This window comes from Chiroxiphia lanceolata, chromosome 1 (assembly GCF_009829145.1).
Source record: "Chiroxiphia lanceolata isolate bChiLan1 chromosome 1, bChiLan1.pri, whole genome shotgun sequence".
NCBI lineage: Eukaryota > Metazoa > Chordata > Aves > Passeriformes > Pipridae > Chiroxiphia > Chiroxiphia lanceolata.
In genome coordinates, this window is record NC_045637.1 from 130,021,874 (window position 1) to 130,093,194 (window position 71,321).

Here is a 71,321-nt window from a genome sequence, read left to right on the forward strand (position 1 = left end):
TGCTGTTAGAATAAATGTAAATTAGGGTATCAGAGTTGGGAGAACTGCTTCCAGCAAGAAACAAAATCACACATGAGTACCACAGTCACACTCAAGGAAGGTACCCAAGGATGGGTTGCAAACCATCCCTATTCAGATGTAAATGCATGTTTTACATGAAGCATGTATTTTAATCACATTTAATTAGGTGGGTCTTTATCTGAATGAGATCTTGCAGCTAGAAAATGCTAGTTGCAAACAACTAATATCCATTATTGATGGATATCTTAGTGGATGCAAGCTTATTGATATCAGATTAATTATATGCAATTAAAGATCTTCATATATAGCAGCGCCCTGTCCTTGTCTGTAAATCTTGCTTGGAGTTACTTAAAAGTTAGCTCTCTGTAAAAGACTAAGATAATTATGGCATAAACCACCATTTCCATGGAAAATCTAAGTGGAAGAGGCTGGGTACAGAAACATCAACAAAATATTTTATAACTAATACCTTTTTTCATGTTATTTTTAAGTTATTTCTACTGTTTGACAGTAGAAAACATAACACTTGAAAAGTATCAAAATGCATTAGGTTAAAAGGATGCGTTCCATTTTCGGTAGCTACAGTTGTTCAGAAAATGGATAAAGAAATCATTTTAATATCTCTCCTTTACTCAAGAGTAACCTTTCAGAAAAGGTTTATTATTTATTCCTTCAGACTTTATTAAATATACAGCATGGCTTGCATCCTGCAAGTTACTTACTACATCTCATGATTAGCGAGAAATGCAATTATCTTTCAAAAAAAATTGATAGAGACATACCATTTTTGGAGGATATAACCATTGTCATTGTGCTGGAAAACAGAATTAACCTCAGGTTCCTCAAAACAGAATTGCCCAGAGATAATCACCTTAAAAGCTGACTTGACCTCGCTTACCAACTTCAAGCAAGTAGACAAATGTAGCTAAAACTGTCTAAGTACAGCTTGGGGCGGTGGGCATGAGTGGCTTTGGTATTTTTGGACTCTTATGCTACTAAAAAAAAAAAAAAAATTAAAAAACCAGCAAAAACTAAGTAAGGTTGTCTAGATATTGCTTAAGGGATTGATATTTAAGACCGTAGGTAACTGACGAATCTCTCTAGATCACAGCAAGGCAATTCTCAAGCCTTGGTATTCTGGTATCGGATGCCTGGCTCTGCACACCAGTTTTTCAAGGATCATTACATGCCTGCAACTACTACAAGTAGTTTACTCACTGGGATAAGCTTTTCATTCTTACATCAGTTATAAATTTCCTGAAATACCTGTTCTGTAAAACTTCAGTTTAGTGAAGTCATTTATCAGTGGCAGACGAGGTCCCTTGATATCACACTTTGCTATAAGCACATTCTACTGTGTACCTTTGTCTTGCAGTTTTATTTCATGCTATTGATTTTAAGAGTAACCATGCCCCTTCTCTCCAGACCAAGATACACCGCAGTACCTCTCACTTCCCTGTCTCTGCATCAGCCTGAATGCTCACTAGACTTCCCCCTTTTGCTCATTTATATACACAACTATAAAATCCAGTGTGGCAAGCCCAGAGCCTTGGTGTGTGAGGTCAAGGAGAGGAAGAGAAGCACAACAGCAGTGTCACAAGGACTCCTCAGACATCATATGTGAGTCAGTCTGATACTGCTTTCTGCCTAACCAGGAAAGAGACCTGTGCCTGCAACCTGAATTGCACACCCCTCACAGGACCTCTGTAGTCACTTGTTATGACAATAACACATCCACACAAGTTGCTTGAGCCTGTTCCTGGCATAAAACAACCCCAAACTAGAGAGGTGAAAGTAACCTCTTCTCCATCCACTGGCATTCCAAAGGCTGGAATTTTGCCTGGAGTGTGTTTTTCTCCCAGGTTCTTGTACTGCCCTGTACTAAAGTACCTTCAACAGAAGCAGACTCAATAGTACATTTTACTCCTTCATTCCAGTGAACAGAAGCTGTCCTGAGCTGAGAATATGTCAAGCTTCTCAGTACAGAACTCATCTTTCACCCACACAGTTGCATCACAGGACAGAAGGCAGATCTGTTACAAGGTATTCCCCAAAACAGACAGCAGGTCATCTTTGCAGGATGGTGCAGTCCCTTGCAGGCATGAGGGATCAGAGTGCACTCAGTGCTGCCTCACTGGGAGAGGTCCTGCCCTTGAACCCTACTGCTATCACCAGATCTATACCCCTTGGCTTTTTCATGTCTTGGCCTTCATGCCCTCGAGAGCTGCAAGAATTATTGTTCTTGAGATACCATTTCAATCTTTACCCCTCTTTTTCAAACAAATCTCCAGGTTAGATGTGCTACAGTTTCTGTTTCTTAATGCTGTCTACACTCCCCCTTATCCTCCACTTATTTCCCATCTTCTGGTGCAGACAGAGGCTGGGGATTTGTTTGAGAAATTCAGTGAGAGACGCAGAATTGTTTGCTGATCCCAAGCATCTGGTTCCCGATGTACTTGAGCTTTTACCTGCTCCCAGTTTTGTGCACACAGTTTTGTCTCTTGTCCTCCTTGCTTGTGTTGAGCAAGGCCTTCATTGCCTCTGCTGTTCCATGCTTCTGTTGCCCCCTGGAGATACTTTCATCTATGAACCTTCACAGCATGTCACACCCAAAAAGCACAGATTCTTTCGAAATTTAGGCTTCAGATCCCTCAGCACCTAACTCTTCTGCAACACAGCTGAAAAAAACACAGTTGCAAGCTCCGGGAAGGGCCTCAACACTTCAAAGCATTTCCAAGTGGCACTGGGAGCCAACTGGACAGGCGTTCTGCTCTCTGCAGCCCCAGCAGTCGCACACCCCAGGTGCACCAGTGCCAGCCCAGGCTGCTCCTTCACTTCCTAGTGCTTGTCATAGATTGACAAGTCACTGCTGTCAAGATCAGTGACAATAAGAAAAGCAGAAATGGCAGACTTTCAGACCTTAACATTACATGCTTAACTTTTGCATCCAAATCTTGACCTATTTTTCAGTGGCTGGACTGAGATTACAGTCAGTCCCTTGCTCTTTTCTTAGCCCTGCTATCACATGCATATATAATCACTTGATTACAGGCTATCTATAATAAGAGCAAACTTCTGTGTTATAAACAAGAAAAGAAATGAAACTATATAATTTCTAGTATCTAAGGAATATTTGATTATTTGTATAAGTGAAACTTGTAACCTTCCCCACCAGAAAAACCTGTCTATACGATGCTTTTATGCAACTGTGGGATAACAGTGCTGCTTATAAGATGTACTTACACATAACACATCTAGCATAAATGTTTGCTACCCTAAGATAACCTGTTAAGAATTAGAGCATCAGATAGTGGCAACTGTACTAAAATTATCCAAACAGTATTTGTATTAAGAAAAGCTTGATAATACTTCTTTTGATCCTCCTGGTTTGCTGTCACCTCACCTTCTGCAGGTGGAATCCCTCTCTCACCCCTCAAAGTTAGAATGAGTCTGGATTGGGCCTACTGCTCTCCTGTTATTTTCCTGATATCTTTCTTCTCCATCTTAGAGGTTTGCAACAAATGGTAATCCTCTCTCCCATCCTTAAAAGCACATTGAGCTAAGCTGACAACAAGATATTTTCAATTTGGATACAAAAAATGTCCACACATGAAGTTATCCAGCAATAGCCGTGTGTAACTACACATTCAGAAGACTTCATCATAACTGCCACGGGAATACCTGGGATTAAGCTATTGGATTCTCATCTATTCTGATTCCATCTGACATGAAACACCATCCAATACATAAAAAGTGCAAAAGTCAGAAACAAGAAACAGCTTTGCACACTATTTAATGTCTTGTTCATAAAGGTATTCTAGACTTCCACACCAAGATGAAACAAAGTAAGTAAAAATATATTTATATATGAGACAATAGCTAAGCATTTGAATGCCATATTTTTTGTTATCTGATGGTGTAAGAAAAGTGCCCCATTTTTCAAATAGAATCATCAAATCATAGAATCAATGAGGTTGGAAAAGACCTTTAAGATCATTGAGTCCACCATTAAACCACGTTCCTAAGTGCCACATCTATACATCTTTTAAGTATCCCCAGTGACTCCACCACTTCCCTGGGTAGCCTGTTCCCGTGCTTGAAAACCCTTTCCATGAAGAAATTTTTCCTGGTATCCAATCTAAACCTCCCCTGGCACAGCATGAGGCCATTTCCTCTTGTCTTATCACTTGTTATTTGTGAGAAGAGATCAACCTCCACTACACTATAATCTCCTTTCAGATAGAGAACAATAAGGTCTCCCCTGAGCCTCCTTTTCTCCAGGCTGAAGAACCCCACCTCCCTCAGCTGGTCCTCATAAGCCCTTTCACCATTTGTTGTCCTTTGGACACACGGTTATGGTATCTGGTCAAAAGTGATTTGTTTAGTTTAATTAGCCATGTAATCTATTAGCTAGAACCTGTAGCTTTATTTCTAGATTTATTTCTAATTGTACTTTTTGACATTTATATCTGGGATGCTGCTCTCCCTATGTAGTGCTAAACTACCTGTGAAATATTATTTTATGGATTGGTTAATTTGAAATTAAGTTCTATGTTTGTTTTTATGAACTGATAACACAATCCATCTCACTTGAAATGCTGTACTCAGCACGGAGGACACACTACTTGCTGCATGAGCACAGCTACTAGGAGTCAACCACCTGATTTTGTATAATTATCTGAATTGCTATTGCCTTGTGTCCCTTGGATAAGTTAAAACAGACTTGCCATAAAATATAATAATTAAAATCAGACATTAGAGATGTAGTCTGCAAGCATTTATGTCATCTGTCATTACCAGAAACAGTCAGGATTGGTAAAGCTTGTTAAACAACTCCAATATGTCCTGTACAATTTTTTAGAACACTGTCTGAAATGGAAAAAACACAAGTGAACAAGTTTTTGGTAATCTGATATCCAGCTATTTTGTTTGACCCTAAAATGAAATTATTTAATACTCAAGAAGGGCTACCTTAAATATAAGTCAATTAAATTATGGAATGAAAGACTGAATATGTTCTATTTATCTGAGAAATCACTAAAATTAATTAGACAAAGCAAGCTTTATATAATTGTTCCTTTAAAGGAGTTGCTGTGCAAGCAAACCATCAGAAAAGTAGATGGAATCCTTTTTCTACAGGAAATTCAAATAGCACTGGGCAGTACTTTTTCCCTTCCACACACCTTTATTTTCTTATGTGGGTGTTCAAAACACAGACATCAGTTCAAAACGAAAATCAGTTTATAGACCACAGCTAAATACAAGCCATAAACTGCTGCACTGCATCAGGGAACGTCTGTGCTGCAGTGGGAAAATAAATGACTTTGAGCAGTAAAAGCTCCAGTGTGCAAGGGCTCCCCCTGTCCCCTCCCAGGCACCACGCAGAGGAGCAGGATGAGCCACAGAAGCAGTGATGTGGTGACCTTGGAGATGGGGCTTCTTCCATCTCTCCAAGGTTCCCTCCCAGCTCTGGGTATCCATGCTGGTGCTCCTAGCAGCTTTGCCAGCACACCTTTTGTCCTGGAACATGGACCCACAGCACTTCTCCATATGAGCTGAACTTCAAGGGTGAGGTTACACTGAGTAATCAAATGATGAAAGATAGATAAGGGAATGACAGGACAGGTATTTTGGCTTTTTCTTCCAAGGCCTTTGTGGGATTTACAGTTTGTTAAGAGAGGACAGCTACTTAACTAGCAAATTTCCAGAGTTTCTGAAGCACAGGTTGAAAATCAAAGTGTTATGAGAGCAAGCATTCTTCAGAGCTGCTCTTCGACCAAGCATGAGTCAACACAGTGGTTTCAGCCATGAAAAAATATAACATTTATAAGAAACTGATTAACAAAACACACCATGTGCATTCATCTCTCTGAATAAACTCATCTGAAACCTAGGGAGGAAAGTAATAATTCCACATTTTTATACGTCTTGGTATCCAACTGACACCAGGTTCCCTGTGGAGCAAGCCAGCCCACCCAACCTGACAGGTACTGGTACACAGTGGTTTAGAGCAGCAGTGAGAGTACTTCCCAAAAGAAATGAAATTGCAATGAATCACAATGATGAATAGCCTGGGGCAACAGCTCATCCTGTGAAGGACCATTCTAAAAAATGTTTTTCATTTCTGTCAATAAAATATTGTCCCATCAGAAAGCACTGATGAATGAGTTATTGTGGATATGACCCATCTCTGCAGAAAGATGAATCTGCCTTTTCCCAGGGAACACAGCATGAGGCTTAGCAAGCCCATCCATGAACCTGAGCATTTCTGAAGCACTTTAACCCAGACAGGCATGCAGAGCAGCCTCTGGCTGGCATGGTTTTAGAAGAGCTGAGTCACCAGATCCCTGTGCAGTGTGCTCCCAGAGCCATCGGAACCATGAGGTGCAACAAAAATTTGCTCATATATGAAAAAACAATGGGAGCTTTGAGCTATAAAACAAAGCAAAGGGCTGTAAACCTGTTTCTAAATGAGCTAATCAATACAAAATCAGGATCATATTTTCTAAGAGCATGACAAGGTTTCACAATGGAAATTAGGTCAGATCCACGTTCCTCATCTTAAGCAGAGGTTACCAAGAATCTCTTTAGAACATATATGCCATTGTCATACATTTAATGAGTAAAGCAGATTTGGAAAATTAGACTGAAACAGGGAAAACATGATGCTTTTAAAGACTGGGCAATGTTTCATACAGCTCATGTGCCACTGAAATCATAGCAAGAAAAACAGGATGAAACACAACCTGCTCATGGTGGCACTTATGAAGAACATTCTCTAACTAATTTGAGGCCAGCTAGATCCTTTGAATCTATAATAGGTTGGGGCAGTCATTCTCATCTCTCTGGTAAACTCAGGTTTAGACAGAAATCAGTGGAGATTACCAAAAATGGAAAAGGATCGGCCTGATTCTGTCTCAGGACAGGAATGTTGGACAAGTTGTTGCCTTTAACACCTGCACCCCATCTAACTCTGTAATTAACAGTCAGTCACTACTGACTTTGGGTACAATTTCACAGCACAAGGTCCTTGTCTATTTCTTTTGTTACTTAACAAAATGTTAGTACTTCATTAATGTTAACTGCATTTCCCAGCAAACTTCTAATATTCATCCACTTCTCATGACAGCCCATACTCTTTTGTTTCTGGGTGTCCTGGCCAAGATCCTTGAGCTAAGAAGTAATTAGTGTTTTCCATGTCTGGAAAGATGGAAGTTTGGAGAACTTAGCATCCTTCACACTTCAGCTTTGGCAGAGGAGAAGGAGGTAAGGTCACCTGCCCACCCTTCAAGCATCTATCCCAGCACCATCCACGCAGCTTCTGTCCCGCACATCCTAACAGCACAGAAGCATCCCAGTGGCATCCCTAAAATTCACTGGATGAGGCCTGTCTTTTCTAGTGATGCAGCAGAATTTTTAGCTCCATTTGAAAACTGTTTTCTTTCTTTCCAAAGACCGGAAAGACTCAGGTTTACAGTGGTAGCTAATTGTGCTTTCATAACAATCTCATTAAAAATTTATTTTACAGTTCAGTTACTAACAAAGGGATTTGTACGTAAATTTGAACTCTTAAAGTGTTAGGATTACTAAGGATATATAAAAGGTACTATGCGGGTGAGCTGCTTTTGCAGCAGTACCTACCAGCTGATATCAAATGTAATTACAAATATTTTCGAATTTTGCTGCTAAAAAGAGCCTTCCTCATATGTTTTTACCAATAGATGATGACAAAGTTTCTTCCCTAAGAAGATAGGCTTGGAACCCCAAGCCTTCCTGCAGCGAAGGAGTTCACCTGGACACATGAGTGCTCCAGCCTGGCTGCCTCACGCTGCTGGGGAAGCTGTGCCAACATCAAGGGAGCTGTGAAAATGACTGTTGGCAAGGGCAGAGACACTTGCAACATCCATGTGATTAATGCAAGCCACACTTGCAAAAACAGATGGCAAACCCTGACCTGCATTAATCACATTAAGAAGGGGAATTATTTTGCCTGTCACTGTGATTAGGCTGGGTCAGAAGGAAACCTTTTCTATGTTGGCAGTTGTTAATATTTACCAAAACACTTTAAAGCACTATTTAACTGAACTTCATTTCACAGTGAATAAGGCCCTCCCTCTTGCTCTTGTCACCCAATTGCCCACATCATCCTGATATGGCGGCTTTTGTTCCCCAGTTGCTTGAGGGCTTGGGTGTTTGGTTTTTTTGCTAGTTATGGAATTTTTAATGGGTTTTTTTTATTAAACACAGTACTGAGCCTTTCCAGTCTCTGAATTGTTTTCTTGTCCTGTAGAAACAGGAGGTAACAATGGCATACAAGGAATCTTTCACAGTGTCTGTGTTTTCCCCTGCCTACTTAGGGGGACCACATGGCTCTCAAGAAAACAAGAATTCTCTTTCACACAGACCAAAAAAAAAAAAAACAACCAACCCAAAAAACCAAAACACCAACCAAAAAAACCCACTTGAGGTCCGGTTACATGGAGAAATGATAAAGAGATTTTTCTGGAAAGAAAAAAAAAGAGAATATAAAGAAAAAAAAAAGACACATTAGGGAGTGCTTAGACAAGCCAGTGGTCAGTGAAGCAGCATCAGTAGGAGTTTGAATCTGAATCTGCTGCATTTCAGTCCTCAGACCCCTCCCTCCCTCTCTCTGACCTCACCACAATTAAAGCAGAAGATTTTATCTCAAGGGATGTCCTTCTGTAGGGATCTTCATCTTTAACCAATCTACATTTTGTGATGGAAAAATGTTTCATGTATCAAACCTTCAGTTAAATGTAATATTTCCAGGAAAAAAAGGTTTTTAAAATCCAAAACTATTCTGAATCAACTTGGAGACTTTGCATCCATTCAAGATTTTAATTTTGGGGTTTTTTTTTAATTTCAGCATTCATCCATTAACTTCTCAGGGATAATGGAGAGCACGTTGCTTCTTGTGTTACAGTGCTAATGTATTGCATTTATCAGATTTGGTAATTTTCTGTTTACAGGAAGCCAACATTTACCCATCATTAGTCTTTATCTTTTTCATCCTTTTGCAGTAAGGAGTGATCTGTATTTTCTCCAGTGGAGCCACTGAGAATTGTATGCCATACAGCCTTGAATCTGATGTTATTCACAATGGGAACACTCTCTCAAATTAACTTATTGGAGAGAAATGTAAATCAATTATGTTTACAGCTCTCAACAAACAGAATTAAAATGTTCCACCAGTCTGCTTCGAATTCCTAATCATTTGTGTGATTAACCCAGTGTCTGGGATTTGCAAGAGAGTATGAGATGAATTGGTTTCTCTTCATTATCCAAGATAGTTCAGTTATTCCTGAGGTGTCCTAACAAAACAGGCAGCCAAGTAAATCCCCCCTTAAAATAATTATCCGTCAAGAAATGGATAACACCCACTCCACAGGACCATTGTGCACCATATATGCAAGTCACAAGGTCATGCTCTTGAGACAGGAAATGAAGCAAAATCAATCCCAGGCCAAGAATAAACACATGACCAGCATGGCTCAAGCCTACTCATAAAGGACTGTGAGTGAAAGCAAGAGAACTGGGTGTATGACATACAGAAATGCAATTTTTGAAAATAATGAGAAACATCCAAAAATATGAAGCGCAAAGTGCCACTCATCTCCCCACTACAACATTTTAATACTGTTCTCTGCAGCAGCCATCTCCCATTGACTCCATTTCATTTAGACCAGTACAATAAGGAGGTTTTCATGATCCCTGGGGTCTATCTGCTTTTGAGATTACATTAAAAGACAATCCCTAACCCATATGTGTGATTGATTCCTGGCTCTGAAGAGCCTTTTGAGGCAGGAGGGGTCTGCCTTACACCACAGGTCCTGCTCCTGAGCTGACAGCCATGGGAATTACCTCCAGCCTCCCCACCCCTCCCTCTCCTGTGCAGAGCAGGGATGTCCTTGGGGACACTTTGCCACTCTCTACAATTACTTGAAAGGAGGTTGTAGTGAGGTGGAGGTCAGTCTCTTCTCCCAAATAACAACTGACAAGATGAGACAAAATTGGCTTAGATTGCACCAGAGGAGGTTTATATCAGATATTACGAAAAATTTATTCACAGAAAGGGTTGTTAAGCACTGAAACAGGCTGCCCAGGGAAGTGGTAGTCACCATTCCTGGAGGTATTTAAAAGATGCGCAGATGTAGCACTTAGAGACATGGTTTAGTGGTGTGCTAGTTGGCAGTGCTGAGTTAACAGTTGGACACAATGATCTTAAAGGTCTTTTCCAACCTAAACTATTCTATGATTCTGTGATTCCATGTCTGAAGGAGACACTGTGTGTTTTTCAGACATGGCCAAAAAAATACCAGGCCTGGAGCATTTTACCTTTTGTACAGTGAGATATCATAATTTTTAACATTATTAGCACTTTCCTCTTCCCAGCATTCATGTGAAGTGGAAGCTGCCCCATCAAACAGATGGGAGACTCTGGCAGAGGCCAAATTCTAAGCACATGAAGGCTCCCTAGGGAACTCTCTTCCAAAGAAACACATTATTTCAGGAGATTCCAGTGTGCTCATGCTGACCAAGAGCCCAGACAACTTTTCTGACAGGCAATGGCTGGGTCAGCTCTGCCTGAGACATCAGCCCGAGATGCCACGTAGACTGTGCTTGCTCCACTGCATGAAGAATTTGATCAGCTAGGAGGGAAAGGACCAGCCTTCACCCAGAGAAGAGATGGGCCTCCAGAGCTGCAGGACCCCAGCACCTCCTGCTCTCCAGATGTGCAGGCTCCCATGGGACAAGCACTGCAGGCCCCTGCACCACAGCATTTGCACAGAGCAGGAGCACTGTTCTTAGAAACAGCAGGCTGTGCTCAGTAGGCTGTGCTCAGCAGGCTTCATATCTACCTCTGAATTTCAACAGCCCAGATCCTTCACATCCTTATGTAAATCTCTGCTCAGTCTAGACTGACAAAATACGTACCTTATGCACAGCCTGCACTGATATCCACAAACCCGGCATTTAGTGGCTTGACACACCAATAAAGTATCAAAATTTTTATTCCAACCTTATAATCAGAAAGTCAGAATTACAGTCAATGGAATCTTTTCTATCCTCTGTTTTAAAAGGTCTAATTATTTTATTATTCAATGTATGTACATGCAGATAAGTAATAATTATTCTGAGTATTATCCTGCATAATAGAGCCTGTTAATGCTCAGAGATAATAGCGCAGAGACAGCTCATTATGCCAATTTGTACGAAAATAACAGAATTATTTTTTTCTTCTGAACAAACTTGTTCTGATTTGATAAGAGGAAGTTTCAATCACTTCTTTATTTGCTGAAAGATTAAACTATAAGCAGCCAGTAAGGTGATTATTATTTTAATGATGAATCACCACATGCAATGAGGAATTAACCATCCAAAGGATTTGAAGGCAAATTCATGTAAGGCTATACATCCTTAAAATAAGGATGATCCTAAAATTATTGCACATCTGTTTCTAAACAGCCTTCTTACCAGAAATATCACTTAGGACTTTGTCCTGCTAACAGCTGAGAAAACTCAGATGAGCATGGAGAGGAGGAAATGGTGATGTTTTCCAGTATCTCAGTTTGAGATGCAGAAAACCAGTTCAGCCATTGAAAGTGTTTGGTTTCACCAAGGCTGAACTTGTACCCTGAAGCAGGACAACTGCAACACAGGAGGTGGCTTTCCTGGAAAAAGAAGACAGCTTTACACTTTGATAACCAACTGCCTGGAGTATCATGGTCTCTGGTGGATCTAGCAGCCTGCTGCCCTCAAAGTGGGCATGGAAGGGAAGACCTCTGACAAAGCATGTGTTTTGTTTTTCCGGTCCTTTTTTTTTCATCACCATTGATCCAAGCCCTCATCATTCAGCTTCTCCTTATCTACTCCCTTTCTCCAGTTTTGCCCTGAGATATAAAACTCTGTGAAAAAAGCAGAAAATATAAACCAAATTAAACCAATGCTTGCCACTCTTGTCTCTCTTACTCCAGTTTGGTTTTTCCTGCCTAGAGGCCATTGGCATGACATGGCCCATGGCCACGGGCAGGGCCACTGTGAGACCAAATATCCAGTCCAGGGGACTTGAAGGATCAGCCAGCGTCATGATGCACAAGTCACAATGCCGGGGAGACCCCGCAGGTTGAGATAAAAATCCTGTTTCTGATTAGTATCCTAGTCTGTCTGTCTGTCTGTCTGCTCAAAAATGTGACATTTCTGTCTCACATTTGGTACCACTTTCTCCCCATTAATGGTGTTTAGGAGTGGCTTTGAACCCTTCCCACTGCCTGCCCTTGCTCTGTCACCTCCCTAGACTGGCAGGGGCCCTTGCAGCACTTAAGCAAGGGAGGACTCAGGGAGCCCTCCTGGGAGGATTCAGGACCTGTAGCCCCTCACTGACACCCACAGGTCATGGTGCATGGCCTGCAGCAGAAAAGCAGCCTGGTTAACATTAACAACAGGAAACCACCTCCATCCCACACCATGTGCTGCCTTACTAGTACACAGAGCTTCCCAAAAAAGGCCCCAAACTCAATCTCGTCTGCCAACTCCTTGCCTAAAATCCCCAGTGAGAGATCTCTAGGGACAGACGTGGGCTCACCCATGCCCTCCAGTTGATGGTTGTTTTCTAATCTGAATAATTATATCAGAGACTGACTAAACTTGGAGTTTGAGTGATTGTACAAGTACCAGATTTATCTCCAGTTTGCATACAAATATTTTAAAAAATCTTTAAACCCAGCAAATCTCCAAAGATCTTGTTCTGCTTCTGATCGAGTACTGAGGAAGAAGCACTAACATCCTCTGCTCCCAGGGGTAGTTTTCACTGGAGGATCACCAACCACAGCATCCCCACAAGGTCCCCCAGGATGTCACATCAGAAGGGAGGCAGTGCACTCCCCACCTCACAGAATGACATGGGGCTGCAGCTGGTATCTCCCCCAAAGTCTGATCTGCCCCAGAACTGTGGCCTGGGAGCAGGGCGTGGCAGGGCTGAGCAGCAAGAAGGAGACTGACCCACCACCACCTCCTTTTCTTGTGGAGTGGGGCTGCCAGGGGAGGGCCAGAGGCTCTGGAGAGACAACTCCAGGAAAATAAGGCACAGAGGAAGAACTAAAATAGAATCTTCATGGAAAAGGAAGACTTTAATTTCAAGCTTTTTTGTCTTGCATCCCTTGGAGTCTGTCCTGCAGTGAAAAGAGAAAATCACCACTATATTAAACACAATTTCATAACTCATTTCTGCTTTTGATGAAAATTCATTCATGGCATTTTTTTTCCTGCACCAGCATTTATGCATGTGCTCTGGGATTGGGAAGGTTCCCTTTAACCAAATGAAATATTGTTCTTGCCTCTAGACAGACATTACAGATCATTGCAATTTCTATCTTCCAGCAGAGGAGCCTGAGACTGTGAATTTGTCTGCAGCTTTGGTTTTTTTCTACACGAGCTGTGTGAGGGTGAGCAATGAGCGATGCTGCTCCTTGGCCATGACCTGTGCTGCTTTCACTGGAAGCCCAGGTTGGTTCTCAGGCCAAGGTGCTGATACCTCTCCTTCACTAACATAAGCAGCAGAGGCCTGGCTCTGTGGGTGCAGGTGAACTTTGCCACCTTCTCCCCTGTATGTGGGGTTTAATGGAGGAATGACGTTTGCCCTTGTCCTTGGTTCCAGTTAGTGGATGACATAGCCAGTAGCAAATCTTATTTCTACAGTGCTGATGGGTTTATTTTCCATGGATTAGAAAGGGCATTTTTATCATCTGAATTGCATGAGCCAGCAGTACAATTCACTGGAATTTAGTACCTCTATAAATATTTCATAGAAAGATGCCAAGTACTATAAATTGTTTCATACAGCAGCTCCCAACACCACGGAAGTATGATGTACATCAAAGGCATTGGAAGGCCTGTGGTCCAAAGCCTAGGAAGCTTGTCCCATCTGTTGGCAAGGGGAAGAAAATACATTAAAAAGCTTGTTCAGACAAGGTATTCACCAGCATGCCAAGGCTCCATGACAGCTCTCAATTTTCATGCCATGCAACCTGGGCAAAATGTCATGGAAAGAGTAGAAAAAACCTTCATTATCTATGGCAGAGACTGAGTCTAGCGACAAGCCCCATTCCTGGGAACCCCAGACATGCTGTCTGCCTGCATCCTGTCCTAGGCATTTGGCTTGGCTGGGCCTGAAAAGGGATGCTAAAAGGGTTTTAATTTTCCCTTTTTGTGTGCTGTAGAGAGGCAGTAAGCAGCTGCAGGCCAATTCAGCTGATCAAAGTCCCTGTTTCCTACTCACAGAGGGATTCCCTCTTAAGGTGTTCCCTCTGCTACTCGAGCACATATTAACAATGTCGTGTTGTTTTTGGTGAAGTCACCTTTGATTATGATCCAATAAGTTAAAAGAACTTTGCAAAGCTGAAGAACATCTCCTGTCAATCAAACACCCAGTTAGAACTGATTTGAGAACTTCATTCTATTTAATTTTAGAATGTGAGCACATGCCACTGGGTGGTGGGAAAATGGACCTGTCCTAAGTATCTTAAAATGACAGTTTCTTAGTGTCTTTGTCCAAATCTTACCAAAATCTTTCCACTGGAAAACTTGAGCTCAAAATGGTATTATACATTGCACCCAGGATGTACAGTAAAAAGGAAAACCCATTTGGGGCTTTTCGTTACAAATGATGAAACGCAACTCTTCTGCTTTGGCTTTTCCTCTGAGTTAAATTACAACATTCTTGTCCAGTTCAGCTATTCCAAATTAATGTTGCTAATTGGAAGATCATCTTGGAAAAGAAATTAAATGCATTTTTATGTGCACTGAGGTACAATAAGGTTTGTTCAGATTCATCTGTATTTCAGCTTGCTTTTGTTGTCCTTCTCGTCATAGAAACATAGAAATCCTTAGTTGGAAGGGACCCACAAGAATCATTGAGTCCAATTCCTGGCCCTGCACAGGACCATCCCTAAGAGTCACACCATGTGCCCAAAAGTATCCAAATGCTTCTTGAACTCTGGCAGGCTTGGTGCTGTGACTACTTCCCTGGGGAGCCTGTTCCACTGCCCAGACACCCTCTGGGTGAAGAAACACTCCCTAGTATCCAACCTAAACTTCCCCCGACACAGTTCTAGCCATCCCCTCGGGTCCTGTCACTGGCCACCAGAGAGACTGACCAGCAGAGCACCAGTTATGCTGTTAGTTGCTGATTTCGTATGGGGGGACTTTTCCCAGATAGCGAGAGAGAGGGAATCAACACCTTCACTACAAATGACTGTAATGCTGTGTGACTGACACATGTTGCTGCATTGCGGGCAGGAACATGGCACACACAACTGAACATCTGCAGCCCCTGCCTGCTGCTCACTGGCAACCCCTGCCCAAGAGACTGGCAGGCAGGGAAAAAAAGATCTAGGAAGATCTGACTTTACAGAAAACCAGAGAGGTCTTCCAAGCATCTCTTGGTACTTTAAGGTACTTTCATCTGAAAAGGCCTCTGCCAAGTGCTGATCCATCACACAGAGCACCAAAGCCACAGAAGAGGTCTTGGTGCCAGACACTGGCTCGAACTGTGGGGTCCAGCCTTCCTCAGGCTCAAGATTTCTCAGTCTGTCCTGGGAAATTCCATTTGTCTACCTCAGGAGGCAGCGGTCATTGATGGATCTGAGCTCCCCTGTGCTCAGGAGTGCAGCACTGCCTGTGTGCAGTGTGCACTCTGCATACCTGTGGCAGGTTCACGGCAGTAACATGGGACAATTGCTTTGATTTTGGTGCAAATACAGCAACACAGCCCCATATTTTCAGGGGACTTAGTACAGTGTTGCCATCCTGATCCCACAGTGGTGGGATGGTCAGTCTAAGGAAGACTGGCACTGTATGAAGTCCTACAGAGGTAAATATGCTATTTCCTACCTGCTGTTCCCAAGCCTGTGTCTCACCTCCCAAAGCTCAGGAAAGTTTTTTGGGTCTCATTTGGCTCATGCTACTTACCCCAGTAGCCTACTTTTAAAACTGCAATGAGCAAGTAAGTTATGGGATGTTTTAACCTCTTGCGGTTCATGCAAGCCTTGGGTGAGACTATAGGATTGGAATTGTAAAACTGAGTAAGGGAAACATTTATCACTGTTGCTATGGAGACTGGAGTTTATGTAGCAATGACTTGTTCTGTTTTTTATCTCCCGGATCTTACAAAAAAAAAAAAAAAAAAAAGAAAAGCCCGCAAAAGAATCATGGACAAAACCTCTGGGACATGAGAATACAATTTGAATGATCTCTCAGCAGTATTGCAAAAGAAAACAAAGATGACAGGAATAGGGAGAAAAAAGTCTTTGTGTGTCAGGACAGTATCTTTCTGCAGAAAAGGAACTAGGAAGAGGCTAGAAAATGAACTAGGGCTACAGTGGACACAAGAGCAACCATCAGTTCCAGATTCTTTGGGTCATCCAGTGTTCTCTGTCCAGAGCCACTGCTCCAGCTGCACAGCTCATGCACTCTGGTCATGGTCAGATGCTCAGAGAACAGCATAACATTTTTTAACAATAAGGCCTACCCACATTTTATCTGTAATATGCGTCATTGGACAACAGGGATATGGAAACTGGGACTTTACCTTCTCCTAAATGGCTGTGTATGATATCTTCCCTTGCTAGCCCATTACCTGAAGGAAAATCTGCTGCAGGAACTGTATGGCAGTGTAGTAAGGAAAAAACATGTACCTGTTCCTTGTGGGCATATGATCAGCACGGGTATGATGACAGTACATGAAATCTGTACCAGGTTCTATTGCAGACCAAAGCATGAAGCGTGTCTGGTCACATTGCTACAGTAAATAGATTATTTGCAGTATTTGAAAGCAGCTCTGAAGTTTCAAAAAATGACACATCTTAAGCATAATAGATTGCCCTTAAAAAAAGCCCTACATATGCATATCAGAAAGTGAGGCTCTGCCAGACTGAAGTTATTTTGATGTCACAGAATTTAAGCCTTGGAGTGGAAGGACAGGGTATCCCTAAGACAGTGGTCAGACAGGTTTCAAAGCATTCTGGAAAAATATGCCTTTTGGTTTATGATCATTAAAGTTCTGTGCTGAAGATGCAAAGAAGGTGGCCGTGTTACCCCATCCCTGGCCATTCAGATCCATGAGCAGCCTCTTCTGGTTGTCATGAATCAGGACATAACTGAATCCCTGTCCTTTTCCACAGCAATGCATATTTAAGAAAGATATTAAGCTATTGGAGAGTGCCCAAAGGAGGGTGGTGAAGATGGTGAAGGGCCTTGAGGGGAAGCCATATGAGGAGCAGCTGAGGGCACTTGGTCTGTTCAGCCTGGAGAAGAAGAGACTGAGAGGAGACCTCATTGCAGTTACAACTTCCTCGTGAGGGGAAGAGGAGGGGCAGGCACTGATCTCTTCTCTGTGGTAACCAGTGACAGGACCTGAGGGAATAGCCTCAAATCATGTCAGGGGAGGTTTAGGTTGGATATTAGAAAAAGATTCTTCACTCAGAGGATGTTTTGGCACTAGAACAGGCTCCCCAGGGAAGTGGTCTCAGCACCAAGCCTGCCAGAGTTCAAGAAGAGTTTGGATGATACTTTTGGGCACATGGTGTGACTCTAAGGGATGGTCCTGTGCAGGGCCAGGAGTTGGACTCAATGATTCTTGTGGGTCCCTTCCAACTCAGCATATTCTGTGATTCTGTGTGCTAGTCCAGAAACAGCAGCCCACCAAAGCAGAGATGCTCCAGGACAAGTAAATCAGATGGAATTTGCTCCTCTGTTTTCTTTTTCACTGTTCACATGGGCTCTACAAAGCTGCACCTGGCTCCCAAAACAAGAGGCACTCTAATGCTGTTTCTTTAACATCTACATAGCCTCTTTTTAAGAGCAGCCACGTTGAGGGCGTATGGACTTGTGTGCTAACTGACAATCATTTAAGAGTGGCTAATGGCTTTGAGAGCAAAAAAAAAAAAGAAAACAAAACCAAGAAATGAGATGACAGGGGACATGTTACAGGAATTTACTAGTTTGATCCATAATGTTGAACTGTTGTAGGAATTTTACTCCATATCACAACAGAAGCTCACTAAAAGTGAGACAAAACAAGCAAGGAATATCGACCTGGAGAGCCAAGGGGGTACTCAGAGGCAATTCTGTAAAAGCTATTTAGATGTTATTGACATCCCACAATACGTATAGCTATTTTGAAACCAATTTTCAGCAAGTTTATAGGCCAAAATATAATTCCACCCATCTCAAAAATAGGATGAACTCTAAAAGTCCATGTAAAAATCAGTCTCAAAGGGAGACTAAAGGAGTGTCTGAGACAAATTCTAGAGAACTGGAAGGGGAATCTGGAATATCATTTAAATCCCAGAGTGTCTTCAAATGCTAAGTGCAAATTAAGCAACTGATGCTGGCTCAAAGTCAGTTCTTGCCTGTCACTGGGAAGCACGGTGCTTCTCCTCTGTCGTGTGGACCAGGCAGAGCAGGTCACGCACAGGCTGGAACTGCTGTCTCTTCTGCTCTTCCTGCAACAAGTCTTTGTATCTCATGGGTGACCAGGGACTGAGACGTCTTCTGAGAGAAAATCCCAAACTTTGCAGGATGAAATCTGCTTTGCTAAATTTATTTGAACAGTGATAGTTAAGCTGTGGCATGAATTTGGAGGTAAGTAACTTCATCTTGACCCAGCTTGTGTTCTTGGTTATTTCTATAAGGTGGGGTGGTGCTTTTGTTTAATTCTACAAAGTTGATATTATCTCCTGGTATGGAGTACAGGTGATCAGCTTTGCTGTTCTTCATAGATTAGACTGGATATTAGGAAAAATTTCTTCACTGAAGGGGTGGTCAGGCATTGGAAGAGGCTGCCCAGGGAAGTGGTGGAATCACTGTTCCTGCAAGTGTTCAAAAAACATGAAGATGTAGTGCTTAGGGACATGATTAGTGGTGTTAGGTTAATAATTGGACTCGATGATCTTGGAGATCTTTTCCAACCGTAAGTAGTTCTGTGATTTGTTCTACCTTTCAGTCCGCTTAATTCATCTCTTTATTACCATAAGAACTACTTGATGAGCTGAAAATTCTAGCTATTTCTTCTCAAGTTCAGGTGATGGTGAGGGTTCTTTAGACCACTACAAAAAAGTTCCTATAAGTAACTAAGACTTTAGAAATTTGAAAATGCCTGGCCTATATGCCACAAAAATCAACAAACAAAAAGGCTCAGAAAATTAATAGTTATTTATTACTCCAGAACATAATATATTTAGTGAGATACCTGTGCAGCTCTTTGCATCACATGAACCTTATGTAAGATTTATAATCACTTCTGGGTCTCATTATTACCACATAACCCTTCTATTAAAAAAACCCGATAACTATGTAATTAGTGATGGTACCGTCATTTGTAAGAGCAAAATTTTGTTCCCTGCCTAGAGGGAGCTGGAGAGAGCTATAAACATGAAATATCAATGCTACCTGTGGGATTAAATTGCTATTTTCCAATAGCTGCGATGCTTAACAGGATATTGCTGTAGCATGGATGTTTCGGGAATACGAGGCATGAGCATAGCTGTGATTAAGCTAAACCACACTTTCTGTCTTTAATTTGGCTTCCCTCTAAATCAGGTATCACTGGGTATTGCACTCTTGCAGCATCCTCTGGGGTCCAAAGGAGTACATGTGCTGGTGGGAGCCAGGGAATGTCCTCCTATGGAAAAGGGGTACCTGTCCCCAGGGCCCTTCCCCATGGTCCCCTCTCCTGGCTCCTCCCCAGGCAGTGTGACCAGCTTCAGGGGGCTCAGGGCAGCCATCTCCATCCTCTGCATGGTGAGGAAGGGCACTTCTGGCATTGCACAGCAAGCCAGAGGGAAATCCTGATGTTTCCATACCCATTGTCCTCAGCAGGCTGAGGTTTGGACTGCAAAGGATTAATTTCTTCCACATGTAACACACCAGCAAAGCATCTCCTGAGTGCAGGGGTGTGCCCACAGCTAGACTTTTCCTTTCCCTGGGGGGGAAACAAAATGGAAGAAACCGAAAATTGCATCAAACGAAATCTGTTCCCAAATGTGTTTGTTCTGACTGGTTTTTCCAGTCCCAAGGTGGCATTTCTTTACCAGAACTGTTTGCTTTTCAGCTGAGAAAATGGAACTGGCTTGGAAAAAAGACAGTCCTTAGCTCTTCCCCTTCACAGATAAGAAAACCTGCTTACAGTTTGCAAACCTGGTTAAGATTATTAAAATTGATGCTATTTTACTGCAATGCCAGAAACTTTGGGAAGCTCAGGACCCACTGCACTGGCCTCTGCACTAAAGGTCTCCTCTTTGCAAATGAGCAGAGGCTTCTGTCATCACTCTGAGAGATCTGTGTGGCTTTTCTGAATTATTTTTAACATACCACAGAGAGGATTAGGAGGGAACCTTTGTACCATCTGTCCTGGACTGCAAGTGAGCCTTTCTGGAAATTACTCAGATTCTTTGGTGTGAACAGGCTGCTTAGATGTTGTGTTTTTCAGCCTCTGGGCACTGCACAGTGCCTGTTAACACCAATATTTTAAAGAGCATGGCCTTAAAATGCCACATCTTTAAATAAAAAATGAACTTTGCAATGAACATTGGCAACAAGCCCCAAACAATTTTTTTTTTTAATGATTCTCACTCCCTGTGCCAACAAGTACCAAGTATGCAGCAACATCTGCTGCATAAAAAGCGCATCTGCTCAGCAGGTGGAGAGGAGGCAGGCACAGGGATCGCCTTTGGAGGGCATGGTCAGGGGTGGGGATAAACAGATAAAAGAGGCTGCAGAGGGTGTGAAGAAGCTTTTGGTACAACTGCTCTCTAAGCATCCTGCTGCACGTGCCTCTGGCCTGCCTTGTGCCATCCCTGGTCAGCTTCTTTCACCACGGAGGAGAAGGCTTTCCCAGATGGCCACATGCAGTTTAAACCCCAGTCTGGTTGGCAAAGCCTGTTGGAACGCTGGCCTGTCATCCCCTTGGGCTATTTACCAATTCCTGACATCACCATGCTATTTTTATGTGGGTCCCTTGTACAAAGGAAGAGCTCAGCCAGTTTCCACTGCTCTGGCAGACTTTATATGCTACAGAGTCTGTACAATATTCCACTACAGCAAAGCTAAGTGAAATCCTACCTTTGTTACAACCCCAGCTGTGTATTGCCAGCTTACAGTCCTCTACATGTTTTATTGGTTTTGCTGTTAATCTCTCAGGATAAACACATATCACTGCTTTAGATTCTGTAGTAGTTGTTTCTCCAGTCACAATTAGAAATAGGAACCTTTTGGGGAAAATGGTAAATATGTTAGCTCAATTAACACGATTGAAATTTCACTTCAGCCCTCAAGGAACGTAACTGGCATAAAACAGAAGGCTCATCTGTGCTGGAAATAGTGTTGCAAATGGTGGTATTTCCACAAACTACTTCTTAGGGTTTTACAGTGGTAATACACAGTTGTCTCTATGTTCCTCAGCATTTATAACAAGTTGACAAATATTCGGTAACTAAAGGTCATTTTATTAAATGAAGATACTTGTTATATAGTCTCAAGTTCTAGCTTTGAAATTGTTAGAGAGCAGATTAAACACTGAACTCCCCAGACACACGTATTGGTTGTGCAGGATCATACACCACGTAAATAAGCTAGTTGAAACACCTGACATTTACTCATAACACACTGCTACAAGTGGAAAAACCATTCAGTTCTTAGTCATTTATACACTGAGTTTACACGCTGACTTATGACTCTCAATTTCAATGAACAACGAATACTTTGTATTATACTTATGTAATGGCTGCATCCAAATGAAATTAAATTCTGCGATCTTCATGTGCTGTAATTGGTAGACAGAAACCACTGGAAAAGTTGGAAGGACTCAGCACTGTCAAGGCTGTTCCCAGAGCAGAGCTGTGGCACTGAAACTGCTGAAAATGTTCCTACCAAAGGCAGTGGTTTTGCATCAGATACGTAACCTCCATGAACAAGAGCAGACCATTTACAGCTGCAAATGTTATCACTTCTAACACCAACCATTTGATTTGTGCCAATCTTTGCAGCAAACTTCCTGATGCGGTTCAGTGGGGAAGACCTCTCTGCACCACCATTGCTCAGTGTAAGGCTCTCAAATACTGGCACACCAAGCCTGGTCCCACACCAGGACATGGTGCAGCAGGAGGTGGTTCAGGCAGTTTTGTTCACCAAACAAGCCCTGCAAAACCTCTGCTGGTGCATCTACACCCTCCAGCAGGAAGCATTTACCTTGAAACCCTTTCCAAGAGGTGTGAAAATCAACAGTTAAGCAGGACAGCATTAGAGACATCTTCTGCCCTAGAATGTGAGCTGTTTTTTAAAGTGATTCAGCTTTCACCCTACATCAAAGGTACATCGATCCTCCGTGGTTGCACTTGGAGTAAATCAGTCTGCTGAGAAATTCAACCTTCCCTCTGATATTAGTTCAGCTATAAAAAGTAAAAATTAAAATAAATTATAACATGCAGGGAAAGGCATGTTTCCTTCATTAATTGTTCAATATTTTTACCTAAAAGCCAGTTAAAATTTGGCCACTGACTCAGTGAATAGACAGCATCTCATAAATACGTATCCAAGAAGAAGAAATAGAATGTCCGCTAATAAATCAAAAAGATTAAAGTCCAAATAGCTGAGAAATTTCTTCATAAATCCTACTTTCAATATGTTACATTATTAATCTATTTTTAAGGAAGAAGTATGTCCCAATAACTCTTGCTGGATGGACAGTTAAAAAAAGCGTAATAAAACACCAGAAGAATGACATTTTTAGTTATTTTTTTTAAGATGTATAACTTTGTATTTGCATATCAGGTAATTTTTTAATAAGACAGATTTCTAAAAATTCTTTACATGTTGCTAAGACTTCAGCTCGTGTCTTTTCCAGCTACCTAAAACTTCTGCTCCATCCAACTCCTAACAGCTGCCAGGCGATTATATAAAATGTTACCACAGATAAGGTTCAGCCAAATCAAGCAGTGAATTTTATCACTCTCTTTTAGTTCTGTAAGAGCCAAATGGATTTAAGATCAACAAAATATAAAGAATCTTTCTTAATGGATAAACTGAATGGAGAGAAGGCTTTTTAGGGTGGTAGGAGCTTTTCAGTGGTGAGCTGTATAACAGCAATCCATCCAACACACAGAGAACACAAAACTCTATACTCATTTCTGAAGTGATCAGAGCCATTTTTCATTTTAAGGTGAGTAGCATCTTTTTTTTTCTAAACAACTCTTTTGCCATTTGAAATAGCATGCTGCTTGTAGTTTTGAAGTATTTTTGATGGATGCTTTCCTTTGCTCATTGTCCTTCAATCCCAAGGTAAAATTCTCCACAGAAAGTATCCTATAACTCAAAAGTAAAGAAACAGAATCTGTGTCATTTTGTCTTTCTGTGGCCAAGATGAGAAGCCCATTGTCTTCTTCACCTTATTTAACTTGTCATTAACCACTCTTGTAAATTAAAGAATTTCACTAAGCACAGCAGTGTTGGCATCACAAAGCTTCTTTGGGGCCATTTGTGCCCACCACTTGCATAAGCCCTACTCAGATCAGAGCATGCCTTACTACTAGCACTGGCTGTCTTAAAACCAACAATCTTTAAAGATGCTTCATTCCTATTATGAAATTTTGGCCTTTATAAGAGTTGTTTTAAACAAGGGATAAAAATTGTACAAAATACAAGCCACCATGGGGAATGAAAGAAAAAAGCTGTTGGATTTACTAGAAAAGGGACTGCGGATGTTAAGATGTCTACCCTCACCTCCAACTCTCTTTAAGTCTCATTATATGCTTAAGTTTTTCATACCAAATAGCAATTTTCCGTTATTAATTTAGGCTCTAAAAATGTGCATTACAGTAATCAGTAATTGCATCACTAAATCTATTCAGTTTTCATGCCAAAAATGATGTTTGGGTGTTGACAACAGAGTTTGTTTCCCTCCTTGACTGCTAGTACACGTGCCCACTTACCAGTCAATAACCAAGTTGCTCCAAATTTACTTCAAATGCTGCAATTTAAAGCACAGTTACTTTTATCAACACATTTGATGAAACTTGTTAGTTCAGTGAAACTAGAGTACTTGTTCTGCATCTGTCTACTCATGTTGCATCACCTTCCCTTCCTAAATCTTTGTTTGCGAAGCCCAGCCATGATGAACAGATTTAGTGATGCAATTACTGATTACTGTACGTCTGATGGAAGTGCAACAGAACACATCCTTATGTCCTCAACTCCAGAGCTGGATTAGATTTGTACAGACTTTGAACTTTGAAAAGAAAAAAGCGTAAGCAATGTGTAAATAGCAGTATCAGAGACTGATACTGCTTCAAGCTTCCTGCATGCATGTCCTATCTGCTTCCCACTTGGATGCTGTGGCAGGACCTAGGTACAGAGCAGACCAGAAAGGAGCTGCAATTCTCTCCAACTGTGCCCCTGAAGCACCAAGAATCAGGACTCGTGAACCTCAGCCGTGCAGTCTGGGTGTCATCTCTGTCCTTCAGTCCTATTTGGATTAGGTGCTTGAGGCTAAGGGATGTCCCTGCAGCAGAAGCAACAAAGGCTAGGGGTACCAGAGGAAGATGCAGGAAAGCAAGAATAAGTGTTTCTCACACAGGAGTCTTGCAATTGAACTTTTAATAGAAATGAGCAACCTGCAACCTACAATCTCATCAAAGAATTGGGAAGAGAGATAAGGGAGAAAGAAAAAGGCTGCTCCCCAGATTGCTCCTCCACCCCGTTAGGATCCAGGGGCACAGCTTTGGCGAACAGCATGTTGTTACAAACCGAGACAGATGGAAATGTGGTTACTTGTCAAAGATGTTATCCCTCAAGAGCAAAGAAATTATGTTGTCCTGAAAACGCTGTGGGTAACAGACAGGGAAAGGTCCAAAAATAGAACAAAACTAATAATATAAAACTAGGTTTGGAAGAAGAAATGAAAGCTGTCTTTTGCAGAGAAAAGGATGTGTTTTTTCTTAACAGATAAAAATCTTTCTTCAGTCCCAGTAGTATATCTTACAATAGATAAGCATTGTTCTACTGAAGACTTAACCTATTAGAAATAAAATAGTAATGTTTGTCATGCAGTATTATCAACAGGATAATTTCTGTAATTGAAACTGAAGGCATTTACAAATTCTGGTGTATACCAAATACTGGATAATATGGGATATCGAGCTTTTAGAAAACCTTTAAATTCTAACTACAGCACAACCCACTCATAAAAGGTTTTTAAAAATTTTAGGTATTAACAATGATCTGAGTCTACCTTAGGAAGAAAATTCTGCATTTTTTTCAAAGACAATGATTCCTTCAAGATTAATTTAATAGTGAGCTACATCTTTTAAGCACATTTCACAATAAAGATCAAGAAGAAAATCAATTTCCCCAGCAGTATGTTTTCCTAATACTGCTCATTTCTTTCCATCAAAACAAACTGGCTCTAGTACCATACCTTTTCTACCGAATCCAAGCCAGAAAATAAATGATAGCTGCATCTTTTCCATTAAGGAAGAGCATGATACACAAAGAGGAAGATGTTTTGTCCTACAGGTGCCAAAATTAAAAAAACAAAACAAAACAAAACTAACAACTTTATATTTTAAAAATGTCACTTTACTTTTACCGAAATCTTTCAGTCTTCACCTTCCATTAGGAGAAAAAAATAAAGGAGAAAAAATACTGCAATTAAAATAGCAGTGTTGTGATTACTCCATTTTATATTTATTCTTGCACAAAAAGCCAAATAGCCAGAGAAGTTATGGCATCAGCAGTGCCCATTATTTCACAGAAACCACATTCAACTCCAAGGGGAAAAGGAAGTTTCAAAATGCTTCCATATGTAATAAAATAATATTCAAAATCTTTTAGTTTTTGTATTTTGAGTCTTCAGAAATGGTGATTTTTTTATTAGGTTTGGTAGCCTCGTCCATCAGTTCCTTCAGCTGCCCAATCTGTTCATCACGGAAGTCATTAAGTTTTTCTTCTGTGAGCTGGAATCCATATACAGTCTTTTCTCTCAAGTTTTGTTTGTCCTCATCGATTTGTTGCTGTATCAATGCTGCATAGTTCTAATGAGGAAGGAATATGAAGGTTACAAAACTGACAAATGCAGGATTCATGTCAACTTTTTTCAAAAGCATTTTACTGTAATAACATACTCTTACACGATCTCCTACAACAGTCTATTAATCAACACCAAATGACAAAAAATTACACTTTTTATAAGAAAGAAAAGTTATTAAAACATTTCTACATTAAAACATCTACCACCAATTTTATGTAACTAGTTTAAAATGCATATTATATATGTACAGATTAATTTCATTATGTCCTATCGTATACTACTTCTGAAAACAAAACACAATTTAATTATAGATCAAATATAACTACTAAAATAGCGTTTTCTATCCAGCAGGATATCAACAGGATTCACTTTGTAAACTGATACATCTGGAAAAGTATTATTCTTGAAATGTATTAGAAAAAGCAATCTATAATTAGACAAATGTCCTGAAGCCTTTTTGCCTAACCACTCTCTGCTTTTCTCAGAACTGATAAGGTCACTTACATCCAGCCCTGGACTGCTCCAAAGGCAGTAGGAATTCAGTAACTATGAGACTTCTGTCATTCTGCCAGTTTTTAGAAGAAATTAATTTAAAAAATCAAAAGTCAGGTGAGAATAAGAAGGAGCTTAAAGATACCTCTGTATTGCATACTCACTCCCCAAAGGAAAAAAAGAAAACGACAACCCCCCTTTCTGCAGGATTTTGAATATATGTAAGTTTGTTCAGACTTACAATCCTGCTGTAACAGAAAGCATTTGGACCATGTTTACTTAGATAACAGCACTTATGTCAGTGGACAGGCAACACGGTCAGTATGTGTTACATCAACACCGGGCTGAGGACCATTAAAAAAATCAAAACTTTCTCAAGAGCAGAAACAGAAGAGGTCAAGGGATCACACCAGTAATGTGGATATAGTTGGAAAATTGCTTTCTCACCACTTCAGAGCAATCTTTGGCCATTACGATTTTTCTAAATTACAACACTGGAGGTTCTGCAAGGACAGCAGTTCTGCAAATTTAATTCAGCTGGTGGTGCTCCCACTGACACTGCTGTGTCCAAGGCCCATCAGCATGGATGCTGTGAGCTTCCCAGCTCCCTCTGCCCAGCACCAGCCCTGCTGCAGCAGCTCTCAAAGAAGTTGTAGTGAGTGAATTCGTCAAAAGCCTCATGGTGTGTGTACTTACAGAAGTCAGTGAACCTACTCAGATGTTTAAAAGTTAAGTACACATTTAACCACTGGTTGGAAGGGAGCCTAAACATCCATTTTTCTTAAGAAGAACTTAAAAACAAGCTCAAAAATTAAGAAATTAATTTCAAAAGTTACTTTTTAATTGGAAAAAATACAGTCTTCTATCCTACTTCAGTAAGGTATCCCTTAAAGTACCTTTAAAGTTTCAAGCACAACTCTGAATAAAGTATAAGAAGCTGAACTAAAAAAAAACATTTTCTGAATACTAAGAATAAGGACTGTTACATGGCAACATCTTTTTTTAAAGAAAGGATTAAATATCAGGAGTATTCAAAAGCACAGCATTATAGCAATGAGATATAAGCATTATTTGAATTCCCAATCTTCAGCTAAGAGAAAACTCATTACTGCATACTGAATTGTTAATCCAATTACCAGCAGAGTAACTGAAGCCACTACTTCAGCTGTCTGTCTAATAATTCCAGAGAAGTGGGTGAGAAGGAAGAATGATATTTGTGAGCATGTGATAAATTTCAAAATTACACCATTTACTAACATAAATACACTACACTGTTAGTGAACCATGTCAAGCCTTACTCAAGCCAGCAGGATCTTATCACTCCTGCTGCAAAATATATTTCATGGCTATTTAAAGAAAATAGACAGCTAAAACAAACCAGGGCAAGTAAAAGTACATTTTTATTGATAGGGACTCTGAACTAATGTGATTCTTTGAGGTTCTTCCCAACATCACCTCTCCTGCTTTTACATTAAATATGCATTCAGGAACAGTAACACTGCAGTTAATCCCCACAGTAAACCTACACTTCAGAGGTATTACCTCATGGTAGAGTTGATATAGGGTTTAGAAGAAACTAAATAGTTTTTTTTCCGGATGATTGAACAATAAAGTAGTAACAACAAGATAAAAAATTATAATGGGTTAAGTCTTCAACTTTGTGATTTACAGAATTTTTTATCAAGGCAGATGGACAAATGTGATCTGTGAAGCTATCTGCAGACCAGAAACACACCACTGGTGACACACCAATTATTCCAGCTCATTCTGTCTTCACATTTCTGCACAGAACAATCCAGTCAGTACTGACTCTGGACTCCAAAAACAAAGAAAAGAAACAACAAACCACACTCTCATTATACCAAACAACAACAATCACAGCATATAATAAGCTATAATGAAAGCAAGTAATGTGAAGCTCTTCACATCTCATCAACAGATCTGACTAAACGTAGAAACCCTGAGAACCCCTCCACGTCATGTCCTGTGCAGGTTCCACGGCAAGAGAAAAGTCCTTCCCACTGCTAATGAACAACACTCAGGAGCAGCCTGGGGCTACTGCTACAGGCATGGGCTACAGTACCCAGAAATAACTGAAGTCCATTTAAAGAGTGGTTATAATTTTACAGACTTTGTTGACAAGATCATCTTTTACAAAAATATCAAACTAATTAATGGCAAAGAGTCTGTAATTTATTTTTTTTTCATCTAACATCAAAGCATCACACTTCACAGAGCACCAGTGTTAAAGAATCCAGATCCTGAAAGTGGTAGTCCTCAACAAAGCTGCAACGCCCACTCTCACAGATGCTCTGCATCCAGATACAGAGCAATGGACTATACCTTCCCCATTCCCTGATGCCAGGTGTTCCACCTCTCAGCACTCCAACGTGTTCCCATCCCACTGTAACCACTGGCTCTTTTCCCCTACTCGTTTTCTAGTTGAACAAATGTTTCGCATGTGCCAGAAAATCTCAATAGTTGCAGTTTCACATCAATTTGCAATGTGAACAGAAATTTAAAATTGGACCCTGGAAACATGCTGGGTTTTGGTTGGCTCATGACAGAAAATGGAACTTTCTCACCTCACTTTACCAAAAGTCAGTGAAGCACCAAAGAAAACATCTTTCAGCCTTTACAAAAGTTCTGAAAAAAAGATCAGCTATATCGCATATCTCATTTTCTCTGAGGAACAAACAAAGCCTGGAATATTTAACTCTTTAACACTTTACTGCTACCTCAGAAATTCATATTGTAATTATGTGATCAGTGATTTGTGGAAAGCTACTACATGATTTGATGATACACGGTAATTTAAGATTTGAGGTCTATACAGAAAATGTGCCACTTTGCTAACCACACGTGAACTTTAATATGCTGAACTCCAAAGTTCTGTAATAGGTTTAAAAGCATAATGAAAAAAAAGTGGGGGGAAGCTAACATTTTTACTTCCAGTAATATAACTGGTCACAAAATATGATGACCACAATCCCTCTCAGGTAATAAGGAGCAGCATGTTCATGTATGGTCTAATTTTCACTGGAAATAATAGTTAGAGAACTTAAGTATTTTCCAGTGTCATCTTCCCTACCAGTAGAACTGCAACAAACACTTGCTTAGCTTTTCCAAACAAGGAAAAATATTTCCCTTCTGTCTTTCCTTTATGTTACATATAACTGCATCTTCCAAATGTAACACCTTTGTCAATCACGACACAAATCCTGGGCAGATTTTTCAAGGGCATCTTATTCCCATTATGGTTCACACTGTGCTCACAAAACCAGAGACAGGAGACACAAAATGGAACACAAGTAAACCTGCACTCTCACAGAGTCAGGCTCAGCATACACAAGGATGGCAGAGGGACACAGGTGTTCTCCTCCTTTGCACAGAGGGTCAAATACGGTACCTCAGTCAGGGACAACTTCTGCATCTTAGGGGTTTTTTAGGTTGCTTGGTTGTCCCTTTGTAAGTAGCTCTCACTGCAGTGGTCCTCTGCATGCACCAGGTGTAGACTTTCTGAGCACCCACATGAAAAAAAAACAAACAACAAAGCCCCTACCATCTGAATGGTAAAAGTCTTTGCCCCTTGTATATGACTGCCACCAGAAACCCAGAAGATCAGAATCAAGTTCAAGTTAAGACAACCTCTCCTGACCATTTACCATCAAAAGATGGCTGATTTAATCCAGTACTAAATCCCAGCATGCTGGCCATCCATGTCACAGACACACTCTCCATCTTAAAGGAGGTCCCAGGTAACAGTGTGAGGTGTAGACTGGCCATGTCCCTGCACTGCCATCAGTATGTGTAATCACAGACATACCCCAAAATTCTCCATATCACCAATGCAGAGAGGCAGATCCCTCACCTGGATGGTCTCCTTAGAGATGCTGGTTCTGCCACAGACCACAATGGCATCTACAGCATGCAAGCTGAATCCAACCATTAGGCTCTCTTAAAATCCTACGACGTGACAAAATACTTGAACCTCTAAGTGATTTATAAAAAAAAAAAATAAGGTAAGTATTTGCTGTAATCAACAACCACAGGGGTTTTTGTTTAAATTCACTAACTGAAGTGAATACACACTGTCTCTCCTGTCTGATTCATAAGCACTCACGGAATGCACAAATTCATTAAAAGGACGAGGATGAGCGACATCTGAGGTTTTAAAATACCTTACATTACAGAAAGGGCATCAGCCTTGTTGTTTTCAAAGTTTTCAAAGGATTAATTACAAAAATATAAGCAAAAATCACACAACCAAAAGCCCCACTCCCTGACTGCCAGATATACAGACTCTTACCTAGGCCAGTCCACACTGACAGATGTTTATCTCATACGCAAATAAAAAATGCAGATAGACACTTATGATTTAATCATAAGATTAAATGAGTTAAGAGCCCATTTTGGCCATTTTCACTGGAAAGAACAGTAATCATAATTTCTTTGCATCCCACTCAACATGTACAATTCTACATTTTAGAAAACCACTCCAAAAATCTCTGTCAGAATTGATTTAGGTAGAAAAAGTCAGAACAGATATGTCTGTTCAAAGCAACTACCCGTACAATTCACTTTCTTGCCAGATTTTCTCTTAAAAAAAGGTCTAAAAAATTTATCTCCCTTGAGCATCTGAAGTATAAAGCTGAAGAATTCACACATTCCAGAATAACTATATCCACTTGCAGCCATAGCACTGATAAACAACAGCACTGGGGCCAGATGATAAAACACTGCTCTGAGACATGTCAAACAATCAGGGCAAAGTCAGGCACTAGAAAAATGCTATCAGATTATTTGAAATTTATTTTTCTCAGGGTGATATAAAAAAAAAAATTAGCATGGCCTGACAGGCCACCCTCATTGCTCCCTGGAGGTTAACTTCCCATTGCAGTATTTCAAATTCTTCTGCTGCTACTCAGAGCAAAATCAAACACACGCTGCCAGGATGGCAGCATGAAGAAACAGCTGTAAATGAACAGCACAGCAAGCTGCAACCTGTCCTTATTATTGTGCAGAGATATTTTGAATTAATTATTTTATATTCATTCAGACAGAACTCTGCAAGCTATTTATTATATGTTTTACTGGAAAACTGTTTTGATGTTAAACTAATTGAGCATCAGCAAAAGATAAAATATTACAGAAGTGATTTTTAAATGGGAGCTATGCCCCATGAAATTCCAGAGCTCCTTCATACGTTTTATCTGAAGCTGTAAGTATAGTTAGAAATGCAATAAAAAACCCAGGAAAATTCTACCACACAAGCTGAGCTTAATACACCACTACAGTGAATATTTTCATACACTCAAGTACCTATTAAGCCATAGCAACCTACATTTCACGCTATAAGACCACTTAAAATAGCCCATAAACATTTTAAAAATTGCATAAAATACAATTACTGCCAAATAAATTAACTGGTGTGAATAAACAGCTATGTATCTTCTAACAGGAACAATGTACTATCAATTTTAAAATTGAAATTTCAACCCACTTTTAGTTTTGTAAAGAACACAGCATGGTCACTTAAAAAAAAAGTGAATGTGCTATAAAGAATGCTGAGTAAGCCTTCCCCTGCTTTTGAAGATATCCATCAAATGGTATCTGAATGATACCAGGTAGTGACATATGGCAGCATTATCACAGTTTCTTTTTTGGAAAATTAAAATAGCAATTGCTGGGAAAAGGGCAATAAAAGGAAGATGGGAATTTCATTCTGAGGTATCCAGCACAGCAGAGGATCTGTGGGGAATAAAGATGTCCATCTCCTACTGCACATCTTGACAGAAGGTGAAAAAACAGCTTTCTGTTCTGGCACTTAAATGACCTCAGAATCCATCATATGTGTAACAGCAGACCAGGCAGATACAAGGAAAAATAGGGACAAGTTTGTTTATTATAGAAACCAATGTTTTTCCTCATGTTTTGTTCTAGCATCTCCTTCATCAACAATATCACCACACATATTCCATCAACAACATCTGGAATATCTATTAAGAGTGGCAGAGCTGTGCAAAGTAACACAAAACGTTCTAGTTTCAAAACCAAAAAGGTCTTCCCAGCACAGATATGTTAAAGAAAGTCATGGAACATCCCTTCAGCAGGGTTGTTTGGGTAAGGTAGCCATGGCTGCCAAATTAGAGACCTGAGACGGTGCTGCAGCCCACAAAGGCTGCAACAACAGAGGTAAGTGAGCAAATGCTCTTCATACCCTGTGTTCACCACTGCTTATCCTGAGGTATTGCTTAGTTTCAGTCCTCCTGAGATCCACACACACAAACCTTTGTTGTTCAAATTAAACACACTGTAAACACAAGCTCTTTGGCCTGAGTGAAGCACCGGGGTGGCTAATGGACAGATACCAGTGGCTATGCTATAGGCTACAGATGTAATTAGCTGTCCTGCTGAATGATTTACCTACATCTCATGAGACCAATCTGGTTTTAGATGCTGCTATTCTGAGATTTGTTTACCACCTTCTGACAGCTCTTAGATGTAAAGAATAAGGTGCCTTAAACAAGCTATAAAATCTGTCATTTCTGTTACATTTCAAACTTCAGCCACCCTTGATACTGTCCATTAATAACAGAAGGGTTCTGTTAAGCAGAAGTTAGGATACAACATATTAAATGTCTGTTTTATTCGTATACATTTTATTCACAAGCCAAAGCACTTAAAAAACAGACTGAGTAACTCTTAAGTCATAAGAGCAGTCATAAGAAGACTAAGAAGAAACTTAAAACACCTATAAATAAGAATCAGAAAGGGTATCAGAAAGATATGCTGAAACATTACTCATGCTTACTTAAAAAAAGCACTCTTCTCAGAAATTAAAGGAAAGCACATTTTCATATAAAATTTTGTGAACTTCAGACTATATGAAAAATATTTTTTTTATATATTTCTTTCCTAATCTAGCAATAGTGAAAATTGCATACCTGCCAATATGACTTTCCTGTGCACTACTACTTTTTGAACAGGGCAGTTGAGGAATCCCCAAAGGGAAAAAAATCCCAAAATAGCACTAAATCAGAGTTGGTAACTCACAGCCATTGCCCCTGCCCCTCTGCTGAGGCAGCCACTACAGTGGTACTCTAGAAAAGGAAGGAAAAACAGGGACAGCAGAGCAGCACATAGAGTTCATTTAAGCAAATGCAGAGCAAGAAGGTACAAAAATGACACTGTTTGCCAGCTGCCAAATTGGGTCCTCAAGAATCCTTTAAGATTATTAGTATGGAGAATCCATTTCACTACAGGATACATCTCCAAACTGCAACAAAAAACAGTGTAGGTGAAATAAATTCCTCTCTTTTCTAAAAAATATACCAAACTGTAATTCATAAGGAGCTCTAAAAATGTTGTGTGAAGAGCAGCTTGGATAAGCTCTTTTGTATTTCAGTCCATTATCAGATGGAAAGGCCATCTTTGCAGAGGCCACTTCAAGCCATGGGTATAGTTTTGCACTTGCAATCGGATTGCCTACGTCTAAATGTCATGTGTCTAAGTGCAGCTAGAGATGTAGGATGTCTTTGTGCTGAGCACTGGAGAGAGAACTTTGGTCTTAAACATGATGTGATGACTGGATACACTGTCCTCCAGAGATGTGCATCTCATCACTGCAAAAGCAACTACGTGTCTCTCTCTGTGTCCCTGGCTGTAGATGACTGTCTTCAATAACTTCCTTCCTTATGGTAAAAGGAAAGTGTTCATTAGTTATTTTGTTTTGTGCTTTTTTAATTACACAAGGCAACAAAAATACCATTTCTCCTTGAGTGAATCTACAATCTCTCCCCTGGAGTTTTATCTTTTCCTAACGCTGCTAAAATCAGACTCAGCAACATCCTGAAGTGAAACACATGATGAAAACAAAAATTGTAGTTTTCCTCTTTATCCTTAGAAATAAGTATGCATTACGTATATTTTAATTTCTGGGGATGAGAGACCATGTCACCATTTCTAACAATGCACAGAGGTAAAATAGATTTATCCAAATAACGTCACTGGATCATAAAGAATGGGAACAACCAGAAGACTTCAGTTTACTAAAAGTTAATCTGAAAGGAAAACAGGAGAACTTTAACAATATCATGTTTTCCCAGGATATTCAGGAAGGATGCTAGAGTATGTGATTATCAACCAAATTTCAGGGAACAGATCACACTAACACAATGATGCACCCAGTGTAGCTATACAGAACTGTTACCATAAGGGGCTTGGGGTTTTTTTTGGTTGCTTGCTCGTTCGCAGTTTGGGAGGAGAGAATGAAAAATTGTTAAGCTAAAACGGAGCCAGGGAATATAATTATGTAATACTTAGTAATCAGCATGGAGAATTATTATTTGATCAGGAAGGTATAAAATGGACTGCTTTTTTTTGAACACAGTTAACTAATATTGTTAAACTGGAAGAAATGACATTTATTTAGAGGAATGTGAAAAAAGCTCAAGAACTAACTCAGCTTTGTTTATAGCTTAAATAACATGGTATTTTAATGTTCTTTTTTAATGTAAGGCTTACGAGATCATAATTTGAGGTGGAAGTGGGAAGTTTATGGCCTGACCATCAAGGTAAGCATATATAAATGTTATTAAGTCCAAAATGGAACACAACACCATTAGAGTACATCAGAGGCTACTGTCATTTGTTGAAAAACAAGCTGTGATTATTTCTTTCTTTCTGGATGCACGATACTTACACCAGTATTGTACATCAGGGCCAAAATATAGGTCACTAAAAGCTTTTTGCTTCATCTGGTAACAGCCATAGTCTTTAAGATTCTTTCCACTTAGGTTAATAAGCTTCATCTCAGGCCTTAAATAAAAAGCTTGAGCTTATTCTAGGGTATAATAAAGGAAAAAAATTGCAACATACTTGAGAGAAAAACAACATTTAAACAAAAATAAAATGGCCAATTAAGTTCTGAAAAGAGAGATCAATGTGAAATGTAGGTGCAGCACAAGAAAGGAGGACGATATGGGAGGCAGAATGAAAGAAATGGCCACCCAAGGGGGTTCCAATGGCTCAACAAGATCTCGTCATGGTTCTCTATCCTTGGACAGGTTGTATCATTCAAAGTGTGAGCTCCACTGAAATAGAAAGACTTATTTTATGAAAGAATTAAAAAAATGTTCTTCTCCAAAGTACATATCAGTATTTGAAAGCCTTTTAAATTGCTATTGAAGACAAAAGGACTTGGAAGAGAAGTATATTAAAACCCCCATTAGACTATACTTAAGAATAAAAGGTGGAAAATTATTCAGACTGGACCTTCATCTGTAAAAATTATGATAAAATTACACTGTTGCTAATATCAAAGTGTAAGACTGCTGTGACTGAACAAATAACCTACAGACCAGAAAAGTTAAATTTCAAGAAGATTGTTTCGTATTTTCATACAAATCCTAACAATCCTGAGCAATTTGAAAGATGGTAATTTCTTGACTCAGTTTCTATTTTGCTTTGACATTTTATGCTGTGCGTGGCAGTTCTTGGGCTAATAAAAAAAGCTATTCTGTGCACTTTTGTCTACAGCTGATGTTTTCTCTGGCAAATATTATGCTACAATCTCACAAAATATTCAAGGATTTACCACATACTGCTAATTTAAAGCAAGGCAAAGGAAAAGACTGGAAGTGATAGTATCAGTTGTTTTTAGGAACTTAACTTCCACAATGCATCAGTTATACTGCAATATGTCTATTTAAATATTAAGCTAGGAAATCTTGGCAAAGTGTTTCACTGCACATAATTCCCAGACAAATATCAACGCTAAGTACAGGCATTTTACCTTAAAAAACCCTAAAGACTGTTTTAGCAACATAATCAGACAATTATAATTTAAGCTCACAATGCAAACATCTCTTACAGACTCCTGTATCAATTCTTTAAATAGAGAACAAGTATCTTAAATATACAGTTATTTCTTTCAGAATTATTACTTCCAGATTGTCAAGGAAGACGATGATTTCATATCTAGATATTCACAAAAGGAAAATAAAGCCTGTTTCCAAGACAACCACATTAGTTTCCAGACTGCTAGATACTAAGAACATTTAAATGATTATATATCCCAGATGATGACACTTGAAAGACTTCCACGCATGTTCTTCTACTCAATTTATACCTAATGAAGCATTTCAAGTGTACATATATACCCAAGAGAGACTCAGTATTCTTATTTTTCCATTACTCATATTTCTAGATGCTCAATAGAGCCAAAACCTTAAACTAATAAAGTAACAGAGAAAAACTCAAGCATAAACAAAAAATTAATCCACTAATAGGCATCTTGTATTGATTTCCATGACACCACAAATAACCTTTCTGCTGAGGGTGCATGGAATTTTTTACTTTAATGAGCCTGTAGAAGAAATATGTGCTTGAATGAATTAAGTAAAAAGTCATGTGCAATATTTAATAAATGCACCAAAAGGTCATTAGTGTAAAAGTCAGATCCATCTCTTAGGATAAACAGACAAAAGCTTCTCCATTTTTAAATGAACAAACTCTACATTACCCGTTCCAATACAATACATGGAATTTGGCAACAGAAAACACTGAGTCAAAGGCTCATTTTCTTGGTCAGTATTACCATGATCCTTCCAGTAATAGGGGAGAGATGCAAGCCCTACCTGAGTGCTTGTAGAGGCATTTAAAAGACACAAACAAGGAGTCACTGAAGTTTATCTACCTGCTTTTTCAACAAGGCACAAACATTTTGAGGTGAGCTCTTTATAGAGCACTATGAGCACTATGGCCAGGAGACTGGCCATCAATAAAAGAAAGCCTACACACTGGTGGACTTGTGATTAAAAAGTAAAAAAATATTGCCACTGAGAAACACAGGTGAGTTCTTATAAGGGTGTTATTTACCTGAGCATGACATTCAGTCTGGAACTTTTGAAAACACTACTCTGTAGAAATAACTCAGTGTATTTGGTCACAATCATTTGATTACCATTCAGTCCTTCTTGCTTTTAAATAGCAGCAATAGGACATCCCTATGAAAAGAAATGCATACTGATATAACTGACATTTTCCTTAAGACAACTAATGACATACTGGTTTATATTTGTAAACTCACTTTATGGAAAGAGGGCTTGTTACTGCAATTAACATCTACTTCACAGTACTTAATAAAAGGCAAAAAAGATTAACTCACTAGTCTCTGTGCTAGACTCAGTGCAAATCTTTAAAGGTCTTGTTGCTACAGCAAAATATGTTACATGACATTCAAGTTTTAGACCACACATATGCTTCGTATACACATAAAAGTACCTCTGTCAAATGAAATCAATGACATACACAGTTTAAAAAGTCTTCCATGTCCTCCAAGCAATAGAATAAGTTAGAGCACTTCCTTCATCTTTAGTTTTATTGCTCTCAAAATTACAACAGAATGTTCCTTACTCTGGTTTATTTTCCTAAAATATTGTGATATAACCTATGGAGCCACAAAGTCCTCTGAACTGCAGAGGACTGCAGAGTAACTGCAGACAAAAAAGGTCAGAGAAATTAAGAGTTCCCATTCCAAACATAATTCTAAAATTGTGCTTATTTTTTTAGCACTTTCTTAAGTGCCTAAGTGTCTTAGGCACTTTCTTAAGTGCCTAAAGCTGACGAATCTATGTATCTTACCAAGGGTTTTTAACTGCAGATTTTTATACAATCTCTGAACTACTTCAGAAATAGCCACAGAAGTTAACTGAAGAAAACAAATGTGTAATTAGTATTCCAAAAGCTGCTAAAAAGGAGCATCCATTTTTACTGACATCAGAGCCATCAAATCTGAACCCCCCAAAACTTCTGTAATCATCTGCAAGTCACTATTTATTCCTTTATCCAATGGTTCTGACATTTAAGAGGATTTTTATAGCATCTGTCACAATACAGCAAGTGAGAGCTGGGCTGTCACAGAACACTGGAGGGATTAAGCACAAAAGGAAAATGGAAAATTCAGTCACCTGCTGAATAACTTTCAAAATTCAATGAAGTACTGTAGAGACAGCTAATCTGAAAGCACTTCTGAAAAATTCCATTAAATATTCTGTACCGTTCTTGTGGAGATCATATACATATCAAATTCAAGCCTGAACGCATTCTACTGTAATCTCTATACAACAGATACTTCAAAATTAACTCACCTAAATCTTGCTCTATTCCTTCTTTTTTGTTTCTAGTATTGTTGGAGGTTTTCCAGTTATTAAAGGGGGCTTGCTTTTAATTAGCAAATGGTGGGGGGGAAACAGGGCAGGGGAGAAATACCGGGAGGGAAATCAAATAAGTCGAAGAGCTTAGAGCTTTATGTACCTCACTTTGAAATGAATACTCAGTTAACAAAACCCTAAGATTTCACAGTAAAAATCCAGATTGTCCACTTATTCCTAAAAATTCTCTCCCACCTAGAACCTCTCCTTTTTCCCTGTGCAAACATAGGTTGTCTGGTCTCAAGTAAAAAAATACATGTTGAACTGGAATAGAAGTTAATTTACCTCAATACTTTAAAGGAAAAGAATGCAAAAACACCAGAGCCAGGAAAATACCAGGGCAACCTTCCAGAAATGCAGATGCACCACATTCAGATTGGTCAAGCCAATTTAGCTCTGTGGTCTGGCTGCCAGCCTTGCAGGTGCTTCCACAGCCAAGTGCCGCGGTCTTGGCTTAGAGCTAAACCATTAACATTTGTAGTAGAAGCACCCTGCCTGTAGAGAAGGTATCACAAATGGGAAGTGTCACATACTAGTTCTACTTGTGTGTCAAAAACTCCCAAGATAAACTACCTCTACTCTAAGTGGTATAATTTAATCATTTTGGTATGGTACATCCACAGCTGCTCAGCTGCTCTCTCCACACTAATATAACGATACTCTTATCATTAGCGTCAATGTCAAACCACTGCACTGTCTGTTTATATTGCACTAAGAAACAAGTTCTTTTTCTACTGTATATGAGAAGAGTTTTCACATTGACTATATAATAAGTTCTAGAAAAATCTCTGCTTGCCATCTACTGACGATGTGAATAAATAAGGTTTCTACCAGTCAAGAGAATACTAAAACTATTCAGGAGGTTTCATTTGTGTTTCAGAATTTTTTAACACTAAAGAATTATCTCAACTTACATTTGGACGGCTCTAAAATTACTCTGGACTTACTTAAAGCAATGCAATACTATATGAACAATAAAAACTTGAATTATTTTTGACTTGTTTATACATCTTAATGGACTTTGCTTGCTAGCCAATTAAAATATGGAAAAGAAAGTCTTGTGTAAATCTGCCCACAAGTAGGGCAGAACCTCATGAATCACACTGATTGGTAAATTATGGGGTCTTTGTGACCAGGGGTTTATTTTCGTCTTGAAGGGGGGATGAATGTTAGAAAGCTTTGCTGTTCTGCACAGTGTTTTACTTTGGAAAGAAGTAATTTGTGAAGTCACCAGTCCAGAGGAGAGCTTAGGCCAGCCCAACTAAATCTGTTCAGTGATGTAGCAGAAACTTCTCTCGCTCACCTGTATCATGAAGGTGCAGCACGTGAGCACAGCATGCAGATGCTGCAGGTCATTGCTCTGAGCACTGGCCCTGCATAGGAAGGCAACAGATTGTGAGGGTTCCTCTACCATCTCAGTATGTGCATCATTTCTATCACAGAAAAGATGAGAAGACTAAACAGTTCTTTACACCAAAACCCACTTGTGGGCTGCTTGCTGAACTGTCCCTATAGGTTGGACATTGAAAGCATCTGCACAGGCTGGCCCCAGGGCCATGGCCAGGCACTACTTTGGTGCCCCGAGCATGCTGGGCTTTCCAGAGGATCTCTGATCTGCAGGTACATGCACTACAGTAAATTCAACCAAAATGTCCACTGGCTGCTATAGCACAGGACTAGTCTTTACTACTGACTAGAAAACCAGAACAAAATGTAACTTACCTTCTTATGTCAAAACATAACAATTTAACATGAATTTTTAATTTCTTGAAAGATGAAAACAAGACCATACATCAATGGTGAGAACTGATGGGATCATTTGTATTCCACTGTATTTATTTATGAGAAAAATACAACAGATCTCCTCATCTTCACTGAACTCTGATATATTCACTATAGCAGTGATTTTACAAATAACAGCTTTGCAAAACACCTTCCTTTGCAGAACCCAGCTTGGTAATGCTTTATTACATGAGGTGGGTGGAGAATTTCCTTGGGAAAGTTCTGCCACAACTTCTGTCAAAATTATCATACCTATTTGAAATATTTTTTGGAACCTATCTTCCTTCAACAATGCTGCCTACAATCTATCTTATCACAAAGGAAAATAAACAAAAAAAAGTCCCACTAGTCAGGAAAAAGGAAACCTTTGGCAAGTAACTTGGCAAGACGTCAGTGACAGACGCATTACTGTAGCGAAAGCTTTAATCAACAAATGGGATATGCTAAATAGTACAAGGGGTCATGAGAACTTCATCTGACACAACAGAATTGAACATCTGAAGGTGAAAAAAAAAAAGACTAAGTCAAATAAAACAAATTCAAAGTGTTCCTTCACACCGCAGTTAAATCCACTGCACACTGCTGCATGCTTTCTGCTAGACTACTAAATGAATTCAAGTGAAACTGTTAGAAATCGATCTAGCTATTACATCCTAAAATTTTAATGCCATGAAAGACTGGAACTAAGTCTTTTGGATACCATGGAACTGATTTCGAAAGAAAAATCCACACAAACTCATACGTTTAATTTATTCCCACTTGTTACTGTGCATTAAAAGTGTGTATTTGTGCAAATAAGTACACAAATGATCCATTAAAAACAATACAATAAAAATTAATAATGATGTCGACAGCATTCACATCACACTGGTTTCCAAGCTCTTGCTAATTGCTGTAAAAGTTTTTCCATCCCAGTTACGCTCCACACTGTCTAGAACATTAATCCTCATTTCAACCACATATGCAATTTATACGGCTGACTTGTGCCTCAACATAAAAACAGATAAACCAAGCTAAAGTGTACTAAACATATTGTTGAAACATAAACACACCACCAACATCACACCTACACAGTTAGATTTATATATAAACTTAGCAAATTATTAGGCAAAACCCAATACAGTAAGGGTTTCAATTTTTTGAGACACAGTACTCTTGGATTGAAAACAAGTGATCAGATGTACTGCCTTAAGACACCAACCTGTGTCAGTGATGAGTGCTGAGTTAGCACTTGTACTTCAGTACCACTTAGCTGTGAATGATGATTTAGGTTACAACTGACTTTCAGAATGTAATTAGTTTTGCCTGAACACGAGAAACTTTGGGAATCTTCTCAGCTAACGTGAAAATTTTACTTTAAGTCAAATCTTTTCTCCACATTCTCTAACACAAAACAGCAAAAATCAAAAGGGTTTGTGACCAGATGAGGCCACGAACAACTGATCTAAAATCGTCCTGCTCTGAGTAGGGGACTTGAGAGGCCCCTTCCAGTCATGGTCTTCCAGGTCATCTCTGCTTTATTACTTTACTCATTAAAAAGCAAAGATTAGTCCACACTACATTTTAATGACTACTCCCAAGTTAAAAACATTTAAAATACAAATATCAGGTTATTGATAAGACTTGACATTATGTTTTGAGGATTACCAGATTTAAGATTTTTCAAATGTTCCACTACTGAATATATCATATTATATTAAAGAGTTATCCCTCCAAAGCAATTGTTTAAAAATAATTAAACTAACTACAAAGTTCACTAAGACAGACAAGTTCGCATGCTTCTGAGGTTAGTAGTAGAATATTGTCACCATCCAATAATCAGCTGATTTATTTATATTGTATTGGAACCTGAGCTTTTACAGAACACATGCATGAGCTGGTTTCTATGCTATTCTTTCACAACAAACACAAAACTTTATTGGTAGCTATTTCTCAGAAAAGAAAGAGACTGTATTTATAATTTTTCTCACTAAATCAAAGTCATTGAATCTTTATTCATACCATATGCAAGTGAAAAGAAGAACAAAACCTCCTTTCCACTTGAAACACAACACACATTATGCAACAGTACCCAAAAAAAATCTGATCAAAATTGACAAGCAATGCATCTTAATGGTTCACCAAATTAGGCTCATCAACAACGAAGCATAAATTAGAAATACTCTTAATACACAAACTGGCATTAAGCCACAGAAAAACAAAGTATATTTTCTGTCTGCTTGTCCTTGAGGTAATGTGTAAGATGATAGTAGCTCTAGTTTTTCCAGGGAACTCAGGAGTTCCTCTACATCCATCATCACCCAAGCAAGTTTAACCAGGCTTCTTCATGCATTTCTTCACCCACACAACACCCTCTCAGAGACACTACACACAACAAATTTCCTAATGTCAGTCTCATCTGCTGTGGCCCACGAGAGTTTAAACCTGGCCCATGGCATTTCAGAAGTGGGTCAGTAAAAGGGGATGAGAAAGTGTGCTTACTTATCAATGCAAAGCATGAGTATGATCAACAGCTGAACTATGTTTTTAAGAGGACACTGAAAGGGCTAACAGCAGTAAATGTTCTCTTTGAATTGAATCAGAAATGTTAGTATTCAAATTTCCAGACCTATGATACAGAGTAACAAGACACATCCGACAATCCCTCCTGTTTAGAAAGACAGCAAGAGTGGGGTTTTTCATTTTATTTTCCTTCCAGGACTGTGTTTTCCACCTGCTCAGAGCAGAACATTCACAGTTGCTGCTGTACAGACATGGTGCCCATCTCTAACATGCAATTTCATTAAGGCCTAGAGAGTTTTCCCTCATTTTACCAGACACAACCAACAGAGCAGCACTAGAGAGCTTGTTTCTTAGAAGAGCTCAATCTCCACACAGGTTCCAGAGATGATGACTATTGATTTGGAGAAAGTTCAACAAATCTAATGGTTGATGGAAATCTGATAACGCATGTGAGAAAGAAGCCAGAACAAAAGCAGCACTTGCACTTGACAGCAGCGGAGTCAGAGCTCTGTCTACATAACGACAACTTAAAGCAGTGTCAGGGAATGTTTTGAGAAGGTACCACATCTCAGTCACCCACCCTGGGAACTTGGTGCCATGGTCCCTGGCACAGGCTTTGATCAAGGATAACCATCTTTCTGCAAAACAACTTGCAGGTTCTGCCGGTGAGCTGGCACAGATCAGACACTGCTCCCAGCAGGCAGTCTGGAAGTGGCCACCCTGCTTTGGAGCATAAGAGTGTAACAATATGGAAATGGGTTGTTCCACTGCCAGTTGCAAAGGAGCCCCAGGCACATCCAATTCACCATGCTCTGCAAGAGGTATATTCCCAAGCCAAATCCTCATTTCATACACTGCTTGCTTTTGGCTTAGTATCTCCTCTGTGATGTGTAGTTTTTGTATTGGGATAATTTTTTCCAAAACCTTATCACACAGTCTATGAAGACTCCAGGTGGCACAGTACACCATTTGAAAGGGACTGGGATTTATCAATATGTTGTCAAGCAGAATTAATACAAAGGTTTGCTTCAATGCAAACAGATAAATGGTCAAGTTCTTCAACTGCAAGATTCAGACTCCTTTCTCTTAACCAAATACTTTTGACACATGAATGACTTTACCTTCACACTTCAGTAAAAAAGCTGAAAGCAACTTGGACTTCACCTACAGCTGCTGTCCCCTGAGAACGCTGTCCAGCACACTTGCAATTTCAGAAGAACCCACTGAAATCACCATGTCATTTTACCATGCTTTGCTGCAGGGTCATTAAACACTCAGTGAAGTAGATGGTGCCAAACCCCTGAAATACACCAAACATGTATGCTGCACACCTACAGATACATGAATACAGAAAAAAACAATTTCAGTGGGTTGGAAGTAGTTAACATCTAGCAAATTAAGTTTGTGAAACACCTGTTAACACTGGATAGTCAATACTAATCAATGCTACAGAAAATGTCCTTAAGAGAAGCTAGTTTGTTGTAACGCCAAATGATGACAGAAACACTTCTTCCTGAAAATGATGCAAATAAAACAAAATTTAGAATATAAAATTTCCTAGGAAGAGCTGATGAAATCCAAACTACAGAACCCAAATACAATTTAAAGAAGGACTCTCCCAGGAAACATGCAGGAATGCACAGACACTGGCACAGATGGCTTTTTTCACAGTTAATCCTCCGCGGCTTAAATGGCATCCCCAGATTTTCACAGGTTTCTCACCAGCCACAAGAAACTAGTCTGCATTATTTTTAAAGTTGAGGAGGTGGAATATGTATGTTTGTGTGTGTGTGTATAGACAGATAGATGGATATATCTATACACATACATATATATATATATAGATATATATATAACAGATCTTCTATCACCAGGAACATAAAACTAAACCTTTTAGAACAACACACACAAGTGGTTGTGTGTGAAAAATCGACAACTCATTAGTCATATCAGCAATATTACTGGCACACTGGATTCATACCGATGAAAGGTGTCGGGGCTGAAAAGGTGACATCCATCACCTCAATCCAGGGTCTCCTGGTCTAACCATTTACCAGTAATCAAAATAGTCTTCTACTGCAGATGTCTACAGAGGCCAAGACAGGCCAAGACACGACACCAGATGCTAAAAAGATGCCCGTTTAAAGTTTGGAGATAGCCCCAGGACATCTAACCACTGGATAATGTCTTTTCAAAATTTAGTAAAAACAAACAACAGAATATCCTTACCAGGATTCCCTTGTCTATTCTCACTGCACAGCTTCTTAGTTCCTTCTAGCACTTACAACTAGGCCATCTGTTTTTCACTATGTGTAAAAGTTTTATAAGGACTTGAGCTATTGCAAGTCACTGAGACTTCAGCTTCTCAGTCTTTCTCATTACACCTTTTCAGCAATTCCAATATAGACACCTTCCCACCTTCCATTGAGAAGCTCCCTCAGTCCTAAAAGATTTCTGGGTCATGCTCTATTCAGCTGAAATACTGCTCTACACAAAACTTTGAAGAACAAAGGTACTTTACCTTACATACTAGCATTTTTGCAGCCCTGAGGTTTAATGCATCAGCAGGAAACAAACCTTTAAACAGCTCCAAAATGTAAATATTTAATAGTTTATAGCATAGGTTGTTCTTGTTGAGGAAAACAAAGACAATCCCAGGCAAACTGCCATCAATGTTTCTAAAAACAAAGGTGTACCACAACTATTTTCCTCTATCTGGTCAAGTCTGGGAAACTAGTCTGCTACTGAGGAGTGGCATCTGCTGGCAGACAGGTATTCCACAAAGATCAGATTCGCGGATACAATTAAAAAGGAAAAAAAAAAAAAAGCCAAATCAGAGTTCCCATTATTCACCGAACAACTTTCCATCCTGACCGACAGGATGATGTTTTTCTCAACAATGTAACTCTTTTCAATTATGGTACTGAATTGCCCATGAACCAGAATGTCATCGCTAGTGCTGCCTGTAAGATTTCTTTTTGCTAGTCAATCAGCAACAGAAGCAAAGGACAAAATACATGTTTGTTATTTAATTAAAACCATTCACATCACGGACCTCTTAAATAAATCCTTACTATGACTCACTGTAATGGGTGCTAAATAGCTCGCTAGGGTACTTCACTACGAACAATCAGCTGAGTTTAAAAATTCAAGAGGCCCAGAAAACAACTGAATATCATGACTTGCTGTATGCCTTAAAATTAATTCTAAGCATTAAATGAAATTCAAACTACTGCAAATGAAGTAAATACACAGAACACGTCACTGAACATGAACCAAAATATCCTTCATTTTAGAGCAACCTGCTTGTACTACAGCCTAAGCTGACCTGCACTTTCCATTAGGTGTTATTCCTGGAACTGTGGCAATCTATAACTTTTTGGCTTAAAATATCATAGCGGATGACTAACACATGCCATTCTGAAAGGGATAGAAAAAACAGAGACTCAGTTTAAATGTTTTACCCATGACCAAGAACAAGAGCAGGAATAAATAATATTTTATACTATATTTTCACTTACAAAGAAAACTTCCTACTCTACCATGCTATATCAAGATACTTTGCAAAAGCATCTAAAATGTGGCATTACTAACAATATAGTTTTTCATTTGGTGAAAAAAAAAAAAGGCATATTCGGCTATTACTATACACTTCCAAAAATATAATCGCTTTAAAACTCAATAGATCCATTATGAAAAAAAAAATACAATTTTAAAAAAGAGAGGTTTGTATTTACATACCAAGGCTCCATCTGCTCTGGGTGTACTCTCCTGGGGGCAATTGTGGCTGATGAGAATTTTGTAATGACTCCCCTCAGCTGTCAGGTTAGTCAGATGAAATCAGAGCAGAAAGCTACTGTGGTAATGATTTCCCTTCTTGATACCATGGTAGCAACCAAAGGTGTGCTTTAATGTCATGTATGTCATAACATATGACATTTGACATCAGATCTGCACCTAAAGGGAACATTTGGTTATCCAACTACCATTATCCAATATTGATTGAAACACCAACAATCATTCAATTGCTAGATTTTCAGAAATTAAAAGAGTCTGCTGTTAGTAAACACAAGTCATGCTCATCACTCCACTGAGGACCTGGTCACAGCACTTCCCAAGTCCCTCTCAGCCCCACAACATTAGAAGCCCACAGGTGGAAACCAAGGAGCTGCAGTACGTGCAGTGTGGAGCCCAAGCCATAGCCTAGGCACGAAGGGTATTTCCTTGGGCCAAGAACACTTCCTGGAAAATTTACATCACTGACCTAGATTAAAAGATAAGAACTTGGAAAGAAAGACTGCTATGGAGTAAAATAAAGAACAAAATACTATAAAGTATGTCAGAACTATATATCTATTAAGAAGCACAGGAAGAAGAAAGTATTTAAGGTGATAATGTGCCAGAAAAAAAAGCCTGAAGAGGAGCAAACAAAGCAAACCTATCATGTTGGACTGTTTAACCACAAGATTATGAGAAAAACACTTTGAAGAACTCCAAAAACTTTCCAACTGCAGGAAAAAGGGAACTTTTACCATGCCAACATCTGTTGAAAAATGCAGATTCACAGAATCACAGAATTGTTAGGGTTGTAAGGGACCTCTGGAGTTCAGCTCATCCATCGCTCCTGCCAAGGCAGGGTCAGCTAGAGCAGGTTACACAGGAATGCATCCAGGTGGGTTTTGAATGTCTCCTGAAAGGGAGACTCCACAACCTTCACACACCAGCAGTCTATAAAGTTCCTAGAGTGTGATAATGATATTTTTTAATTATTTAAATATGTGAAGGCTACTGCAGGGTATGTATCTTGGGCTGGTTCTCCATTGCAGGTCTGACTCATCTACAAATCTAATTGTGAAAAGCAATTTGAGTAAAAATCATTACGAAACGAGAGATCAGCATTCTAAAAAAGTAAATACGAAAGAGACTATAAAACCCCTCTTTGAAGAGAGATCAGATATATTCCTCCAATAGAGAAAAAACAAAATAGGCTTCAGAAAATCAAATTTCAGCACCACTGGGGAACCAGAAGTGCCAGGGCAACCCTCTGAGGAATAACACAGTGTTGTAGGTGTCCTTTTCCTGTGATAGGGTAATTAAAGGGTAGCCATGCCAAACATTGTTAACTATTGGGGTACCTGCTGCTGCATTTCACTACTTGGGCAGCAAACTACCCCAATGCAAATCCAAACTACAATGCACATTATGAGAACATTATGACTAAAGCAGGTGGAAACCACAGCAAAGTTTTTTAATTGAAAACCATTCTCAAAATCTGCAGCAGTAAGTTAACAATTCTCAATATGTATTTCAATAAATAATTTAACAATAATTGAATCTGTGAGAATTATAGTTTATATTAGAAAATTCAATATCCTACTTGTTTCTAGTATAGGAATGAGACTTCTCTATTTAAGTATTTGCTGCCATCATGTGTACACTTCAAAAACTGCAAACGCACGAACAATACTCTTTTATCGAGTCAAAAATCAGCTGTGAGTACACATAAGGGCATCACAGGCTTCAGTCAGAAGGTGATGAAGTATCAAGGATGGCTAATGTAATTATAACCTCAATTCAATTACAAAGACCACATACTTCCACTATGTAATCAAAAGAAGCAAGAAACTCATTATAAGTAAATGGTATTTGGTGGCCCACAAAAAATAAACCAATTGCTCTGGTTCATTCCATGCAGATATCAAAACTACCAAAACAATTCAATACCTTCAGCCATGACATCTCCAAAACAGTAGTAAGTTTTCTATGGTTCAGGAAGGAAAAAAAAAGAAAAGAAATAAAAAATAGAACGTTGCAGTGACCTAATGTTCATTTCCTATAAATTAGGAAATAGAATAGTTCAGCAAGAAGAAAAAAAATACTATGAAATCACATAAAACTAGTTTATCAATTTTACATCATTCAGTAATTCCCACAGAGCAAGGGAAGATGCATCTACATTTTAAGGGTCTGTTGTTACCAGTCTTGAAATACGTGTGCAAGATCAATTTAGAACATATTCTACCAATGTAGCTAGTTACTGCAGTGAGGAAAAAAGTGCATCATGCTCTCTTCCACCTCAGACTCTCTCTCACTAATATCCCTGAAACAACAAAAAACAGCATATTAACAGGACTCAAACTCCCCACATATCAGTAAGCCTAAAATTCTACACTCAGTAACTCTGCCTCTAGTATCACTTCTAACTTGTTCATTAGAGAATACCTCATTACTTAACATTACTTCTGGAACTGACCTTTAAAAGCTATAAATTCAAACATTGTAGCAGATACTATGATTAAATATGTTTTCCAAATTATATCCTTCAAAAATGTAGTTTGAAATTGAGACACAGAAACAAAAAAACACTTCAGGAGAAATTTTCTGCTCGATGGATTGCCAGGAGTGAGCTGCATAAACAGCAGGATATCACTTAGAAGATCTATGTGGTAAATACAGTCAGCCTTAAAACAGCCAAAGCTCTTGGCATTACAAAAGACAGATAAAACAACATGAAGATTGATAAAGATGCTGCTAAATACAAGATTATGAAGCCAAAATGTGAGACTCAACTTCTTGCAAAAAAACTATCTCAGATTAAACGGCTGAATATTGAACTAAATAAAACCCTCTCATCCCTCAATGTGTACACATCAGTATGCCCTAAGTATAGCTGTAGATACACAAATCTGGGGCTTTAAAAATCCTCCAATATGCATAACTCTACTTGTACAGACACCTCACATTATGCTGAAAAAAAGAAAAAAAAAAACCAGTTTCCAAACAATTATTCAGATGTGCTCCAGCTGCCATTTTAACTTGCAGAAAATATCAATTTTGTGTCTACACAGGACAGAAAGGTACATCTATACAGTACGCGCAATTACAGCACTCATAATATTATTGCAGTAATTACAAAATGTGGTACTTGACAGCACTTGTAGAAAGTTGGCAGTGTTTATAGTGTTGATACTGAAAATGCACTGACAACATAGTAAAACCTACCATGCTTACAAAACACTACATGCTGACAATATTCACACAAGTAGCAAACAAATGTTAGAAGGAAGGTGTCAATAAAATACAAACAAGTAGAAATCCTTATAAATTTGCAATTTCAATTTGTATTCAGTTTGTCTGTTTGACCCACTACATTGTCTTAAAATGCAACAAAATTCAAACCTTGATATCTTCATCTGAAAACCTAGCCTGATAAGGTTCTCTCAATTCTACTGTATACTACTTTAAATACTAAAAATAGACTGTGCTGTAACACTGCGGGCAAAACAATCAGAATACCCATCTTCTCCTCTCTCTTTTTTTTTTTTATTTACATGTAAGAAGAAGCAACAAATCTAACAAGACCCATACTTGCACACATACAACTTATAGACAACTTTTTAAGACACCCATTTTCTTTCTGTAACCTGTATCAAGTTAAAGTATTTGAAATGGCTGTCAAGCAATACTGAAAAAGAGGAAGCATGCTGATTTGCAGAAAATATTATTAACTGTTAAATTCAAAGAGTACTCAGGGATTTGAATGCACAAAATAACAGATTTCTGATCACTGCAGCTCTAACTTGAAAAAATCCAGAGCCCCTGAGAATTATGTGCCATTACGTATATAATTTACACCTAATAAAGGCTTTTGATTCCCTAAGTTTCAAACACATACACAAGTACAACAGAATGTTACCCTGTGTGGTTATGCACATCTTGTCTCATATGGCTTGGACAGAATTTTATACCACCACTAGATGGAAACCTGAATTACCTTTTAAACTGACAGTTCTGTAAATGCTCCATTACTGACTCTCCTTCTACTGTGTCTGGCTACTTTCTCATTTAGAGATCTAATCACGCACTGGTTGTCACTAACCTGTACTCATTTAGGAAGGTATCCACGGAGCAGAAATACACAAAACTTCTACAGTATCTTCAACTCTGAGAGCATTACCAGAAATACGCCCTGCTCAGTTCCCAGGCCAGTGCACTCAACGTAAGGAATAACCTGTTGCACACATTATTTACCCCACTTCTACAGCAATTTAAACTTCTCAATCTAAGTTACAACTAATAAGAATTGCTGTAGTCTGACAAGAAATTTCAGTAGGGATTCACTTAATAACACATCATATTAATAACATCAAAGGCACGTTACCAAATCATCTGAAATTTATAAACCTATTTGCACATCACGTATTTATACAAAGTTTCATCACTTCGATGGAGTTTACTGTGCTATGTAACTGAGGTGACTGGCACATATAAGTGACTGGCATTACTGCCTGATGTGACCCCTATGACTCAGATATTATTTCCTGCTGTGTCCAAACAATTGTAAATAAAGACTTCAACTGGCAGACAAGCACGGTTATAAGACAGCCATCTGACTAGTTACATGCAATCATAGATACGATAACAGAGAGATAATTGGCATAGTAACATAACAGAAGCACTGAGAGTACTGATGCCACATCATATAAGATTTTGAATTTGGAAAATACAGTAAAGGTCTAAACCCAGTATGTACACAGAAAAAAACACAACCCACCAAGAAATCACTGACCTTAGCAGTAGGGAGTTGAACCTGAAAGAGAATGACACTGTTTTCCAGGTGAGAAGTACCAAATGCTCCTTCCTGAGACAGGAGTGCACCATGCAAAAGCCAGAGGGTATCCACCAGGCTACCCCAAGTCTCTCCACATGAGAAAGCTCCCAGACTGCCTGGATTCTCCATGGAAGAGAAGCGAACACCAGCTCCTGCTTCTAAATCCAAATCTGAAAGAGCACTGAAAGGATGGAAGTAATGCCATAATATGAAAAAGATCTTATTACTGTGAAACTTTGCAATAGGGATCCACGTGCTCAACCTTTGCTTTTATTTCTTTGGTCAAAAGGACAATTGCACATGAACACTGGTTCAGGAAACTCTCCAAATCACGGGTCACCGTGACAAAATTGCATCTTACACAAAGGCAGACTCCAAATCTTACAGCAAAGCAGGCCACCAGGAACGCTAGGTCAGAGCAGCAGGTTGCTTTCTTGTGGTCAGTCATACCCAAATTCTACATGCTCTTCAATTTATCAGCCACAACTCCATGGCTCTCAGAAAAGAGTGAAATTCTTTCCTGCCTTTTAATAAATATCAAAGAAAATAGAGGGAAATGTCTCTAATTTATTTCTTACAAATCAATAACCAGTGAAGACCCTAAGTGGGGACTAAATACATAAGGCTCAGTAGGAATTCACTCTTAATAAGAAGGTTTTGGTTCAGATAGCCATAAAAATCACTAAAAGCAAATTCTGGTATCCAGGAATGTTAAAATGAAATACTACTCTTAAATCCCATTTCACAACTTTTATTATAGTCATAAAATGGGAAGAAAACTTAAAGACATATTATACTTCAAAAAAATGTATTCCTTTGTCAGGTAAAGAAAACATCACTTATATAATCCACTTCACTGAAATTGAGAGCATAATACACACAGTCAGCAGCAGTTTTAGACTTTTGCAACCCATATTATTTGGTGAAAAGACAGCACAAAAAGCAACCCACACATCCCATTCCCATCTCAGTGTGACTTCAGTACTGGCCACAGCTGCTTCTTCCATGCTCTTTGACTATTTGCTCTTCAAACTCTCCTGTCAACATTTTGACATATTTTTCAGTGTCAGAAGCTTAAAAATAAAGTGGAGGGAAGATCATACTAACCCAAAGAATTGAGAGGCAAAAAGTTCTGTAAGTGTATCTACACACAAGCAGAAAAAGATACATCAGAACACTATGTCCTGAGAAATATCACAGCAGCATCCCACAATCATCCCAGCAAACTAAGTACTGCAAGGGACCTGTCTAACTGAAAACAAATTTGATGAAAGACTATTATTTGTATTGCACCAAATATTATACTGATTCAAAAAAATTAGTCATTCTTGAGAGGTTACGTGACCAGGTTCCCCAGACAGAGAGATACTGTTCTATCTTAATTTTACCAATATAATGCCTAGATTTGTTATGAGGAATGAAATGTCATCTTTCTTCGGAGTATACAACAGCAGATGCCAGCTCCCAAATCAGTCTCAGTTCATCTGAAAGCTTATAAAAAGGCTTTCAGAGTCAAGAGTGGCCAAAGCATTTCAAAGGCAATTTATTCAATCTGTTAGATGTGAGAAGATGCCACGTAACTCTGAAGAACGATTCTGTTCATCTTCAAATAGTCCAGGCCTTCTCATCTACAGGTCAGGCTTTATAAAAAAGCCAAGTATGAAATGGTCATTTTCAAAATTAAAAGAGAAATTAACTTAAATGTGAAACAAATGGTTATTGAAATTACTTAGCTGAATGTTCTACTTATTGTAACCTGGAATGAAGTGATCAATACTATCTTAATATTACCTGTCTTAAGTAAGCATTCTCATCAGCTACCACATGATTTAGAAGACTGTTGGACTAATTGACTTATCATACCTGGCAACATTAATTCAATAGCATTCCAAAGTAATAATCACTATCAATCTAATTATATCAGCAGTCTCCTGTAAATGAGTACCAATTATTTTAATTAAAATATTAAATATTTAGAAAATAGATAGGAACATATATTAATAATTTATATACTTAATTTTAATCTATCTGAACAAGCATAATTCCTGAACAACAAAGCTTACTTTCTTTGTATTCCACTTTAATATTTTCCATCAGGTTTCAAGACATCAATCTAATACCAATGAAGAAAGCCCTGTTTATATTGTTCTACTTTCATATAAGTGTATATGGGCTTGCAGACTATTATTAGTCGTATTCACTTAAGAACTCTTCCAAGAATATTCAAGTGATAGTTTCCCTATTTTGTAAATGCAAACAGGTCAGTTTGTGTTTCCTATAAAACTACATTAACCGTCTATGTGGTCAGGTTCTAACACTAAAGCCCTCAATTCCTGTGTATTCTAAACAAGCGAATCCCTTCTCATCTCCCTTACAGGAAAATTACACGAATCATTCACATACTAAGGCAGTATCATTTGGGAGCTTTTTACCTTTTTTTTTCCTCCTTTCTTTTTAAAGCTAATCTAGAAATCTCCCTCAGATTCTTCACCATGTTTCACAGGAATAAAGGAAACTTGCTCAGCTTATGAGAAACAATCTCAGAATCATTTGAATTGGAAAAGACCTCAAAAATCATCAAATCCAACCTTTGACTGAACAACACCTTATCAACTAGATAAGTGCTAGGCCCAATAATTTCTTGGACACTTCCAGAGACAGTGAGTCCTGGAAGTGCAATGGACTTCCTTCATGGGAAGTCCATTCCAATATTTAACAATCCTTTCTGTGACAAAATTCTTCCTGATGTACAATCTGAACATCCCCTGGTACAGCTTAAGGCTACATTCTCTCATCCTGTCACTAGTTGCCCGGTGGAAGAGACCAACCCCCACCCTGCTACAACCTCAAATCAATGTGCTCAGTTCTCTTGAATCAGCATGATTTAAATACCAAGGGAGCAAAAAAATCATTTGAGGCAACCATAATGTGATTAGAATACCAGGCCTGCTTTCTAAACAACTAGCAAATACGAATCAAATTGGAGGACAAGAAAGCATACCACAGGCTATGAACTAGTATATTCAAGCACATCCAGAAGGTCTGACTACCCAAAAAAATTCTGAAAGGTTTTAACAATAGTCAAGTAGTTTCATGTCAAAATAAGCCATCCTTGAAAATTGTCATTCAAAAAGCATTTGGGATGGCTTATTAAAATCACATTTTATATTGAAGTCCTCATTCAAAGTCAACAAACATCGATGCAATCATCATATCCATAATCTTTATCCTCTGATGAATATACATTAAGATATACTATTTTAATATGAAATTATGAGTACTAATTTTCTGTAACATGAGACATCAAGCTACTCTGTACCAGATGCCCTGCATGCAATAGAAGACATGAAGAAAGAACATTTCCAGATGCAAGTTGAATACTGATAACACTAAAGTGCATACAGCAAGGTATATGCTCAGCCTAATGAACAAGCAAATTGGGAAGAAAAGCGCTTGACATGCGACACGTAAAAATACTGTTAACAGAGCTGTAACTTCACTTTGTTTTTTTCTTAAATAAACTTAACAGGAAATTCAAAAAATCATTTTGTATTAATGTTGTAGTGATTTGTTTAGCTGGATTTTTTTGTTTGGTTTGTTTTTTGTTTTGTTTAATAAAACATAGATAAGGAGGCAACGGAGTACAGTTATGGTTCATATATGTGAAGAACTAGCATATCACCGATTCATTCACCACTAACCGCAACTCTTACGCCCTCCAGGAACTGGATGCTTTGCAGGTTACCCTGGCTCTGCAAGAACTGTCCTAGAGCTTCTAGCCTATTTCTAGTCAAAAGTGTGTCCTGCTGCCCAGGAAGGGGGGCAAAGAATAAACCCCAACAGAAGCAAGTGATGCACAATATATCTGTTCACCACCCGCTGACTGATGCCCAAACCATCCCCAAGCAGCAAATGGCCCCACCTGGCCAGCTCCCCCATTTTATATATTGAACCTGATGTTCTGTGGTATGGAATATCCCTCTGGACAGTTCAGGTCAGCTGTCCTGGCTATTCTCCCTCCCAGCTTCCTGTGGACCTCCTCACTGGCAGAGCATAGGAATCTGAAAAGTCCTTGATTTACAGCAAGCACTACTGAGGAACAACTAAACCAGTGCGTTATCAACATTATTCTCATATTAAATCCAAAACACAGCATATACAAGCTATTGAGAAGATTAACTCTATCCCAGCCAAAACCCAGGACAGAGGACTCCAATATGAATTAGAGCCTAATAGAGTCTACAGTTACCTAATCTAAGTTGTCTACAGTCCACCTTCCTCAATTATCTAGTTCAAGTCTTCAAGGGGCTAGGAACCACAGCATAGCTAAGATGCAAAGAAAGTCTCACAGACCAAAAATGTCAAAGTCTGATTTAAATTCCACCCTTGAAACAGATTATCATTTGGGGAGGAAAAAAATCGCAGAACAAAACAAAAAATTAAAGATGAGAAGAGACATGTTAACTATGTGCTAATATCTTCCAGCATCTTGTTAGAAGACAAGGCATATTTGCAAAGGTCTTTATACTCACACACTCAAAACAGTTATTAAATTAGTTTCCTTTCCTTGAAAACTATCATACCTAATAGCACTAAATGTCAGGTTTCAAAATTCAACTTCTGTTTCCTCGGTAGTCTAATTTTTGTCACAGTTTTCCCTATAATCTACTTCTGAAATATTTAAAACTGGAGAATATTTTCACTGTTTACTTCACAGAAAGGGGACGGTTGAAAGGTATTTCAATGTAAACACTTACTTCCTTTTCTAAAACTATTTTAAGGAAGATTTTAGCACTGAAAATAGTAACCTGTAACTTGTCTTCTTAGCTCATGTTAAAACTGGAAGCAACGATGTGGAAACATTTCAGCAATATCAAGTAAACGGCAATTGAGAACTACAATAGCATCAGGCATTTGAGAGGTAGATACAAATTTCCCTGATTTGAGGATCTATCAGCTGGCAAGAGGCAATTAAAATACACTTATTTCTCTTCTATGAAGAGAATACCAGGCAGCATTCTCCCTGCTGGTTCCTGATGCCCTGGCCCAAGTTCCTTTACTCCACAAGATTTCAGCTACAGCACATAGAAGGGATGGGCCAGTTCTCCCCTCACTACCCTTCAGCTGGTAAACTGGGAGGCAATGGATGCTACCTATGCTAACCAGCTTCTATGGCAAAGCAGAATATAACTTTTTTTCACCGAAAGGAAAACAGTTTTGAGATTCAAAAATACTCCCAAACCAGTAGTTCAATGAGCATGAAAATTAATGCGAAGCTTGTCTACAGATCTATCTCTTGCAGTTGAGTTCTTGTTCTAATCGAAGTTTCTCCTCTGTGAATTTTCTACACATTTGTCTGCCGTGTGGGTTTTTAGGTGTCTATTAATACTCTAGCATCTACTGGAGTTCAGGCATGTGGGGAAAGCATCTTATGGGTCTCCCTCCTCTGCTGCTTGTGAAACTTGTTACAAGCCTGCATCACTTCAGAGTGATCTGGCTTTTCCATCCTTGGTGAAACCAGGCACTTAAGTTCAGGGGAAGGGCGTTCAGCAGAGAAGAATGTTCACATAAAAACTTTGTTTTGTTAGGAACACTGAAAAAATGTCAACTCAGAAATAAAATACAAGATCATGGGAAGCTATTTACATCTATGTATTTAGCTAATTATACTATACAATGAGCTAGTACGCAGTTTATACAATATATATGCATCTATATAATATATTGTATAAATAATAAAGGTAATTTGGTATCTATTTGTATATACAGTTCATTATATAATTCTTGTCCTTCTCGGTTACAGATACCTGTGTGTGCCTAGCTATCATCACACACATTTGAGGCAAGGAATACCAACACCTGTAAAAGATAACCTGGCCTAGAAACGTGGAATTCAAAGAATTCTGTAGCTCTGTAAGGAGTTTGCCCTTCAGGGGAGCGTGCCCGAGGAGACAAAAACAATCAGGTTGGAAAAGACCTCTGCGATCATCGAGTCCAACCTCTGAACAGCCCGGTTGCCCCTGACCTTGTGGGGCCTTCTCTGCGCCCCGCCGGGCCCCGCCGCTCCCGGCCCCGGGGGTGCCCCGTCCTTCCCCCGCGGGGCGGCGGGGCACTTGCCTCCCATTCTCGCAGGAAGCGCTGGGCCTCGGCGGGCCCGGCCGCCCTGTGCCTCCGGAACTCCTCCTTGACGTAGCGGTCGCCCAGGTCCCTCAGGGCGGGCGGCAGCGCCCGGTGCAGCTGCAGGATGCGGCGGTAGAGGCGGCCGCGCGGGCGCCCGGCGCGGCCATGGCGATGGCGGCGATGAGCGCGGCCCGGCCGGGCCAAGGAGCAGCAGCGCCGGGGCGGGGCGAGGGGCCGGGCCGCCTCTGCGAGCGCCCGGCTAAACACAACGCTGTCAGAAAATGCTGCCGATGCACTCAGAGCCTGCGTTTTGCAGATAATGTTTAAAACGTTACCAAGAAATGCAGTTGCAAATAATATTGTCTTCACCACCATATGAACAAACTATGCCCTTTATACCAGGATAGAACGTGACACAACTGAGTTAGTCCACTGAGCACAAGCTTCATATGCTTAAATTTGTTTTATCTGCATTTCCAAGCGTGGGTGAGAGACGAGAGAAGTCATAGAAAGAAACCTTCCTGCCTCTGTGGGCCTGCTCGGAACTTTGTGCCACCGTGTCATCACTACTAAGCTCCTGCTTTCTCTTACCTCCCTCTTAGAGCCCAAGCTCCAACTCCCCAGCTCTCCATAAGGTTTTTTCAGCAGTTTAACATCACATCCAGCTCACCCACGTGAAAAAAATCTCATGAAATCACAGTCGCAGCTATTTTTGGAAAAAAGCAGAGTCAGGCAGTGGCCGCAGTGGCAAAATTCCTGCCTCATCCGGGTGCGTGTAAGCTCCTTCCATCCAGTCAAATCACTGGTGCTTCAAAACAGAAAGGAAATATTTCTATAGGCCCAGGTAGTGTTAAGCTTTCCCTGGATACTAGGAAATGTCATAAAAAGGTATTGCCTCATCAAAAGCCCAAGTCATTAAGTGAGAGGAAGAGAGGAAAGAGCAAAGTACAAACTATTTTGCTGACTACAATTTCTTGATGTTTATTTATTCTTTTAAGCGCTGCAGTGATGGAAAACTAAAGTTCCTGGTAACACTGTTACTGAAGTAAAACAAAATTGTTATAGTTTCACTTTCTATCACTGTCAATTTCCAGTCTTCTTCATGCCTGTGATGCTCTCGGAGTGAGCAGTTGGGCCCTGGCAGAGGAGGCCTGATCTTCAAATTTATGGTCTTGCTATATTTTTCAAACTGTATTTTCTAGACGTTTCTTTGAGGAAGAGTTTCTGGACTAATGCATTTGTCTACCCTGTATCCTTCAATATGTTCACAGTTTAAAAAGATTGAGGTTAAAAAACTGATTTGCTTTATCAGTTTTAATTTGCAATGATGCAATTCCACTGAGTCCATCTCAGAGTGCATTCATTTACAGAATTTATTTAAATATTTTATTGTATATTGACCACTATACTCATGGTGCACGTTTAGAGCTTTCTCCTTGCTATATCCACCCTGTGTAGCTTTTAAGAGTCCTTTCCTTTAGTGGCCTGCTTAAGCCCTCTGCTGGGCACTCACTTTGAGGCTCAAATATCAACTCAGCCAGATCTGTGACCTTCAATAGTTTCTATACCTTTTCTTTCTGTCCAAGAGAGGCCAAAAGCCATTTTTGTATTGGGTCTGGCTGAGATGGGGTTCATTTCCCCCACAGTGCTGTGCTTTGCATTGGTAGCTAGAAAACGTGGTGATAAACATATCAGTGTTTTGGCTACTGCCGAGCAGTGCTGGCACAGCACCAGCACCGTCTCTCCAACATTCCACCCATCAGTAGCCTGGGGGTGGGCAAGATCCTGGCAGGGGACACAGCTATGCCAGCCAACCCATATTTCACACATATGACATCAGCTCAGATATAAAAGCTAAGGAAAGGAGGACGAAAGGGGAGGCATTGTTATTTTCAGTGTTTGCCTTCCAGAGCAACTGCTATGTGTGCTGAAAGCCCTGCTTCCAGGGAAGTGGCTGAAGACCCCTTGCTGATGGGAAGTAGACAGTAAAGCTTTTTTTTCCTCATTGCTTGTGCACACACAAACTTTCACTTTTGCTTTAGTGAATTGCGTTATCTCAACCTACAAGTCGTTTTCCATCTTATTCTCTCTCCCCTGTCTGGCTGGGAAGGGGAATGATAGAGCAGCTTAGTGGCCACCTGACATCCAGCCAAGGTCTATCCACCACACCCATCTCTGGGGCAGGTGGTTCCTGCCCAGGAGGAGAATTCCTTCAGCATCTGTGCACCTCCAGGCTGCTTCAGCTGCAGCTCTTGAGCTTCCTCCTCTCACCTCCCTAGAAAGCTGCTGGAGAAGTGAGGAATTTGCCAGTAAATACCCCATGGAGCAGAAGATAGAATTGTAAGCTTATCAAGCTGCTGATAACAGCCTAAGTTGTCAGTCTTTGCCTATTAACAGTTTTATATCCCAAAGTCCTTGAAGGTCTCTGCACATATCAGGGAATGTGGAGAGGCAGCAGATGCAGTTGAATGTCATACCCCTTGTGTATGGGCACAAAAGGACTCACCATCAGAACTTGTTAAGACATAACATGATATTGAGGTATTATTTCCATATAATGACCTCTCAATCATCAGTACACAAAATATCTGTGCCACAGCTTGACTCCAGATACAGTTTGAGCTAACATTCATGAATATAACTCCTTAGCTTGTTACTTGCAGCTGCCTGCCTCTGCTTCCAGGCAGCACTGCTTCTGTGCAGGGCACTGTGGCGTCCATGCCGCTGCTCCCATTGTTCGACCGCCTGGGAAAACTTCTTAGCTTGCACCAAAGAAAGCGGCACCTCCGAAGAGGGATTTATCCCACCCCTTTTTGGGCAAGTGGAGGAAATTAATCCCTACTTCCTTTCAGATGTCAATAGAAGGATGTGCTGTGGATATACGATTTAGTAGCCCTAAAGGATACTTCTGTATCCAACTCAGCTTTAGCACCCTGGCTCAGTGTCAGTTGTGCTGAAACTGGTCTGAAAGCTACAAAGATACTAGAGTGTCTCCTGTGCCATTGGATCTCCGTAGAGCCTTTGGATCTGGGGAAGCAGCAGCATCTGCTCTGCCATTGGGGCAGCATAAAGGCAGGAAGAGTGACTCAGACCAGTATACTAAATCTTTAGTTTACATGGCTAGGACGGTGTGAGGTAGCATCTCAGCCTTTCCCAGGATATATGAGAAATTTGTGGTAAAGAATGGATGCAAAGGCTCTAGTTATTTATCCATCCTTCTGAGCTTTTGACCCTGTGAATCTGCCAGAGTGGCCATGTTGTTTGCTACAGTCCTAATTCCAAATGTAGAAAGACTGGAGGAACACTTCCCTGTTTATTTTTTCCTTTTATCAGTAATGTGTTGACTAAAGAAGATGAAGCTGAAGTATTTATTGAGCTATAATTGCTGTAATTTTTTTAATTATCAAGAGCATCCTGAGAGAAGTTCTTTTTGTGAATCAAAATAAATGATTAAATATAGAATCCAATGATGTGATATTTCTTTCTAGAAACTGTTGGTAGTCCTGATGAAGCTAAATTGTATTGTCATATTTTAAAAAACCAGAATAATCTGCAATCTTCTTCTCTAAACTGTGGGTAAATATTAAAATACAGTCCAATTTCCTGCTATTAAAAAAAAAAAAAATGAAAAAGAGAGCATGTAGCTCTGTCCCATATTATATTTCCTGTTTTTGCATTGTGCAGATCACAACAAAATTGCATCCCTTACTTCAGAATTATGGAGTTTTTAAAAAACTCTCTACGTATTTGAATAGATTCAAGACAGTTTCTTTTTGCATACTATTCCATACCAAGGCAGACTTTTCTGATTCAAAAACCAAGCCAAAGATCTGTTATGACAGCACAAATTGCCTACTAAACATTCTGCGGCATCTTCCAGTGTGCCTTGTAAACTAAAAAGACATGGAATTATCCCTGCTTTGTGGGAAACAACTGCAAAATTAATATTTTCATAAATGACTTAGAAAAAGCCATGGATAATTAGAGATTCACAGGGTGGTTCTGCCTCTGTCAAAGTAGAGTTTTGTCCTTGACTCAACAGAAACAAAATCAGTCCTAGCATGGGATGGTCTGCTTCAAAACCCATCTGAAAGCTGGACATTCAAACTACTATACACAGATGCTGTTAAAAAAGGGACCAGCTCTTTCACAGGCTAATGAAGATACCAGTCATGTTTGCTATTGGCTGCAGAGGCAATTGCCTGTCTATGTCTGGTCCAGGTAAAACCAGTGTTCTTCACACAGTTAGCAAGGTAAAATAGTGAGAGCAGGACAGATGGTTTTCTTTCAAAAGCTCAATTTCTGTGAGGAAAAAAAGATGCCATAATAAATGCTGTTTGGTGTAACTCATCGGGATGGCTTCAGGTACTCATGTATGCATCTCATAGTAAGATGAAACCAAATAATAGAATATATTTCTTATGAAATAAATATAGTACATGACAATTTTGGAAGGAAGAGACAGACAGCGGTTTCTGGACTTCTGTCAATTGCATGCTTGGTGCACTGCTGGATTTTGGGCATTAAAAGGAAGTTCTGCTTTGGTTCAGTTTCTCCTTGAGCTGCTCATTCATTGCAGGAATTCTTGTTCTTTCATCAGAAGCATGTAATCTGTATCATCCAAACCAAATTTTTTTTACAGTTTCTGAGAAAGTTCTGCTTGCCTCCTTCAGACTTGAAAGATGCCAAGTGTGTTAGAAATCTTCAGAGAATTTAGCTACCAAACTTTATCAAGTTTCTGATTGAATATGTGTGAGCAGAGCTTTGCAGGGAGTCAAGTGTAAGCAACATCACCCCAGAGAAGTGTCAGGCTCATGCGTGGACCATCTCGCTCACCATCTCCCCACTTTCATCTCCCAATAGATGCAGTAGTTCAGTGCCAGATTTCATAGCATACAGGTACCAGCATGTCGCAGGGAAGGGTTGTGAAAGAAAGAGAGGATTGTGATGAACCCATGCGAGTTTTCTCTAATCTCATTTCAGAAACATCTATTATTCAGCAGAAATTTTGTAAAAGTTCAACTCAGTGAACTGATCCAAAATTAAAATTTTGGGTAGAATGATTAAAGAGCATCAAAACTCAATGTAATGGCAGGCAAGATGGTTTTAGGGGGAAAATCCAACACCTTCCTTTATAGATGGTGCCAAATCAGACTGTGAACTAGAAATCTTTTTTTTTGTCCTTAAGATATTAGTGTTTTCAACATTCAAAGAAAACACCCAAAAGACTGCCTATATTACAAAACAGTTTTTCTAATTTTGAAAATTCAAACGTAATTTGAGAATGTCAGTATTTAGAATCAGTGTGTCTTCTCCTTTTATGAACAATCTTTTTGGTAAATACAGTACTAGTTCACTTGATTAATCTGCCACATGTGCTGTTCTGTTCAACTGCATTAAAATTCTGTAAAAGATGCAGTATTCTGCTGTTAATTCACACAGTAAGTTGATTAATAGCAGAATGTTGCTGCTGAAATAAATACAGTTTGAAAGCATACATTTTGTTATTTCAAATATAATATAAAGAGTATATTGGGTAAAGCTTTGTGTTCTTGGTCTACTTAGTAACTAATCGTAAAGCTTAAACTCATGCAAAGATGTTTCCACAAATCCATTATAATTCCTTCCAGAACTACACAAAAAGAGCACAGAAATTGTTATGTTGATACTTTTAACAGAGGGGAGAAACAGAACAAGGGAGAAGATGCCCAAACTAAGTAAATTAGTATCTTGAAAAGCTGCAGAAAAGACCATATATGTGTGAATGCAAAAGCATAGCCCAGCCTTGGAGCATCAGGAGCAGAACACAAGTGATCCCCTTCCAAACAATGGCGTGCATGGCTCCTGGAAGTTCCAGATGATGTGCCATCAAACCCCAAAGTCTAAACTAAGGGAATAAAACTAGCTAGGCTACATCACTTCTAAGCTTTTAGTCCAGCTTCACATTAACCCAAGGGGAATTTAAAGCACAGCATAAACATGTGTTTAAATGAAGTTAGAAGAAAGCTTATTGTCCTGTCTCCTGTTTTAATTAAATGTGTTTTATATTAAAAGCATAGCTTACAAATGCAAGCTGTGTGGTTTCTCTGGCAGCATTGCAGCTCTAAGTAAACACACCATAGTATTATTTTGTTTGCTTTCTTCCCTAATTAAGTTTTTTAAGTTTCCTCAGCTCTCTGTGTGGCTGCTTCAGTTTTGGCCGTAGTATTGAGGCAAAGGAGACTGAAAAGAAGACTATGCTTTCTCTTTCTCCCTCCATCCACCAAGTAATCACAGATCAATTGGATATCCTTTCTCTTTTTTTTAAGATATATAGATGTCAGACTATATGTTGCAAATAAAGCATGAGCCCTCTGGATCATACCAATCTGGGAGCCCATACCCTCCCACTGAGAGAGCTGCAAGCATCCAGGCACACTTCAGAGCAAAAAGCAGGGCTGAACCACAAAATTTGAAGGTAAACATGAATTTTGTCAGCCTTTGAAAGTGTTTGGATTTCTCTTTTTTCCATCCTCAGAGGCTACAGATTTTCAGGTTCAAGGCTGTTAGTGCTTCACAAATCCAGATTGTTGTCTGCTGTTTAAAATGAAACATGCATAATCCAACATCATTCATTATTTTGGCATAAATAATGTGCTATCAGCAAAGTAAATGTCCCATCTCAGGCCTCTAGGCCTTTAATAGCCCTCTGAATGCATCCAGTCTGTCCAGGACAGTTTAACATGCAGGCCAAGTTCTGGAATACTTAACTGGCCTCACATTAAAACACTTAGCATCACTTTTGATGTGAAGCACTGGATAGGCATCTCTTGTCTCTATCCAGTTTCTGATGTTGTAATCAATCAGGAAAACAAATCCGACGTGAAACTGTGTAGCTCTGAAATTGTGTCTGTTTGTTGTGTTCCCTGCCCTGAAATTCAGCACCACACTGCAGGCTGGAGATGTATCTGGATGGCTACTCATCCAAGGTTTATTATTCACTGGATGTGGTAATATTTGGGATTACATTTCTTGATAGGATTTTCCTTTGTGGTTTCTTGCTATACTATCACATGTTAATGGTTGATATTCAGGATGGAACTATAGGATACCACATGAAAAAAAAAGGTAGCTTTAAAATAAATACTTGAGGTTCCCTAAACCCTTTTTATCCAACATCACTATCAGTGTTCAATTCCTCCCTCCACCCCCTCCCCAAACCACCTGAAGGCAGGATTGGTAGTGATCAAAAGACATGCAACATGTCTTACTATTGAAATGACCACCTCTGTGAAATATGGTTTTTAATAATGAGCTTATTGCTGTTGCTTTGTGAATTATGGCTTTGCACTTCTCCTAAACCAAAACAAAAGTTATTTGCAAGGTGCCACAGGAATAATTTTTCAGCTGAAAAACAAGTAAGTTAGTGATCGCAAACTCCTTGCTGATTTGCGGAAGTGGCATTTGGTTTTTTACTTCTTTGAGATTTGAATTTAAACTGAGATGTTGAAAGATAATTTATTTTTGTAAGCTATGGAGGAATTGCAACTCCAGGTGCTATAGAAAGCAAAGAGCAATATGTAGAGAAAAAATTTCAACTGTTTCAGTCTAATGTGTTAGATATTAGGATGGTCACAATCTCTTCAAAAGAAAAAAGTTGGAGACTTTTCACTGGTGGGAGATAGCAACTAAAAGTGCCATAGAATGCATTGTTTAGTCTCCTATTTTGTTATTTTTTTCCCATCATATAGGAATTATAACACTTTATATTCATTAATAGGGTATGAAAAATAATGTATATTTGAAAATCCTTGAAATGAGTCTTGAAAGAAAACTAGTGGTGCAGTGATGTACTTCTGGAGCCTATGGTGAAAACAAAATTCTGTAGGACAGATTATTCTTCTGTGAGCTCTAAAATTCATATGATTGCTGTGACATCTTGAGAAATTGGAGAATCCATCCAGGTCTAGGATACAGTCCTGGATTTCAAATGTTAGGTTGTTTAAGAAATGAATATCAAAAATGAAGGCCACCTTTACGAATATCCTGGCATTAATATCTGGCTAGTCTCACTGAGTTCAAGGGTTATTTTTTTTTATTTTTTTTTATGCATGGAGGACCACAACCATACCATGGGCTGTACTTCAGGGAGTCAATACTTCAGAAATTTTTCGAAAGAACAAGAATTGTACCCCTTCTGTTGTTAAGCTTCATATATCAAAATTGCGCTCTTTACAGCTTCCAGAGGGCTTTACTGGGACTCATTTACTGTCTTCCTGCATTCTGTTTTCAAAGTTATGCCCTGGGAGCAAAACTTTTCATTTAAGACCTGGATTTCAAAGTGCTCTCAAATCCACAGGCATCTCCGACATGTTTTGAAAATTGTTGTACCTTACCAGAGCCAGAGGCAACATTATACATGCAGGACTGAAGTCAGTTGGTCTAGCAGGTCTTCGGATAATACCTTTCAAATAAAACTTCTTTTCAACTTTCCCAGGAGGACTGCATTTTATATGCTCTGAAATCCACTGCAGTATGATGGCTGTCTTGAAAACTTAGTTGTGACATGGATTGTGGGGCATTTCATAGTGTAAATTTGGAGTAATTCCTCCCTCCCTGTGGAACGCCATATAGCCATTTTTTATTCTTGTGGGTTTGGGGGGGGTTGTGGGGTTTTTTTGTGGGTTTGATTTTTGGGGGTTTTTTGTTTGTTTGTTTGTTTGTTTGTTTGTTTATTAACAGTTCAGAGAAATCTGAGGGTATGAATCCCATGAACTATGCGTATATTACAGCCTGATCCTAAGCTCAGTTCTTCAGCTGATGTGCCTTCAGGTACATCAAGATTGTCTGTGAGTACCACATCCCCATTCAACAGATGGGAAACTTGAGAGGCAGAGACGTCCTGCAAACCTAGCATTCAGTAAGACAGTGGCAGAGATGGTACAACAACTTAAAGACTTTCCTGTCCATTCAGCACTTTATCCAATAGCTGATAATGTCTTTGAGGTTTGCACAACTTTGTATTATTCCACACTGTGTCAATGTGACAGCTTTTATTTGAAACTTTTTGGACAATACCTCGACCTTATCATATGATAAGTTACCTGTACAATATCAATGTTAAATCTATGGGGAGTTTAGTAAACTCTTCCTATATACAGTGTAGAGGCTCTCTCAACAAAAGGGAGATGCAACTATTGAGATCTGAAGCCTTAACCCTAAAATGAACTGAAAGGTGTTCCCACAGCAAAGCTGGAAATGCCCCTAGCAGCAAAAGACTTGAAAGATACCAATTCTCTCTAGCTGACATTCTGTAAGAGAAATATGTCTTCAGGCAAGATTAAAACATTCATTAAAGAGCAAAAATAAAAGAGCATTACAAAAAAAAAGAGGTTTCCTTCTTACACTTCAGAAGTTACAAAACATTCTTCTGTCTAATTGCCGCTTGCAAAGGCTCTGCACTGAGTCATTTAGTTTCTGAAAGTAACAACACTGTCCTAGCCTTCTTATTGGCATGTACTCCTATGCCACCCACATTGAGCTCCAAATCTGGATCCAAGGATTGCTGAGCTGTGAAAACTATATTTGTATAATTCTGCCAGTAACCACCCATATAATATCAAAAGAATCAAAGGGAACTAAAGATACGCTGAAACATTCAAGAGTCGTATGAATGCCAACTACCAGGAGACGCTCACAAGTTTAAGGATATTTTATATACATCCTGTTCCATTCTCTGGTTGGTCTTTTCAGGGTGAAGAAGGTTGGGAAGTGGTAAATGACAACTCTTTGTGTTTGATCATTTAGCAAAAAAGAAGTTTTGTATTCTATCCATCTCATCTCCAGATGGTAGTAAGTCAAATCTCAGCACAGTGTCAATGCAGGACCAGAGGAAGGCAGCTGAGTGTTGCCACGGGATGAAAAACCATGTTTAAGAGGAGATGAGGAGTAAAACTCCCAAGCATAATTAGCATGGCTGCACTGTTTAGCTATTCCACAGTTTGCTCTTCACTACCTAGTAATCATCCCTTCCTCAGTGGTTAAGTGTCTCCCTGCTAAAGAAAATTAAGAGATTTACCTAGGGCCAGCAAGAGGTCAGGGCAACATGATAGCAGCCTAAACATCAGCACCCTCACCTCCCTCTCTTGGGGAGTGTTTTGCATGTCCCAGAGGAGTTCTGTCTTTAGGCTTGACAGATGATGCTCTAAGGCTTTGGAAACAGAGTGTTCACTGCTTCTAGAGTCTGAATTAAGCATCCTAAGGGTGGCACAGGCTCTGTTCTCCAAAACAACAGGTTCTTCCATGACATCTCAAAGTAAAGACACAAAGGTGAATGATGCAGCTCACTCCTGAAGGATGAGTGTCCAGATGGAAACTGCAGCTCCAAGCATACAAAGCTCTCTGGTTCATCTCTGCATAGGTATGTTAAGATGTATATTTTTGCATCCAGTATGAAAACTGACCTCTGTATTGAAGACAAGAATGCAGAAAATTATGTAAAAGGCTCCTCCCCACTTAGTTTAACTAGAAATAGCAGTGATCTAGCACACCTGAGGGCAAATGTTCTTCCATCTGTGTTTTTAACCAGGATGCTTAATACTCTCATCTTTATTTTCTAAGACTTTATGAATATTTTTTAAGTATTTAACTGCTTCTCTATATTTACCTATTCTTCCAACTTGAACAAACAAAATGAGTTGATTTATTTCAGGTTCAAGTAATGAATTTCTCATAATTTTCTCTCCCTAACTTCCATGCACAAGCATGAGGCTACATTGTCTGGGGTGCATTGGCTGAGTGAAACATGTTTGTTTGTAATAAGGATACAACAAAATCCCCTGTATCCACTGAAAATAATAAACACAGAAATATCTCCACAAGTCTTTGGGTTGTTAAAAAAAATTATGTTTAAAATTACTAACTTTAGGTCCCAGTTTGACATCACAGTATCTCTTTAAACAAATAACCCAGGCAGTGTAATGCTTCTCGGAAGCGATGTGAAAGTTAGCACTGAAAGTCTTCTTGCTGGTCAAGAGATTCAGCATAGTTTTGGGGGTTGGATTAAAAAAAAACAACTCACACCCTTTATTATCCAAACAAATATTTTTCCTTAATAGTTCTGTGTAACTAAGTTCATGGAAAATGTAAGTAAAAGTCAAACCACAGAAGTGAATAACTAGGGGGACTCCATGGAATGTTTGATTATTTCCCAGAATTATTCTGGAATGCACTCATTGATGTATAGACATGTGCACTCACTTGCTATCATAAAAGGCAGAAAGTTTTTATTAGCACTGAACAGGGACACAGACTTACTGTTTTCAGGCTGCATCTCAGTTGGTTACTGCAGTGTGAAAACCACTAACATACATGACCACTTGCAAAAGTCATGGATGGTGTGGTAATATAGAACAGCATCCCGAAATCTGCATCTAATTTCTATTTACTCATTATTGGATGTCACTATGGTTAACATGACAATTCACATCCCATAAGAACTCTGTTTAAAAAAGTTACACATATCCAAAAAATATGGAAGACATTTTCTTGCTCTTGCTTAATTTTTTTTTTTGTCTCAATACAATGTAGCCATTCAGAACCAAATCCAGTATGACATATCCAAACAAGCTTTGCAGTTACACACATTCCTGTCTTGTCCTGCATTCTGAATGCTGCCAGTCAGGAATCAAACACCAATTCTGACACTCTGAAATTATCTGAGGAGAGAAATTGTGCCCACAGTCATCCCATTGCTAGCATCCCTGCATCCCCTGCAGGGATTGTCTAAATCCAATGAACAGAAGGATACATCTTCTGGATGTGGTCTAGTAAGAACTTTCTGCAATATTTTGACAGTCAGATCACTTTTATCACAGATTTGTGTTTAGTTGCTATGAGGAAGACAATTTTTAAATCTTTATTATCACAGACTGAACAAGTAACACCTCACCATTTTTAATTTTCTGTGTTTTGTCTTCTCTCCTTCTGTCTCCTCCCTCTCCCCTTTTCTTCCTTGCAAACAGCACTGTGAAAAGCCTATTGTTGAGCAGTGGAGTTGGGACATTAGGGTCAAATCCCTTCATCACATTCCCTCTTCTCCTCTGTAAGGGGTTGAAATCTAAGTGAGGGAGTGACATACAAAACTGTACAGAGCTTTGGAGCATTTGCTTATGTTATACAAGATCCTACTCCAGTGCAAGCACATTCTTGACTCCTGCTACATCCAATATGGAACAGTACTCATGTTTCCATGGATTAGGGTGACTGCAGAACTTTAATGCAGAGCTTTATGTCAATGCATTTCTCATATTTGCTGCTCTTGCTTCCATGCACAATATTCACTAGTTTTGGACAGCCTAGACTTTTTTGTCACCACCTAGAAGCCTGTACAACTGTGGACTGGATCTAGTCCATGCTATATGCCTTAGTTCTGGATTGATTTGCTTCCATGAATTGAAGCCAAAGCCTTCTTTTCCACACAGTATGTTCCTCTTCTGGATGCTATGCTTATACTCTAGCTGTATAACATTTCCAACCCAGTGCCGCTCACTGAGTAAATTGCACAGTCTAACCATTGTAGAAAGCAAGTATGATGATTTTCAGAGGTGCTGTTCTGCTGAACTGCATCATCTTGTTGAGACAACACAACTAAAAATTATAGGAGCAGAGCTGATGGAAGACAAGGGATTTCAAAATTATACACTTTGAACATAAGAAGTGTGAGCTGGTAGGAAATTTATCCTCTTTGCTATCCTTAGCATTCACAGTTTCAGAAACAGACATGTTTTGATTGCCTTCTTTATTTATTTTTAATAACACTATTTGCAAGAGAAATACCTTACTGCTGTAGCACTGTGCATTTGGAGTTGATTAGGCATAATTTTCTGCACAAGACTTATAGAGATTGCACCAAGTGAAAAATACGCTAATAGCAGTGCAGTGCAGAAATCAGGACTGCGTCATTTTAGGATATCAGAAAGCCCTCCTTACATGTCTCTTTTTTTTCAAGAGCAGAGGGGGTCTCTGCAAATGCGTCTGTGCATTTTGGAACTTGTCTGTGAGTTTCAGCTGGTTACACCCAGTGTAAGTTTCTTTAACTCCTTTTTCAACTGACAGCCACTACTGAAGACAACGGAGAAACCTTGCACCATCAGAGGATTTGACCAATGTTTTGTCGTTCATTTGTTTGTTTTTCAACTAACAATAAACAAGTGGTACATAAGTGAAATACCTTATATTTTTGGGTTTTTTCAATCTCTGTTGTATTCCTTGAGATATCTGCAGATGCTCTGATTTATCATCCTGCCTCTCAGAAGGATGTCATTCCCTTTCCTCACAGAGCCGAATCTGGGCTGTTTTCTGCATACAATCCTCCAGCAGACACTCTGACAGCCAGCTGCATCGGCCAGTAGATGTCATTGTGTTTCCACCACAAAAGCACACCGAACATATTCATCTGGCTGCAAATGCCTGTCCAGTCCTACGAACAATACTGTTGGCT

At 39.3% G+C, this 71,321-nt stretch overlaps 1 protein-coding gene across 1 annotated transcript; it reads right to left on the minus strand.

Annotated features, from left to right (window-relative positions):
• Positions 1-25,350: 25,350 nt before the first annotated feature.
• SDHAF3 (succinate dehydrogenase complex assembly factor 3) lies at positions 25,351-58,216 on the minus strand. Its single transcript, XM_032689282.1, has 2 exons — positions 57,839-58,216; positions 25,351-26,123 (listed from the first exon to the last, which is right to left on the minus strand). Exons 1-2 carry the CDS (start codon positions 58,214-58,216, stop codon positions 25,920-25,922), a joined length of 582 nt encoding a protein of 193 aa, XP_032545173.1. The 3' UTR covers positions 25,351-25,919.
• Positions 58,217-71,321: the final 13,105 nt, after the last annotated feature.

Excerpts from the sequence above, each read along its gene's own strand:
- SDHAF3 (XM_032689282.1), bottom strand. The coding sequence starts at position 58,216 with ATGGTGGTGAAGACAATATTATTTGCAACTGCATTTCTTGGTAACGTT. Across the intron at positions 26,124-57,838 it reads GCTTCCTGCGAGAATGGGAG|AACTATGCAGCATTGATACA; the intron begins GCAAGTGCCCCG and ends CTTCCTCATTAG.